Raw genomic sequence first — 65,525 nt, 5'->3', positions numbered from 1 at the left:
CCCAGCTGGCTCCATCCGCAGGGGTTCCTGGACCAGCTCAGGAGCTGACGGCTCGGTACGAGCGCCCGGTCTGTTTCGACTACGTGCTGCACTTTAGTTGAGCAAAGTCCCGGATGATTTTGAAATTCCCCCCATTTGTTTAGGTATAAAAAGTAGGACATGTTCGGGAAAAAGAGGACATGTGGTCACCCTACCATATCAACAATTTAGATGTTTCAGTGAGTGAGTGCTTGTTGCTATAATGCACCTTTGCTCAGCAGCTTCGCTCGTTGTAAACCAACCAATCTGAGCACAGCTCATCTAAATATTCATGAGCATACAATGAAAGGAAGAAAACCTGTCTTTTCAGTCTGGGGCTTTAAACCAGGCTTCATTAGGGCTCATAGAACAGCAAACATGTCATCACCAAATACCCTATAGAATCATTCTATGACCCTTTAATAAAAACTAAATTGTTATTCTTCATCTTTGATTTGTGTTTTTTCACCCTACTAGGACAATCAGCAGATAATCAAAAATATTATATAACCCCAATTTTCACTGTAAGTGACAGAGGGGGGGATGGGAGTCATTCATTCATGACATTAGCTCTGAAATGAACTTTAACCTGTTGACTTAGACTTGATATTTGACCCAAAATTTAAAGTTTAAAACAACTGTGTGAAAAAAACATTAACAATTTATTCATTTTATTCATCCTTTATTAATAATTTTAAACATATCTCTGTCTTTCCACCATATGGATGGATTTATGTGTAAACCGCAGCACAGAAGCCAGATTTTTCAAAATTAACCAGATTTTTGTTTTTTTTTTATGCAGATGTCCGCTAAAGATTTATTTATTTATACATAAAATACAAAAAATAAAAGACACTGGGGATGTCTGCCAACTGATTTCATATTATTGGGCGTAACTTAACATTTGTTTAAATGTGCATCTGTCTGCTAACGGCCTGTACTGTTTAAAGATGACTAGAACTGGCAGGTTTTTCACAATAAAATAACTCTTGCAGCTGATCTGTAAAAAAGCTGCTACCCCCGCGACCCGGATAGGCGGAAATGGATGGATGGATGGATGGATGGATGGATGGATGGATGGATGGATGGATGGATGGATGGATGGATGGATGGATGGATGGAAGTGAACTCTCACAAACAACTACAGGTGCTTGGCTCCAGGTACTTAGAGATTCACTTCCTTACAGAAAGCCCATATTCTTATCTTCAGCTACCACAGTATACATTTTAGATTAAATAATACCACTTACCGTACACTTCAGCAATAGTATCAAGGAGCTAATTTATCGTATCTCTTATACTATATCCATGGGTTGTGCTGTTCTTTTTACATCTCTTTGCAGGTGATGAAGCAGACTGAAGACGTTTTATCATTATCTCCCCTTCTATTTCCTCTTTCCTTCATCTCTTCTCCTTTTTTTCCTTTCCTGTTCTATTTAGATTGCAGTGTCCATAAAATCTGTGAAACTCCCTGCATGAATTATAATAAAGCTATTTATATGCATAAATCAAGCGGAACACTATGGCGATAGCCGTACTGCTCCACTTGTTAAAGTGTTACATATTGGCATCAAGGCAATTATTCTTATTGCCACATCTCCAGACAGGACACGGACGAAATAAAAAATAAATGAAAAGGTTTTGTGAGCTGCACTGAACGAAATTTCTTTTTGTGTACACTCTGTGTACAAAATGACAATAAAGTCTGTCTAAGTCTAAGTCTAAGTGATCCCATCCCTGGATGCTCCAATATGTCATAAATCAGTTTATTTTCACAAATTTACTTGTATTCTTTGTCTCCATCGCTGATATGAGGAAATTTTATCGTCCATAAAACTAAACTGCAACCTTAGGTTTTTAGAAACATACACAGATATCCCTAATTTAAATATTTAAAATATTTTCCAAATCCTATCATTATTAATCCTACATGAAAACTGAAAGCCAATACATTTTCAATATTCATTACAATGTTTTTTAAAGACAGTCAGGTTCACAGTTCTGGATCATGAGCATCTTTCCAGACACCATTTGCTACACGCAGGTTTCAGCCCATCCTAACCATTTAACTCTGAATTAAACTAAACTGAAACAAAAAAGAAATACAATCACAAATACTTATTTATTCCAATAAATGTAGAAGAATATATGTCCTGTGCAGCTTCAGCATCACCCATACAGTTTCTGACTGAGGGAATAAAATATTACCAGTCTCTCATAGTCAACAAACAGCAAAAGAGAATGACAGAAAGAGATAAAACAACTTTTAATTTGAGATTTGAAGCTACATTAATAACATATTCCTGAAGTTTGTTAGTTTTATCTCATTGGCTAATGTTTAGCTACACTTATTACATTATTTAAATATATGCTAATATATTAAAAAAGAGGCAATTTATTTAAAATCATTATTTAATACAACTTTGTTAAAAAAAAAGACTTGAAATTAAAAATTTTAAACTTGACTGTAGAGTTAACTCTGCTCTCTTTAGACCAGACTCAGGAGCTGAGGACAAAGACCTCTGGTAAGTTTGGGGAGATGTGGTCTATTGGTTAGGGCATAGAGCTATGAATCCTGAGGTTGTGAGTTTGAAACCCACTCCCACTGACTGCCACTCTGGGTCCCTGAGATTAAATAATACTAAAATTAATCTGGGTCCCTGAGCAAGACCCTTAACCCCACACTGCTCCCTGGGCGCCAAACAATGGCAGCCCACTGCTCCCCAAGGGGAGGGGTTAAAATGCAGAGATACATATCATTGTTCTGCACCTCTGAGAATTTAATGACAATAAAAAGCTGGAAAAAAAGTGATTAGATCCCATCCATGGGTGGTTGTAGAAGGGGGCCAACAGGGGGCCAGCACCCACATAGAACTGCTCCTGTAGATATAATATATTATAATGTCTAATATTGATATGTGCTGGCACAGAAACCATATCTGATTGGTCCTTTCCATCCGTTTAATCTCTTAAAGTTTTTGTTCAACAATGATTCACAACTGATGAACTATTAGCTTCAACTCAATCTAACTTTATTTGTAAAGGCCTTTAAAGCTACAGTGTGTAATTTTCAGCGACATCTAAGATCCAGACTGCAGACCGCAGCAACATGAACATCTCCCCCCCACCGCTTCTCCCCCCCAACAGTACGGCGAGCGTTACGGGACAAAATGTCTTCCACGACGTCCGCATCACCTACCTTCTCAAGTGATGAGGTTTGTTTACATAGATAATTTTAATACTGCCATCTATTGTTCAGTACCGTCTCAGTTCATCTCTCTCAACCTGCTGTAGTTACTTTCGAGCGTAATGGGCGATGTCGCAATCGCTAGTTTGTTGGCTCTGCGCTGCCGTAGCGCAAAGATGTCTGCCTCCATGGCTGCGAGACCCGCTCCTATGTAATTATAAATAACGAATTCTAAGGCAACGCAAATATTAAGGTTAAGAGGCTGAGCTCATAGGTGATGATAAATAACATAGTTATGTATAATATATTACATTTCTGACTGAATATCCCTGTAATTATTACACACTGTAGCTTTAAAACAACTACAGCTCCCACAAAGTGCTGCACATGCCAAGTAAAGTTAAAATTATATAATAACATAGAAGTTTAAAGGAATAAAACAAATAGGATAAAATAAATGCATTTAAACAAATAAAACATATAAAAAAACATCAAACAAACCAAAGCCTTCAGTCATACTGAGAAGCAATCAGTTCTCATCAGGTTCTGACTTCATGAAGGGCCTCAATTCAGAGCTGTTCCAATCTGGTGGGTATAAAGTGAAATATTTTAACCCATTTGTTCTAAAACTTACTAAAATTTATCATACCTTTTATGGGAGACTACTGATGGTTCTTAGCTTGCTTATTCCTTGGGTCGGCGGCTCCATCTTAACCATTGAATGGAATCAGTGTTTTGGACCCAGATACCTCCATCCTGATGAGACAATAAAATGTTGCTCCATGTGTTTGCATCCTACCCATCCATCAAGTCGATGAAAACTCTGTGTGCACGTGCTGCTGCCTACGGAAGAGGATTAGGGCCACTGAAAAAATAAAAAAACGTTAACTGATTTTTGAATATCATTTCAGTATAGTATGGGAAAAAAGTCAGAATTCTGACTATTTTCTCAGAATTCTGATTTCAATCTCATAATTTTGGATCTTAATGTAGATGGGCACCATGAAGGAAGAGATGTGGGAGCACTCAGCTTTACTGACTGTGGAAAATTATGGGATTAGGTGACTTTTTACGTGCCTGAAGGGTCCCCGGTGATGCTATTTCATTAATGGAAGAGCAGAAGGTTATTAAAACAAGAGAGCTAGAAGAGAGCAGAAGAATTCTGAGATTAAAGTCAGAATTCTGCCTTTTTTCTCACATTATACTGAAATAAAATAAAAAAAATTAGTTTTCTTTTTCTTTTTTGTTTTCAGTGGCCCTAATCCTCCTCCATAGCTGCCCATGTCCATGTACAGACAGCTATTTGTGCCACTGGAACCGCTTCAACAAAGTGAGCATCCAAGCATCTGCCCCCTCATGTTGGGAGATAATCAGCATATTTTTACTATCTGCAGCTCATTATGGCCGGTACACACTGATTACAGGCTGGATTTATGGAGCTGCGAGGCCGCACTCCCACCTCTGGGTTGGCCAGAACTCTGCTGGAGCGGGATGGAAGTCCTGGCAGAAGCAGACGGCGAGGAGGACGACCAGAGAGTATGGGAAGACAAATAAAAATAGGACAGTGGAGGGCAAACAAAAACATGAAAGCGACTGAGGAAACCTATGGTGAGGTTTTCTTTAAGAGCTTAGTTTGCTTTTCTCTTTCTAAAAGGATTTTATTTGAGTTTCCTGAGGAAAAGATTAGAAACACATAAATCATCTTGTTACCACCAAAGAAGAAGAGTCAGATTTCCAACATAGATAGTGAGATGATGCTGAGGTCAGCGCTGTGAGTCAGAACTACAGCAAATACTGAAAACCTGCTGACTCCCAACAGCCCCATAAACAGCTGGACCAAATGGACCAGAATCTCTGGTTCTACAGGAGTTCAAGCCAACAGCAGAGAAATATTAGAAATGGCTTATTTTCATAAATGTTGGGAATGATGCGTCCTCATGAGGAAAAATGGCCACCATCACAGTACTGGAGGGTCCATGATCAGTTTCCCATTAGTGGACCCGGTACCCATCCCCAGGTCAGGCAGGCTGAGCCAGTCTGCTGTGACCTGCTTCAAATCAGAAACATTTCAACCAGAAAAGCTGAGTATGAATAAAATGCTGTGACACATTTAAACACCAGGGAGGAAATCTGGACATTTTATCAAAAGCAGAGATTCTAGTTCTGAGCAGGCACGGAGTGAGATGGGGGGCCAGGGGTGGCCATGGAATAAAAACATCTGGTGATAAAAAAAGTGAAACTTTGCCTCTAAATTCAATAAACTAAGTCTGAGCACTGATCAGATTCACTTTGGCCTGTTTTTGGCTGGTGAGAAATATCAGCTGTGCTGCTGCTACTAACACCTTTGTTAACAGATGTTGGAGATCAGCCTGTTTTTCCAGTGTAGTCCTGTTTCTCTGACTGTGACTAACTGGATGTGCTCTCTTCATCCTCTGACATTGGAGCTGGCTGGGAGCTCGTCTGCCTGGCCGCCTTTTACAGCTGCTTTTTGTGTCTCTGCTTCTGTCTCCTTGAACCCCAGTCGGCCTCGGCAGATGGCCGCTCACACTGAGCCTGGTTCTGCTGGAGGTTTCTTCCTGTTAAAAGGGAGTTTTTCCTCTCCACTGTTGCTACAAGCATGCTTAGTGTGAGGGATTGCTGAAGAGTCAATGCAATCAACTGGTTTTCCTTAGATAGAAAACTTTGAATCAATCTGACTGGATGATCTGGTGAACTGGAAAGTGTCTTGAGATGACATGTGTAATGAATTGGTGCTATAGAAATAAACTGAACTGAAATTTGGTAAATATTCCAGAACGATAGCATCCTTATTGCTGGTATATAACCCTTTCAAATTGATTAAACAGTGCTGACAGTAACCTTCCTCCACATTAAAATTCATCTACAGAAAGTCTATGCCAGAATTAAACATGAAACACACACAGCCTCTCATTTTTCCAAGATGCTTTAATTACAACAAAGTTTTATGACCGGTTGTCTCCACTAGGTGGCACCAGAACACAGATTGTTTTTTTGTTTTTTACAGCAATTACAACAAACAGTGGAGATAAATTTAAAACGTTGCCTCAGTTCAATTAGAAATAACCATAGATCTAAACACTGCGACACAGAAAGGCTTTAACAGAACATTAAGGAAACAATCATCACTTCTGTTTGGTCCAGCTGTTGGCAGATGTTTGAAGTCAAAGGACGCTCTGACGAATGAAGGCACAGCCAAAGCAGAGGAGAACCGGAGCTCCAGTGCTTGTGGGCTTCCTTTTTTTTTTTGGAATGCATAATATGGAGAATTCTTGAGGATGGGATGGACAGACAATAAATATTGCTCCAACAATATTTATTCCATGCAGAAATTACTGAGTGTTTCATTGTGAAAAGGCCACAAAGCTACAGAATCTGTACTTCTAAGTAAGATTGTAATGCAGATAAAGGTAGACTGGCACCTGGGTGTGCTTCTCTGTTCACTGGTGCTTCATTCTGTCTGCTTCACACTGACAGCATCACCGACAGCCACGCACTTCAAGTAATTTCAGGTATGGAGGATTCAAAAAAGCTACACGATCACAAAAATATACTCGATTAAAAACTCTGAACCATGAGAAGAGGAATTTGGCAGAAGAGATGCTACGTTCCTGTTGTTTTCATGGTTCTTGCATATAGAACGGCACATTTCACTACTGGAAATGCACAAAAGGATTCATGTGACGATTAGAAAAATAAAAGCTAAAATATATGCTCTATTAGTTTTAAATAGTTATAAAATAAGAGGAGTTCTATATGCTTTGGATAGGTCGGGTACGTCTCTGCTCCCTACGGCAAACGTCCACAATGACACATGAGAAATCAGAGGTAAACATCTCTGTGCGTCTGCATCACTCTGCATTCAGATGATGCTGAGCAATGACAGACAAACATGGATGCTGAGTCTAACGGCAAGGAAAAGAAATTAAAAAGAGGTCAAGAATTCTGATTCCAAAAAAATGACAAATATCTTATGGAGGGAGTTTTGTTCCGTTATTGTTCCAAGCAGAGAACACACTTTGTAAATGAAAATTTGAACAATCAGATAAATCCAGAAATTAAAACTTCTGTGAATAAACTTCTGATTTTTAAATTGAATTTGTTCAAACTTTATTTTTTTTTATAAGTTCGAACAAATTTTTGATTTTGTTTTTCAGATTGAGGACTACGAATATGATTCTTTTTCAAATTGTGTTTTCTAGAAGGCTTTTTCTTCACTACTGCCGTGGGCTTTCCTCTGGGCTGAGGAGCAAAGACTCATTTCCACGAGCCAGTTTGGTTGGGCTTGAAGGAAAGAGAATGTAATCTGCAAAAGAATTTTAAAAACTTTCAATTGAAAATGCTAAATCTTAAAAAAAAAAAAAAAAAAAAAAGTTAAATTAGAAAAGAATATGAAAAATAAAAGATTTAATAAAATTTATAGAAACAAAGTTACTCTCAAAACCCTTTTCTGTAATTTCTGGATTAAATTTTTTTTTCTTTAAATTTCCATTTATAAAAGATGTTCTTTGATGGTAACTATAATGAAACAAAATTCACTCCATAATATTGATTATCACATACAATCACTGACAGCCATCTAGAAGAAAAACTATAAAAAGGCCACTTAACAGAAGACCAACATTAATTTAGCAGAGATGTTTCTGTAGTTCCTGTTATTCTGAAGCTAAAGTGGGAATCAGAGTGGAGGAGAGTCTATGGCCCAACCCCTTCATCTGAGAAGATCATTGATCTCTGCTTAATTTAAGGTTAGTGAACATTTACATCTCATTTCAACGGCTTTTCAGATAAACATTCACAGGATGAGGCCCCTTACAATCAGAACCATGACGGTCACAGCTACGCCTACCAATCAGAATACTTCTTTAATCAGTATTAGATCTAGATGGGCTGTTTCCAATGCTTCATCATAGGCTAAAAGCTATGGGGAAGCATTGAAAATAGGAGAACTAATAATTTCCAGGTTCAGCGCCCCTTAAGGCCACTGGAAACATTACACTGCAGAGAGAGAGAAAAAAAAGCTGCTTTAAGTTACTGTGGAAAAAATTATTTCTGTTGTAAAATAATAGCAGTTTAAGAAAATCTAATTTTTCTGTTTTTTTTTTTATATTAATTTTAGCCCAGCTTGTTTCCTGTGTAAACAATCATTGGCTTCTGTTGTTTAAATGGTCCTAAACGGTTATCACCTCTGATCAACTCTATTAATTTCTTGCGGGAAATTCTTTTCTTGAAGTGCAACCGTTTACAGAAGCGAGAAAAATAAGATTTTAAGTAAAATAGAGCAGAATAAAATAAAATAATTGTGATTCTCATCAGGATTTTTTCCAAATTAATATGAATTAGCCTGATCTACTGAAAATTTGTTTTTGGATTAGAATGCAGTGATGATCCGTTTTAAAATAATTTCTGGTGGGAACAAGATCCTGATCCAGGATCAGCAGGCGGCACAGCAACATAAAAATCTGAAACTGGTTTGGTCACTGTGGACCTTCTAAAGTTCTGTTCTAGGTTCATTAATCTAGCTGCTGCTGCTGTTTTTTAACATGGTGATGCTTCCCCATCCAGCTGGCTCACCTGCTCCGAATTAAGGCGCTCCTCAAGGCTGCATCTCAGGACTCCTTTAATTCTCCCTTTGTCCTCTCCTTCTGGGGTCTAATTTTACAAACTAAATTAGTTTTATTGTTTTGCTGATAATCAGGCTATAGCGAAAACAGAATTATTAACTGAGTAGCAGTGAAATCTCTCCTCTATTCGCCCATCGATTCCAGGAGGCTCCGTCTGGTTTAATTATTAGTTTTTATTTTTCTTATCTTCCTATTGTTTTGCTTGCTCTTAATCTTATAGTTTTACAGTAGATTTGTTTTATAAATCATTTCTTTATTCTATTAAATCTGTGTAAAGCATTCTATAAAATAAGGGTTTAGTGTTTATGATGTTCGTGTTAAGAACATGTATTTTCCTCTACTTGTTTACTAATGTTTTTGCTTTTATTTTATTATCTAATTCATGTAATGCACATTGAATTGTCCATGTACTGAATTGTGCTAAACATGTAACCTTGCCTTCTATTAAAGACTATTCATATAAATTCATTTCACGTTTTTTTTTTTTAGTAACTCTAAAGTATAGTTATTAAAACGTATCCTTGAATTCACCGTTTTGTGCTTTATTTTTAGTCGACCAAACTGGCGTTCAGTCGGCATTCTTTGGTTCCTGTCAGGATGGCTCCAGTTGACCTCTGCTCTCATCACCACAGCTTCATCTCTATGAACACATTTAGCCCCTCTTTTTTTATTAGTAGCTAAAAAGTTTTGTTGGGTTGAAACCAAGCTGTGCAAAACGTGACATTATTTGCACTCGATCTCGCTTCCATCTCTGATTTTAGTTTAATTAGATCTTCATATTCTCTAGAATTTTCCGTCTCTTTTTTATGCTACAAAAATAAATTATTTCATTTGTGCAACGATTCCCTGCGCGACACTGGAGCATCTGAACAGGTGTGTCTGATCTGAGAGTCTGAAAGCAGCAGCCGCCTCCTTTCTGCGACCTCCCACCCGTCGGTCTGCTCCTTTCAGCTCGTAAACCTGCTTCAGGCGATGGTCGGTCCCCTCTGCGTGGTGATCAGCTTTATAATCAGGGTTTGAACGGGGAGACGGGGTCCGACAGCAGCTAAAGTCATAGTGTGTGGTTTAAAGCATCATAAGGCCGTCTCCTCCACTATGTGAGCCGTCAGCTGGCAGGAAGGCAGAGTCCTCTCCTCCTCTGTTTGTGATTTATCCTCTGCGGCGGCGTCCTCCCCGCAGAAAGCCGCCCCGTTGCTGTCCTTCTTTGCCATCTGATAAGGCGGAGTATGAATGTCTTTTGCCTGAAAAACAGAAGCATTAATGGAGGTGAAGAAAGCAATCAATTTCAGTTCAGTTTATTTCTATAGCGCCAATTCACAACACATGTCATCTCAAGGTTCATTCCAGTACACCAGATCATACAGTCAAATTGATTCAGTTTTCCATCTAGGGAAAACTAGTTGATTAAATTGACTCAATGAATCGAATGCAATCCCTCACTCTAAGCATGCTTGTAGCGACAGTGGAGAGGAAAAACTCCCTTTTAACAGGCTAACTTCCAGCAGATCCAGAAAGCAAAGTGAAGATGGAAACGCACAGCAGGAGGGTAATCATTGAGGTACCTTCATGGCCAGAGGAGTGATGCAGCACAGCTTCTCCTTGTAGCGCTCAGGCAGGAAGAAGAGGAGCGTCCCGAGGACGGGGAAAACCGTCCCTGGGGTCAGCTCCTTCTCCTTCATAGGTCCTTATGTGAACATAAAGACAGAAGCATTCAGCATCGTTAGCTAAGGACAGCAGAGAAACTACAGCTGGTGTTAAATAAAAAGATTTTAATGGTTAAAAATGGAAAATGTTCAGTTAATTTGACCTCTGAGCTAAATATGAATCCATATTTTCATCTTAGATAATAAAATAACATGGATTATCATTATTTATAATCATTTGATATTTTTGTATTAATTAATAAATCAATATTAATAAGATTTGATTATTATCTCATTAAAATCCTTACAGGACGTTTAGCATTAAATAATGTATTATTATCTGATAATAATAATAATAATAATAATAATAATGAATGCATTAATAATGAAAATATTTCATTATTGGCATTTTATTACAAAACTATCATCCAATACTAATAATTACATATGAATTATAAAGATATTTGATTATCTAATAATATAATACAATAAAAAATAATTCAATATCTAATAATAAATTATCTAATAAAAATTTCTTATAGGATTTTTTATGATTAAAAGATCTTTAAAGACCATTTGATGCTCCTACCTGTGAGCAGACTGACCAGCAGCCCCACCACCACCACGGTGGCTGAGTTGTGAGCGCTGTACCACATGTAGGACAGCGAGTAGAGAGCTTCCACTCCTGTTGGTCTGATGGAAAAAGCAGCAGAAACATTCGATTCATCCTTTTATTCTCAGACGTTTGGATCCAGTATCTCTAACCACAGCAGGAGATGAAAACAGAAGCAGGGCTCTGTTATGCCCTAATGGTGCGTTACCTGGGTTTGGCTGTGGGGCTGGTAACCATGGAGGCCAGAGCAGTGGAGGTCATGTTATCAAACAGCGGCAGAGCGGTGGTGTTCAGAGCGGGTCCTGCTGAGGAGCGGGACATTCGCATCACAAAGCTTCCGATCCCCACCCAGAAGGCCATGGCCAGGCCTGCCACTAACCCGACCACGGCACCCTGAGATCAGGACACATCACAGTGGAACAGGATGAAGGAGACGGCGCTTTACCTGAGCAGAGCGCTAAAGGATGCTAACAGTAAAGACTTACTTTAGGGTTGGCCCAAGGAAAGAAAATGCCCAGGCAGAAGAGTCCCAACAGGGGGCCGCCCACCATGCCAAAGATACTGAAGGCTGCCTGAGGACACAGCAGGGCGACGCCATCAAAGCTCGTCAGAGTGCAGATACACCATCTCATGTCAACGCCACCATCTACAGTAGCAGCCATTCAAAATGGCATTTCCCAGTCAAACGCTAGCTAATAGCTAGCTAATTTTGAATGAAAAGCTTAACGCGAATCACTGCTTTACAGGAATCCTTTTCTGCATTGGTGAATGCTCACCTCAGCATGCTGAACGCTCGCTGTTAACACTATTTTTTTTATATCACATAACCATCGGAACATTGATACTGCTATAGAAAACACAATTTTTTGATATTTCAACTTAACATTTACTTTGTAAATGAGCTTTTTAAATTTTTTCTTACCTCACTTCTCAATGTTTTCACCTATTAACCCTACCTCCATTAAATTAGAATTATTAGACTAGCCAGACTGTCAGCGCAAACAGCTTAGAACCAATCAGATCCTTTACAAATGTGAGAAAAAGACAATGGCTGTGTCCGAATGTCCACCCTAACCACTATATAATACGCCATTTTAAATGACTGTCCAAATGTCTATAGCAGAGGTCACGGATTAGTGGACCGCGGTCCGGATCCGGACCCACCTGCTGGCTAATCCGGACCCCATCTGATTTAAAACATTTAGAATTTACTGCTGTTGTCCGACGACATGGTCTAATTTCACTTGCGCTGCTTCTCCTGTTATTACGGTAAAGCCCTCCATAGCGTCCGGCACCAGGCTACACGTGATCCAAATTAGCCAATGAGCTGCTGTCAGTCTGGGTTGCTGCTGCTGCTACTTTTAGACACAGCAGGCAAACCTGTGGCAAGCCAGAGTCAGAGATAATATAACAATAATCTTACATGTCACAACCCCTTAAAAGACCAAAACTAATTTCAAAATTACCTTCAGTTAGATTACACATACTTATTCAGAATAAAAACTAAAGTGAACTCAAACTGGATGAGATATATGGAAAGTTATATATTTTGCAAATAAATATTAATATGATAAACACAAAGTTTTACATTAATATTAGATTATGTTTTACAAATATTATATATTTATGTAGTATTTTATTATTATTATTCTGTATTTTAAAGGACTGCTCTTTGATACTGCGTATTATGATCTATAGAGAAAAATCTGTTATAATATGATTTACAAAAGAGAGTAAAGTTATCATTTTGGTTTTTAAATTAATTTTTATTTATTTTTGTCATTGTCAAGACTTTTTTGACAAATCATAGTGAATATTAAATTTATGTTGTGTTTGACTAAAGGCTTTTTAGACTACAAAAGATGAGCAGATTTATCCTGAAAGGTGTTGCGAGAGCAATCCTTGCAAAGCCTTATGGGATTTTTTGTCACGGTGGCACGCTGTCAACTACGGCTGTCGCTACCCGACAGTGGCGACAAATAAAGATGGCGCAGGGACCGTGTGGTGTTGCGTAATCACGTAACCAGTTGGTAGTGATCATCTGTTTAAACGGTCAGTTAACCGAGTTGCTATACAGTCCTCTATATAGTTCCCGCTCTATATAGTAATTGGGGGGTTTAGGGGTTAGGGCGGACGTTTGGAAACAGCCAATGTTTTAAAAAATGTTTTCCCAGCAGCCAGTTATTGAAATTCTAAGATATTACCAGTTCATTCTGGGCAAGATACATTAATAAAGCATCTGTTTGTTGCAGCTGAAAAATTGATTAGAAAAGCGCTGCTGCATTATGGGTCCGCCTCGCGCTGTGATTGGTCCAATTTGTTCTAGACCGCAGACTATTGAGACTTTCTGGACTGAAGCAGTTATAGATTGTTCACTGTCCTCTACTATAAGCTTTACTAGACCCTGTGCAGCTAAGGAGGAGAACTGGAACAGTTACCTGCAGCACAGATCCCATTAAGGAGGCAATGTAGGCCATAGCCAGACACACCAGTCCATAGACCAAAGCTGGGAGGGAGAGGATGGACAACAGGTTAAAATGAATGGTAGCAAAAATCACTCCAAAGTCAAAGCAACTGCCTCAAAAACACGTCTTACCGAGTCCTTTGGACATAAGAGTGGCCTTTGATTCAGTCATGTTTGGAAAGTAAGGTTTTATCAGGTCCTCCATGGTTACCGTTGCTAAGGAGTTGAAAGCTGAGGAGATGGTGCTGGAGGGGGATAAAAAAAAAATAGAAAAAAAGATTGAGTGTTTGAAAGAACAAAGCTAGAGCTCTCAGGGCTGCTACTGAGATGACTTCAAGATTCACAGCCAGTTACAGACAAGAGACGCTTTCCTGGGCAGAGAAAAGGTTAAGCCCTCTCCCTCCCCCTCCTATATATATATATATATATATATATATATATATAAATAAACTGTAACTGGAGCATGAAACAAAAGTAATTTCCCTCTGGGATTATTAAAGTATTTCTGATTCTGAAACGTTTTCTGCGGCTCGTCTGTAGCCGTTTAACGGCTTCGCTGTATTTTTGTTGGTGTGACTTACCTGAGCGCTCCACTAAAGAGACAGGCCACAAACAGGCCAGGCAGGCCGGGCAGCTCCTTGAACACATCCATGACAAAGTACAGCACCATCTGCGCAGAGGGGCTCAGCGTCAACAGGCAGCAGCTCAGCTTCTAGGCTGATCCGATCTGAAGACGGCGGGGCTCACCTGGTCGGTGGTTTTGACGTAGCCTTTGACCAGAGGGCTGTCCTCTCCGTAGCGAGCAAACATGACCAGACCCATCAGACAGCCCATACACAGGACGATCTGCTGGCACGGGAAAACCACATAGCAGGACCTGAGAAGGTACAACGTGATTATTTTTTAATATTTTAAGAACAGGAGTAGTCAAAACCTGATATGAGGAACGGTTTATGCTCACATGACTGCTTCCTTCTCAGTGCGGGAGCTCAGGTACCTCTGGACCTGCGCCTGGTTGACGCCATACAGAGCCAACATGAGGAAGACTCCTCCAACACCCAACGTCCAGAAGGTGTGGCGCTCCAGAGGGTCTGGGTTCAGGCTACAGAGAAAGGAACACCTTTGTCCAATTAAATCTGGATAGAGTCATTATCTACCAGCGGGTCCGTTCGGTACTCACTCAAGCCCAGCAATGCGGCTGCCATTGGTGGCTTTTCTCCACACCTCAGCTATACCACCGGCCTGACCGGCTCCCACCACAATGACAGCCAGCTGCCCCGCAAACATCACCACGGTCTGGAACACATCGGTCCAGATGACTGCCTTCAGCCCGCCCTAATTGACGGGAGGACAGAACCAGGTGAGGAAGACCTCCTTTTCAAACACTGCTTTCGTTTTCAACCATTTTATGGGTTATTAAGGATATTAGAACTTACCAGAGCTGTATAGAGAGTACACACTAGTCCCATAGCCAACACTGCCCCCCACAGGTCAAAACCTGTCACTGCAAGTCGGAGAGGAAAGAAACCATGCACACAGTGAGGAGCAGCCTTTATGACGGCACAATGCAGAAGGGAGAACTCACTGTGATCTGGAAGAGCTAAAATCTGACAGGAAGTGGTTTCTAATATATTCACCTGCATTAAGAGCCAGAGCTGGAGCATAAAGCACTACCCCCATATAAATGACCTGCAGAGAGACACGACTGCAAGGTTAAAATCCATACATAGAAAAACACAAACAACAAAAAAACCTCCACCTGTTGATATCTGAGACTCAATAACTGTGTTGAATTTGTTTTCTTCTCAAACTGCAGCGCCTGGTCAAAGTATCCTCAGTTTTGATAGAGTTCATTTGTTCCCCTATTGTTGCAGCAAACAAAATATAAATTAAAATTATAAATCATTTTTAATCAAGAAAAGAAACTTTGAAAACCTTGTTTATTAAAAAAATGTTTAGAGAGAAACTTTGCTGTTTTCTAAGATTTATATTTAAATATCAGTTTATAATAATACTTTTTTCCTATTTCTGTTTTTCAGTTTGAGCTTTACAATTGCAAAATGTAGAAAACAGCAAAGTTCCTCTCAAAACCTGTTTTTAATTAAGATGTTTTTCAAGATTTAATTTCCAAATTATATTTCCTTCTAATTTCCAGTTACAATTAATTTTCATGCAACAACAACCTAACAAAATTCTCTCCATAAATTTTTCCATATTGGATAAGAACCACAAACTTCAGCATAATGTGTTTCTAAATGGGCAAAGAAGCACGTTTGATTTCCTCAGTAGTTTGGCATACATTTTTATCTTTTAACCCCAAACGTCAGTCAAAAGCGTCGACTTTCCCAGTGGTGGAATCAACACACTGCACAATGTTTAACTAAACTGTGTGAGGACGTTCACAGCTCTCCTTATGCCCACATACAGATCAGTGGTTAAAGCCAAACCAGTTTAAAAACAGATTCAGTGTCCACACAGTAACCAGGGGGGAGATGGCTATGGACGGACAGGGTAAACTCGTCCTGTGGCATCAAGTGTCTGAGGATTTAGGCATTTTCCCTGTATAGAGGTACGTTCAGGAATTAATTGCAGTGATGCTAACGACAAAAAGTAAGCAATCAGAGCAAAGCATATTGAACAAAGCGACATTTCAATGGAGTTTAGATGTGATTGTGAAGTAGGGCTAAGGAAAAATGCAGATCAGCACCAACATATCCAATATCATCATAGTAAACCAGTGGAGTCCCACAGGGGTGTGTGCTTAGCCCCATGCTCTTCACTCTGACGACCAATAACTGAACATCGTTGGACAGCTCCAACCTGATCACCAGGTTTGCTGATGACACTGTGATACTTAGTCTCAACAATAACGTGGATCAGACTTGGCCCAGTGGAGCAACCACCAGCAATCTCTCTGAATGTAGGGAAGGTGCAGGCAATTGCAGGGTTCTGACTGGGATTGCTTATTTGCTGTCAGGGCTGTGGTGTTTTCACTCTAGCCTGCAGGGCCATCAGGCTGTGATGCTCGACTGTCCATGTTCTCAATTCAATTTAGTTTATTTCTATAGCGCCAATTCACAACACATGTCATCTCATGCCACTTTCCAGTTCAACCAGATCATCCAGTCACATTGATTCTAAGTTTTCTATCTAAGGAAAACCAGTTGATTGCATCGACTCATTGACTCAAAGGCAATCCCTCACACGAAGCATGCTTGTAGCGACAGTGGAGAGGAAAAACTCCCTTTTAAGAGGAAGAAACCTCCAGCAGAACCAGGTTCAGTGTGAGCGGCCATCTGCTGAGGCCGACTGGGGTTCAAGGAGGCAGAAGCTGAGATACAAAAAGCAGCTGTAAAAGGCAGCCGGGCAGACGAGCTTTGAGCCAGCTGCATTGTCAGAGGATGAAGAGAGCATGAAGTTCTTTGGTCTTTATGATGCCGTTTGTTCACCAAACTGTCCAACGAGCCTCTGAGGCTGTTAAAGCACAGCCTGGGTAACTCTGCCGTACAGAGATGGACTCCTCTGGTGGTATAAGTAAAAATGTATGCCACAGTTTTGAGGAATTATGGATAATTTTGGGATGCTTTGTTTTGCCCTGTAACTTAAAAACCACAATAAAATGTATTAAAAATGGTGGCTGTAAAGTGGGTATACATTTGCTGGCGAGTCACTGTCTACAGATATTTAAGGATTTCTGCACAGTTATTCTGGGAAAGTTGAGTGAAAAAAACCACTGTTCACACATTTCAATGGATCATTTCAGTTGATTTTTCTTTGGACGGAACATCAAACTCATGTAAGCAGATGATAATGATGGTATAAAAATCATGAAGCAGACGCTCAAACCTAACATTTGCTGGAACAATGTTTCAATCAGACAAAATCAATTCAATCAGACGATTTAGCAGCAAAAACAAAAACACTGGAGATATGAAGCAGATCCAGATACCATCTGAAAGATGAAGGTCGCAGTCCCACATATGCGAACCGTCTTGTTAAAACGCAGTTCCAGATACTGTTGGGGAGAACGTAAAAGACAAACAGCTAAATGAAAATCCCGTTACATATCATCTCAGAGATATTCTAAGGAAGAGGGTCAGCGGAGTGGATCAGAACTGTCGTAAGAAGTTCTGATCAAAGATAAAAATGATTTTTGTCTTGAAAGGACACTATTGCAGTCATTCCCCAGTAAATGACTGATCAGAGAGAAAGATAAATGTCCTTCATAAACATTTAAGATGAGAACATGTACTTGTTCCAAAACGATCTATGCCAAGGCTGGGACAGATAAGAGAGATAAGAAGTTCAACTCTGAGATCATACTTGAGAAACATAAAACGTGAGAAAGGAAATGAGCGAAGCGGTCGGACAGCGTGCAAAAAACATTTAAAATAATCTAAAGAAACAAAACATGAATCTACATGTGATGAGTTAAAATAAAACCGCATGCATGCTAGGAGCTCAACACTGACAAAGATGAGATGTTATGTAGGTCTTAACGAGGAGAGAGCAGCGTATCTACAACCAAAATACTCACTACTCTTTTACAACAGCAGCATAACGTCACACTGAAACTTTAAGCAGCTAATTTAGCTTCATAAAGTTATCCAGTGGAAAAAAAAAACCTAGATTGAGCAAGAATTTAATCTAAACGAGACATATTGCCGTATGCTGGTGAAGATTCTCAGTCATCCAGGTCATAGTCATTCCAAAAAAGTAAAAAAAAAACAATCCACTTGACTTTCAAGTTTGAAGATATTTTGCTTCCCAACCAGGAATCTTTTTAAATTCAAAATGTCTGCATTAGAATTGAGTTCCAAGCTTTCTAGAGTAGCCCAATAAAGCCTGGTTATGGCATAACAATGCAGCACTAGTTTATAGCTGCTCCTGCACCCCATTGGCCATCCTAAAAACTTTCATACATTTTTCAACCAAATTATCAAAGTATCAAAGTATTTATTGAGACAGGCTTTTTGGCAGATCATTGTAATTACTGGTTATTTTAATGACTAGGAAAGCCGGACCCAAGTACTATCAATAAATATTAAATACAACTAGAGAATGTTAACTTTCTGTGCAAAAAAAGCCCCCTGCCTAAAAAAACCTTCTGGACACCCTGGCAGAAGGTTTTCCTGAACTAAGCCTCACTTCGTTTTCAGATAAGAGCTTCCTTTTAATTATAACTCAACTGGATCCACTTTGCTCCTCATTAACAGGCTTCCTCTCTGAAACGATCCGCGCTGCTCCAGGTTGATGCGGAGTCGGTGAACAGGAGCAGCACAGCACAAACTGATCATCAAATAATGGCTCCATATTAAAGGAGACTCCATTAGATAGTTGTTAGTTTTTGTCCAGGTGGTAAATAACTGTAAAAAGTTAAATAATTATGAAAACCCAACCTTTTTTTATTACCTTAGACTTAAACCCAATCTTGCAGAATTTTAGCTTCAATTTAAAGCATTTGTTTAGGAGAAAATGTGGCTGGACAAGCCTCATGTCAGTCCTTATCCCTGATGATTATGTCCTGTTTGCAGCCTTTAAGGTGGAATAGTAAGGTCTGAAAATGGGGTCGGGTAGCAGCTTCAGTATGGAGGCCCAGACATCCCTCTCTCCAGTCACTAGGTCCAGCTCCTCCGGGGGAACCCCAAGGTGCTCCCAGGTCAGCTGAGAAACATAGTCCCTCCAGGATGTCCTGGGTCTCCCCCTGGGTCTCCTCCCGGTGGGACATGCCTGAAACACCTCACCAGGAGGCATCCTAACCAGATGCGTGAGCCACCTCAACTGGCTCCTCTCGATGTGGAGGAGCAGCGGCTCTACTCTGAGTCCTCACTGGATGACTGAGCTCCTCACCCCATCTCTAAGGGAGAGCCCAGACACACTACGGAGAAAACTCATTTCAGCCGCTTGTATCCGGGATCTCGTTCTTTCAGTCATGACTCCAAGCTCATGACCATAGATGAGGGTAGGAACGTAGATGGACGGTAAACCGAGAGCGTTGCTTTTTGGCTCAGCTCTCTCTTCACCATAACAGAGCGGTACAGAGCCCGCTTCACAGCAGACGCCGCACCAATCCGCCTATCGATCTCCCGCTCCATCTTCCCCTCATTCATGAACAAGACCCCAAGATACTTAAATTCCTCCACTAGGGGCAGTACATCCTCCCCAAGGAACTCTACCCTTCTCCGGCTCAAGAACATGGTGTCAGATTTAGAAGCAAATGTTTATATAATAGGCCAAATGGATAAAAAATTTATTTTAATCAAATGTGGATTTTTATATAGTTTCCAGATTGAGATTATGCTGCTGCAGTAAAACAAATAGGTCAATTTTTTTTTTAAAAGCTTGATGTATGTTTTCTTCTGGTTGTGAATAAGCGTAGGGGTGGGGGGGTTGCAGGTACCTCGTAGGCGCTGGACAGACGCAGCCTGTAGAAGATCGGGATGAATATGTGGGCTGGGATTAGCAGACCCAAAAAGTAGGAGACGCCCAGGAACCAGTACTGCGTCCCAAAGGCGTAGACCTCAGACGGCGCGCCCAGGATGGCCACGGCGGACTGGAAGGTGGCCAGCAGGGACAGCGACACTGGGAGGCAGCTCATGGAGCGGTCAGCCATCAGGAACTCCTGAGGCAAACAGGATGCTGATGTAGGACCTTTAAGAAAAACATGATGCCCTGGAGAAAAAGGTAAATGTTTACCTGCGTCGTGCGCTGACGCCCGCCGGAGAAGGCATAGAAGAGGCCGATGCCGGCAGAGGCCACCAGCAGCAGAACGAAGATGACGTAGTCCACCGTGGTGAAGTGCATCTGGACCACCTCCCCCATGATGGGGCTGGAGTCAGCAGGTATGTACCAGCAGGGCTCCGATTATGATGCTGGAGAAAGCCGTTTACCCATGGCGGCGTTCACTGAGGGTCAGACAAACAGATAACGTCAGGATCCATCCAATGACATTGCAGGAATTCTTAACAGACGGTGCGATCCGGCAGTGCTAATGTGCTGCTGCTGTTCAGACCGTCTTTATGGACCCTGGATGTACACAGAGCAGGAGGTTTATGACTATTCTGTAACCAGTGGTTTCTGGGACACGGGGTCAATCTTTAGCAGCTAGGAGCAACGGTTAAACTTTGAGCTATGCCCTGACTTTAACAGCCACAGGTTATGAAGGCAGGGAGAGAACATAAAACCACCTGAGAAACGGTGGAACGGCACTTTGTTATCCGCCACCATCTGTGGCCCTCCTGACTTTATTACAGGAAACTCCTGTAGATCATGAAGCGTTAGGATGTCGGAGCACGTTTTGGTCGGAGAGCAGGTCCCATCAGGTCAAAGCAGCGGTGAAGCAGGGTGGGAATGTGGAACTGGAGAAAACGTAGGATTTACCTCACCGAGTTCACAGCCGACTGAAGCCGCTGAGATGAACATGAGTTCCTCCAAGTTGGAGGCAATTGGTCATATTTCCTCTTTAGGTTGGAGGAGAGCTCCTGTCTCAAGGGGTAACATTTAAGTCTCTACAGTAGCAGCCATTAAAAATGTCCCCACTTTCTTTAATGGGCCTTTGGCTAGTCCCCTACAATTCCTTTTTAAACATCTAAAATATTCTGTCATGATTTTTAGACATTAAGATCTAAAGAGAAGCGTCATCTCCTGGTCAGACCCTGTAATTCAGTGAAAGGGTGGAGTTGGAGTAAAAAAGATGCATGCCAATGAGAGGGCCAGTGGCTGGAAGTTGGAGGGGATTGTGCTGCCATTCGGCTGGCTTTTGACAGGAAAGTAGGGATGCACGATATTGGGATTTTGGCCGATATCCGATATGCCGATATGTTAAAACTCATGTAGCCGATAACCGATATCGATACCGATGTTAAAGCTGGACAAAAATAAGTAGTAATTGAAAATAGCAGTTTTGTTATCCATTTCTGACACTTTGAAAAATAATATACTCAAATATATTTTCATATGCTGATATCAAATTGATTTTTAAAAACGCGGTATCGATCTATTTTACTTTCAAAATCTCGTGAAATTTCATTGTTCCGTTTCAAACTCTCGTGATATTTTGCAAATTCTTGTGAGATTTTGTTAGTAAAATAGATCGTTACCGTGTCAATATATCAACATATAAAAATATGGCAAAATTTCGTGAATTTTCGGGGGATTTTGTAGCATAACGATGACATATAGCAATATTTCATTAGTAAAAGAGATTGATATGGCGTTTTTAAATGGCAATATATCAGCATATGAAGATATTGGGATATTTTAATGTATCAATATTTTTTTCCTCGTCTTTAGAAGTTTTTAAGTCTGTAAAAAATAAGTTTTTGAGGAAGAAGAAGAAGTATTTTTTTAGACTTTAGAAACTCAGAAGCTGATCAAATATCGGGTTAAATATCGGTGGGGTTGCCGATGTCCGATATTCAGTTTTAAGGCCGATACAGGCCGATACCGATAGGGGGCCGATTATATCGTGCATCCCTACTGGAAAGGGCAATTTTGAATGTCTGCTACTGTAGGTGTCTTGCTCATGAGTGAGGGAGGAATGGGGTGAGATCAGTGAGGCTGCTGCTCCGATGTGAACGCTGCACTGGTCTGCTGTGGTGAAAATGGAGCTGAGTGACAAGGCAAAGCTCTAGATTTACCGGTTGGTCTACATTCCTACCCTCATCTATTATCATCACATCTGGATAATGACTAAAAGGATGAGATCTCACACTGCAAAAAAAATGAAATCTAACTAATTCTTTTTTTTTTTTTATTGAGGAGAAAAGTGAGACTCATTGCCAATGGAACATGACAATTTGCTTTAAAAATAAGAGAAAACAATGGCATCATCTTATTCCAAGTGCATATTATATAATTATCTTATTTTAACAGTAAAAATACTAATTTCATTGGCAAATAATCTTATTTACCTGCACAAATTGAGGCTATATACACTTAATTTACATTTTTTAAACTTATTTTCTAGATTGTTTTTGCAGTGCAGATACAAGCAGCTCAAATGTCCCCAATAAGTAGAAACCAACCAGTAGCAGAATGAAAAAAGAAAGATGGGGCTGTTTTTAATTAGGTTAAAGAGGCTTAAAGTTCATGTTTTAAGCCCAAACATCAGCTGCTTGAATCCATTGATCATAACATTGATCATCCAGACAGGAAATGGTTCGAGCAAACTGGGAAACCATGAATCATGTTGATCCTCATGTTGCCTGAGCCAAAGCAGGGGTGAAATATCTGACACCTGTTATTGCAGTTAATTAATTAATGATTTGATGGCTAAATAGCAGATTTTCTTTTATTTCATCTAAGGATTTATTGATATTTACAGACATAGAAGCTGCTTTTTTATTCTTAAATAAAAAAAAAGTATATTACTTTGTACAATTTTGGCTAAACTGCTGTGGAGAAGTCCGCTCACATTCAGAATTCAAACTTTTGAAGTACTTTAAATATGAAATGATTACATACTGATCAATAAATGTGTGTTTTTTTAATTCAGGGTAATTTTAATGTGAATGTGCTTTACTGGAGGCATCCATGTTTGTCAAAGAACACTACTGCCACCTACTGGTTTGTGATGTCACGGTGCGGTATCGGCTGTTGATCAAGTCCCAGTGCTGTATCTGGTGTTTGTCACAACGCGCTATTATCCAAGTCATCTTGAAAACATTCTTCTTCCAAATGTTGGCTACATATTACCTGTTTTTTCCTCTGGCCAGAAGTTTGATGGCAAATCCTCCCTCTTCAAGTTGGCGATCCAACGACCAACCCGTCCGTGGAGGATCAGGAATCAGAAAGGTGAAATAACTCATTTTTTCTTTCACTTTTAATAGATGTATTCCAGCATCCAGCTGCCATGCACGTGGGCATTGTCAGTTTCACTATAGCTCTGGTGAATTTCAATGGTGAAGTCCTCTGGAATTCTTCAATAATTGTTGTTGATTGCAGATGTGTCTAGTAGTTCCCATTGATTTTGCTTGTAAAGCGGGGAGAATGGCGCTAGGCTTACCGCACCGTGACGTCACTGCTGGAAGATGGCAGGAGGGAGTGGTTACTATATTTGGGCAAAAATGGCCGCTCCCAGACTCAGTGATCGCAATGACATTTATTTTTATTGATTAACACTAAATTCATTAAATTACTGCGAAGGGATTTGTTTTATGTATAAATAATGATCCACTAACTATCCTTTGGTGACCGGACTTTTCCTTTAATGTCTGAAGATACCAGTTAACAATAATTATATTAGTGAATTATTTAGATTAATTCTTTCAGTCCTCAGCACAAGGAATAGAAAAAGTCCCTCTCTCATTGCATAAAAATAGATTTCAGTGGAAAATAAAAGACAAACCTCTGGTTAGGAAACAGTGGCTCATTGCTGGCCTCCCTATTAACTCTCACTAATAGCACTAAACTTCTGCATGATATTAAAAGCAGAGTATGGAAAAAAACAAAACAAATCTGTATAAATAGCATACAGAGTAGAGCTTCACTGCAGCTGGACCAACATCATACATCAGAGTGAAGTGAAACAGAAAGCAGTTTTTCCTTAAATTAATTTTCTTCTTTTACTAAAGTACAGCTGCATTTTGGAGGCCGCTAACTAAAAATTCATAAACCCACAAACACGATTAGGTATTTTAGGATGCGGCAGACTAAGTAAAGGAGGGAGCAGAGAGCAGCTGCTGCTGGTTTTGAACGCCCACAGCTGTAAAGCTGGAGTTAGAAGAATCTATCTGGTCAGCTTTGATCAAACATCACCGTTATAGAATAAATGGCTGACAGCCTTAAAAATCTGCTTCAGGCTTCTTTTAGGTGGGATTATTGTAACGCAAAACATTATCCTTCTATGTGTGGAAATAAGAGACTTCATAAATAAACTCTGCCCTTTGGTCAGGTGATCTCTGCGGTCAACAATGAGGACGGGTCGTTTTTCCCTCCATGCTGGGCTCTGGATCCCAGATCCAACATGGATCAAAGGGTTCCTTTCACAACTTGTTCTTCTCACCAAGTTTTACTGAAACAGAGCAGCTGCCTGCAGAGAGGACGGTTCAAGGCTTAGAGCGGGCAGAGAGCAGAGGAGACCGTTACCTACCTACCTCATCTTCAGTCATCAGCTTAGGAAAAACAAAATCTGTTTCTAAATCATTTCCGTTTTCTTAAAACCCATTTAAACCCCCATCTGCACCATTGATCATATATGAACATTTACATTTTAAAACGGATGCAATTATCCCAGAGCAGCTGATAATAAGTAGTTTACCGTTAATTTCATCAAGGAATAAATTTACACCCAGGGGGATTTCTAAATACACGTTGATAAAATAAAAAAAATTAATGTATTTCCATCTCTAGACTAAAGCAAAATGCTTCCTATTGTCCAGCTCCATTCATGAAGGATGCATAAATAACTAGGTGTTCATAAGGTTCTGACGTTTTTTGGTTTTTAAACACTTTGCCAATGGACTAAGTTTTTTTACTCTTAAAATAAGATAATACTTACTTGAAATAACAGACTGCAGACGTTTTTTCTTATTTTAAATGTAAATTGTCTTGTTCCATTGGCAAAGAGTCTCACTTACCTCCTGTTATTAATAGTCTCTAAATAATAAATTCTTTTTTCATTTAGTGGGGGAATAATAATGAACTTGGACAGATAAACACAAATCAAATGAATATTTTGCCAAATAAAACAAAAACCTTGTAGAAATAAGTAAACATTTCTTAAATTAAGTGTATTTAGCCTTAATTTAAACAGGTAAATAAGATAATTTGCCAATGGACTAAGTTTTTTTACTCTTAAAATAAGATAATTAGATAATACTTACTTGAAATAACGGAACAAGACAATTTACATTTAAAATAAGAAAAAACGTCTGCAGTCTATTGCCAAAGAGTCTCACTTATCCACCTCAATTCAAGAAAAAGTTCACTTATTTTAATAGAAATTTTATTAAGTTTTCCATTTTTTCCCCCAGTGTAACCCAACACCTTCTTCACACTAGGGCTGAATTATACATTCATATTTAGCTTTAACATCTATTTTATAAAGAAATAAAATTAACGGTTTGCAAAATAAAACAAAAACTCGCTATCAGAGCCCTAACCCGTTACCCTTGGAGCTCTGCTGATTGCCGTGGTCCTCTCAATTCCTGAAAATTTTTTCATTTACACATTAAATTGGTGAATGGGCCATATAGTGACCTTTAAAAGGATAATGTTCTAGCCTCGAATGATCTTAAAAAACAGAAAAGCGAACTTTTAACTTTAAATTAGACAGAGGAGACTCATCCACGACCTCTGGCACTAAACTCTCCTCCTCTTGCATGTTTCTCTGTTCCTCTGTTCCATAGCGTGTCGTTTCTAAGTCACAAATTTAGTGCTACTTGGTCCCAATGGAATTTCCCATTGGGAACCTACTAGCACTAAGTTGCTAACTGGTTAGCAACTTGCTTCCGAGAAACCGGACACAACCAAACTTGCTTGCAGACCTTCCGCCACAACAATCCACAGCAATTTTTTAAAACTCCTACATTGTTCACACTGACGTCGTCATGACGATACATTCACCATACATTTCTGCAGCCATATAATGAATATAAATATGGGCAATATGGAATGGGCAGAGCAGTGTGATGCATAAAAAAAGGGGTTAATTCCAGCTTCCTCTCTATACTTGTTGATGTGCCCCTGAGCAAAGCACTCAACCCTTAGTTCCCAACTCAGATGTATGGGTGTATAAGTGAGAGGAGTGTTAAACTCCTTTGAGGTTCATTCTACTATTTGAGTCCATTTAACATGATCCAGATCAAAGCCTGATAAAGACCAGATGCTTTGATCTCATTTTCTATTAAATTGGTTTAAAATTCCCCGTCAGGACCAATGAGTGAAAATCACAGCAGGAATGTGCTCTGCTCCCTCATAAGGGCTGGTTCCCAGGGACGGCGTTTAAATCCTAAGGGCAGGCGTTCTGATATGTTTGAACCCGTTCCTTCCTCTATGCACCTGAAAATAAAGGCCTTCTGAAAGGTGCTGCAGAAACGATAGAGAGAGATGGTTCTCTTCCTTTATAAAACCATTTTTGCAGCGGCAAATAAAAAAGAACAATTAAAGTGTCCGTGTGTGACAGTGAATTTGGGATAAGGAGGGATTAGGGAGCCCATCAAACTCTGCTGACAGGGTTGAATCTCTTCTAACTTGATCAGGTATCAGACATGACTGCAGGGAATCCCGCACTTTATCATCAGACTAATTATCCTCCATTTACTCTACTTGCTGGCAGACAGTACAGTGAGCTCCAAAGGTCTGTCGGAACAATTTCTCTCGTACCTTCATGTTTTTTTCTAGCGGGAATGAGTGACTAAAGGGAGAAATCTCGGCACCAGCAGTGGAGGCAATAAAACAGATGAAACGTGGAAAAAAAGCTGCTTTAGGATCAGAAGCGAGCGACTGTTGCCAAAGTCACCACACAAACACCTCTGATGGCGAGAATGTATCAAAGAGACCTAAAATAATAAAACTATCGCTGTTTGTTAAAGCCTGATGGAAAACAGCTCCGCTTTACTCTGCTGCACCTAAAACCATCAAGCAGCTCTGAACATCCAGATACCAAAATGTTATTTTTAAATCCTGCCATCGAATCCCAAACTAGAGCTGGGTATTTTCACCAAAGTCCTGAATCGATTTGATTTTGATTCAATCTGTTTTTACAATAATGAAAGTGGTTCAACTGTGTTTCAAAACACTCATATTTTTTTTTTCCTGTCACATTAAACACAAAGTGCAAACTTGTAAATCAGACAGTTTAAACTTGAGATGTGAACAGAACTGTCTCATAAGTGCAAACTTGTTTGTGAAAAGTGAAGCCTCACTCGAGCAAGCAGACGTGACACAGCAGACATGCATGAGCTGCATTATCTCCAATGCACAAACCATATTAGCAGCGTTGTCTGTAACAACTACAGGGTGTTTGCTGGTCAGCCCCCATTTGTTAATGTCTTCAATAAACCTATTGGCTATATTTGCAGCTGTCTGGCTTGAAGTCATCTTAAGTGCATCTTTACTGCTCATTTGAATGTGAACGTCATGTGCGTCACAATAAAACTGATCGATCTCATTCCCTAGACATCGATTTTGCAAAAAAAAAAAAAATAAAAAAATAGATTTTTCCCCAGCCTCATCCCTAACGGATCCATCTCTGGACATGGATTGGCACGTTCTACTACAATAATATGACTCTGCCTAAAGGGGGCGCCATCCAGCCAGAAGGAGAACATCCGTCTCATATTTTGTTGCCTCCAGTAGATTTACTTAAAGCGGGGGTTTCAAACTGGTTCCAGAAAGGCCAGTGTGGCTGCAGGTTTTCTTTCAGTCAGACTCCAGTCATCAAGGGAGTCCAGTCTGAACATGATGACTAGATGAGATGACTGGACTCTGGTGTGCTGTTGCTTGGTTAGAAAGAAAACCTGCAGTCATACGGCCCTTTCTGGAACCAGTTTGACACCTGGGACTTAAAGGATCTTCTGCATTTAACCCCATCTATTCTCCCCATGACCATTGTCCCAGTTAAAGAACAGAAGTCCCACAGCATCATGCTGCCAACACCATGTATTACCTTGGGAAAGTGTCTCCAGTTAATTAATCAGACTAATTAGTTAAAACCAATTTGTAAAATGTGTTGAATTTAGGGCTGAAACAATCGGATTAATCCCGATTAATTGATTACTGACATAATCGTCAACTAATTTAGTAATCGATTAATTCTTAATTGGAGTACAGAGACTAAACATGCCTTTAACTGACAAAGTGACCATTTTAGGGCAGTAATTATATAAAAAATTGTAAAAAAAAAAAAAATATATGTATATATATATATGTATAAAACCATTTTAGATTTAAGATAAAAAGAAAAAAATATTTAGTCTGTCAAAATTCTCTAACCACAACTCCTCAAGTGGTATGGAGTTTCAACTGGTTTAATTTTATAAAAAAAACCTTCTTTAAGGAATCTTTTGCTATCAGATTATCAACTAATTAATTGAATAAATAAACAGATTAATCGATTAGCAAAAAAATCATTAGTTGCAGCTCTAGTTGGATTAGCGTCAAATATAGTTATTAAACAATATTTCTTTATTTATTAAATAATAAAGAAAAAAAACAATAAAAACGGTGCAGATATTGACAATAAAAGTCTACGTTTATATTTAAGACAGACTGAGCTCTGCCATTTAACAAGGTGACAAAAAAAGCCTCAGCTTATTTTTATTCTTTTTATTAAGATCTGAGGACAGGAAGGACAAATGGAACATCTTAAAAAATGACTTTCGTAGAGATTTTAGACAAATAAAACAGTTATTCTACCTGTAGAAAACAAACTGTTGTTGTTTACACAAATGTAAAAGTTGTGTAGCTTAATATGGCTAACTGACTGAGCTAAAATGGCTAACCTGTTAGCTACAGCTAGCCACAACACTACCCAGCTCTCCCCTTTATATCCTGGTCTAACAGTTACTTTGTTCAACATAAACAGATATTTCAGTTGTATTATCATTCAGGTAAACCTTAAGTCATTAGACATGCTAACGCTACAGATGCTCCCGACTCTCGTCACTGCTGTGTGATATTATCGTTGTCTGGGCAACCATAATGTTTTACATCACGTGGCAACGTTCAGCCAATCATGTAGCGTAACGTCACTGGCATGAAGCAGGACCCGAGCAGATCTGGTACTTACACCATCATTTCTTTTAAAGCAGACGATTGTAAAGATTTCTTCAATGTTTATAAATATGGCGGCCCTGAAGACGAGTGACTGAAGCTGGTTTTATTGATGGGGATGAGAATTAAATGTTTATTTTATTCAGTCTACCTTATAACAATGTATTACTTCAGTATGTTTAACAATTACCTTGGTGTTTGGATTTGTATTGAGAAATAAAATTATTTAACACAAACATACTGATGCAAACACTAAATAGATGTAAGCTGCATCAAACATGAAGGATAAGAAAAATCCCTCACTGCTGACTGAACCGTGGTGAAAACATCCCTAAAACCAGGCTGCTCAGTACATCCCTTCCATGGATGAGTCTTCCAGACGTCCAGCAGGGAGAGCTGTGTCACGATAAGGACCTGCAGCTCAGCTGACCTTTACAGCAGACAGAGGCATTTAAAGAGTCCAGATTTATTACCATGACCCTCCACTCTGAAAGAGCGAGCTCTCACTGTACGAAACCCAGTACTAGTCAGTGTTTCTGAGTTTAACACTCGTCACTGCAGACGTACCTGAACTAGAACTAAAGTAACCCCACTGCTGCTTCAGCGGGATGAACAGTGGGCAGTAAAAGCTTTTTATAACACAAAGAAACAAGGCTTATAGCAGCAAATTGCTTCTGCACTAGTTGGCTGAAGCCAATTGAAGAGGAGTGCTGCTTCTTCAAAAGCAGAGCAAAAGGAAACATAACAGGGAGTCATATTGGCCTACAACAGAGCTACTGTATGAGGAGCACAAACCCAGAGACGGCTGGATTTGGATGCAGATGGATTAGAACGGACATTTATTTCAGTTTTTTATGTCATATTACGGCTTTTTCTGCAGGAAAATAAAAACCATAATCGCTGTTAAGCTGGTAACCATGCAGCTCTTCCATCGTCACTGTGGGAGCAACACACATTCAGAGCCTCCCTGAGATTTTAAGATCCAATAATAATTTCACTTTATTGATTTCACATTGGAGAAATTTACCTCTGCATTTAACCCATCCCCTTGGGGAGGAGTGTGGGGTAAAGGATCTTGCTCAGGGACCCAGAGGGCAGTCTGTGGGAGTGGGGCTAATACTCAGAACCTCAGGATCCCTAGCTGAGTGCTAAAGATCCTGAGGTAATAATCCTGGTATAAAAAGAAACTTATAGAAGTGCTAATAGAACGGGCGTCTGCAACCTGTGGCTCCAGATCTACAAGTTATAGAGCTTAAACATGAAGAACAAACCAATGGTTTTTGAATCAAGTAAAAAAATACATTAGAAACTTCAGAGTTTTTTAAACATATTTGAACTGAAATTTCATAACAAAAACACTTTAAAGGAACCAAAAATAACAATTTTTTGTCATTTGCGTACATTAACGTATATATATATATATATATATATATATATATATATATATAAAAACACTTTCCACAAATAATATTCTTTTGAAGAAAATCCACGCTTTCTCATTTTAAAAACTAAGTATAAACTGTATGTTGTTTAAATGGCAAAACATTTCCTCTAGCAGACATTTAACAACAATAAGTTGTGAGTTATTAGAGGTTCATGTAATGTTTGCGACTCTAAACATATGGTATTTAGCTGGACTTAGATAGTGAAGGATGCAAACCTGTGATTGGTTAACAGGCAGGAGGAAACATCTAGCGCTCTGACTCCTGCTGGCTCAGTGAATCAACTAACTTTGCTTTGCAATCCTCTCATAGCCGTTTTTAGCTCTGCTGTAGGTGGAATTTTTTCTTCCAGTTAACTTTCTATAGATAATTTCTACATCCTAATTATTCTCTTTGATCTTATGTGATTAATTCACAGATTAACATATGAAATATGTTTGCATTTTTCAAACATAAAATATGCAATTAGATGCATTTTAGCACCTATACAGAGCTGAACCCAAAGCTGGGAACTAAGAGTAAAGCATCTAAATAAAGTGTGCTAAGTGTCTGTGGGTGTAGTAAAATATCAGAGGCAGCTGGGTCAGGTGAGCTGAACCTCGGAGAGAGTGGGAAGGTGAGAAGCTGAACGCCGCGACCTTTGATCCCAGCTCACAGCAAAATGCACAGATTCTCCCCAACAACCTGAATGAGGCTCAGACACGTTTAATGCATCCTGTGAGGGAGATCACACGGGATCTACATTTTAATATGGAAAAAGGACATTTGGTGGATTATCTGGCTTTTTACAGTTCGATAACATTTCAAAGCAATCCAGGAATCTTCATGGGAAACAAAATTAAACCAAAATAAAAAGATAAATAAACTACAGGTGCTGGTCATAAAATTAGAATATCATGAAAAAGTAGATTGATTTCAGTAATTCCATTTAAAAAGTGAAACTTGTATATTATATTCATACATTACATACAAACTCATATATTTCAGATGTTTATTTTGTTTAATTTTGATGATTACAAATGACAACAAATGAAAATCTCAAATTCATCATATCAGAAAATTAGAATATTACTGAAGACCAATAAAAACAAAGGATTTATAGAAATGTTGGCCAACTGAAAAGTATGAACATGAAAAGTATGAGCATGTACAGCACTCAGTATTTAGTTGGGCCTCCTTTGGCCTGTATTACTGCAGCAATGCGGCGTGGCATGGAGTCGATCAGTCTGTGGCACTGCTCAGGTGTTATGATAGCCCAGGTTGCTCTAATAGTGGCTTTTAGCTCTTCTGAATTGTTGGGTCTGGTGTATTGCATCTTCTTCTTCACAATACCCCATAGATTTTCTATGGGGTTAAGGTCAGGAGAGTTTGCTGGCCAATTAAGAACAGGGATACCATGGTCCTTCAACCAGGTACTGGTAGCTTTGGCACTGTGTGCAGGTGCCAAGTCCTGTTGGAAAATGAAATCTGCATCTCCAAAAAGTTGGTCAGCTGCAGGAAGCATGAAGTGCTCTAAAACTTCCTGGTATGTGGCTGCGTTGACCCTGGACCTCAGAAAACACAATGGACCAACACCAGCAGATGACATGGCACCCCAAACCATCACTGACTGTGGAAACTTTACACTGGACTTCAAGCAACGTGGATGAAGTGCCTCTCTTCTTTTCCTCCAGACTCTGGGACCTTGATTTCCAAAGGAAATGCAAAATGTACTTTCATCAGAGAACATGACTTTGGACCACTCACCAGCAGTCCAGTCCTGTTTCTCTTTAGCCCAGGCAAGACGCTTCTGACGCTGTCTGTGGTTCAAGAGTGGCTTGACACAAGGAATGCGACAGCAGAAACCCATGTCTTTCATACGTCTGTGTGTGGTGGTTCTTGAAGCACTCACTCCAGCTGCAGTCCACTCTTTGTGAATCTCCCCCACATTTTTGAATAGGTTTTGTTTCACAATCCTCTCCAGGGTGCGGTTATCTCTCTTGCTTGTACACTTTTTTCGACCACATCTTTTCCTTCCCTTCGCCTCTCTATTAATGTGCTTGGACACTGAGCTCTGTGAACAGCCAGCCTCTTTAGCGATGACCTTTTGTGTCTTGCCCTCCTTGTGCAAGGTGTCGATGGTCGTCTTTTGGACAACTGTCAAGTCAGCAGTCTTCCCCATGATTGTGTAGCCTATAGAACTAGACTGAAAGACCATTTAAAGGCTTTTGCAGGTGGTTTGAGTTAATTAGCTGATTAGAGTGTGGCACCAGGGGCCATCAATTTTGAACCTTTTCACAATATTCTAATTTTCTGATATGATGAATTTGAGATTTTCATTTGTTGTCATTTGTAATCATCAAAATTAAACAAAATAAACATCTGAAATATATGAGTTTGTATGTAATGTATGAATATAATATACAAGTTTCACATTTTAAATGGAATTACTAAAATCAATCTACTTTTTCATGATATTCTAATTTTATGACCAGCACCTGTATAGCAATAGGAGAAGACAGTCAGTGACGGGTTTCAGGGACCCACAGGTTTGGATCCGTTCTCTCCTAAAAATAAAAACCTTCTTTAAGAAACAGCACTTTGCTTATTTCTACCGTCTTTGACTCATTAATTGGTTTGATCGTCTGAAACACTGAAACAAAAATAAAACGAGAAGGAACATTAAATCTTTTGACATCAGGTCAATAAATACGACCGAACAATCAGGGCAGCAATTATTTTAGCCATCGATTAATCCAGCGTTTATTTTCTATTAATTTAAAAACTGAGACTTTTAGTGAGTTACCATTTGTAAACAAAAATTTAAAAGCCTAAAAAACATTTTGAGCAAAAAAAAATGAATAAAAAAAGTTTTAATCCTTAACCTAAATTTTATTTTTCCGTTCAGTACGCGATGAGCTTTAGAATCTGTGGAGCATAACTATGTTCTCCGCCCTGTATGGGGTCGTGAGACTGCAGCTGAAAGCTTGCAAGATTAATTTTATGATCATTGTGATGTGATCCCTGAGGTATTTATATTAATTTTAAATTTATGAACATGAATGTACAATGAAATAAAAAAAAAAAGTTTGTTTATTCTAACATTATTTGAATATTTAATAACTAAATATAAAGGTAAATAAAACATTAAATTAAAGGAATGGCATTATATAAAAATGTTTAAAATATACATATCTTTGAATAAATAAACATAACGAAGTAATTCTTTGTATTCTTGGGTGATCTTCAGTCTATCTAGACATTTTTAGGGTAACAGGCTGAAATTGGGAAAGATATGACAATTTCAACAATTAATTGATCCGATTAACCTTAAAAATAACGAGGACAGTTTAGGACTGACTGATGACATGGCTGGATTGATCCAAAGAGAATACGGACCTACTGCATTTTAACACAAGATCTTTTTTTTTATTTTACTCCTAAATTCAGCTCTTTATTTGTGCAGATCTCCAACCAGCCGCCTTAACCTGGGCTGTTTTTATATACTGTGACTTTTTCCCTCATTCTCCCCGTTTAGAGTATTACAGTCTTATAGTCGGTCCTTCCATAATAAGACAGCTTGGCATTTCTGTAGCAAATCTTTAAAAAACAAGGAACCTAAAAAAGGACAAATCTCTAAGATAGGAACGTCTACTGCCGATAGTTTAGGCTAGGTGCTACTTATTTAACCTCCACTTTGTCTACTTTTTAAGGTCACACAGCGAACGCTGCAAGGATAGGTCTGGTTTAGAGATAAAAGCTGTTTAAGAAACGCCTGCAATCCACATTTTAAAAAGGATATTTTAATCTGATGCCTTTTAATTGTGTCATAAAGTAAAGAATACAACAAAAACAGTCCAATTAGGGTTTATCAAAACCCTACTTAAAGTACCCGCCTCTAAACTACCTCATGTGGAGGATAAACACACCGTTTCAGGAGCAAATTTGGAGCCACTTGAAATTTATTTCACAGGAGCAACAAAGATAAAGATCCCAGTGAAAAGAACGAGACATCTGATCCACGGTTTATATGGGGTTATTTGTTTTAGCGTTTAGCGGGCCGTAAAGCGCGAGCGCTCTGGGTCACGTGCGGCTAAAGCTAAACAGAAACATGACCCTGAACATTGTCACAGTCTATAAAGATAATTGGTAACATAACACCAGCTGATAGACGCTCTGCGTCTAATGATTGGTAGATTATGAGGTCAGGGCGATCTTCTGTAGATCATCTGAGGAACGTTACCTTCCACCCAGAGCCATCAGATGCACTGATTTCCCCCCCCCCCCATAAACTACATGTTTGAGACAAACTCATATTTTAATCTGACAATTTCTGCATAAACAACAATCCATATATTAAACTCTAAGGTTTAACTGTTTAAGCATCAAAAGTAAATGGTGTTACATGGGAACAGCAGTAGAATCTATCAGGTATTATATTTATTGTTTTGTCAAACGCTGGAGCGCATTACAGAGACGTTATATCAGGGGTCTAAAGCCTGCGGCCCCGGGCCAAAAGTGGCTCTTTAGACACTCAATGGCTCGTCATGACTGGGCTACAAATGATGAAGAGCTAGCTAATCCTTTAACAATAAATATACCAACAAATGCAGGGTTAAACATTTTCTTCACATTTTGCATTTCATTTCCAAATAAATGGACTCTAATTGTAACAGAAATATATTTCAAAATCTTGTTTATTTTTAAAAAAAAGCAAATAAATATTAAAATATAAAGAAGTATGTGCAACCTGATGTAGAGATAAGTTATATACATTTCAAAGTGCTTTCAGTTAATTAAACAACAAAATAGAAGTAAAAAAAAAAAGCTATTTAAAACCAGGATAAAAGGTAGCAGAGCAAATAAAGATGAACCTTAATTAACAACTGAAATTAAACTGACACCTCAGTTAACTGTTTAACCATCAAAGGCAGTTCTAAGCAACTAGTATTTCAACTTTGACTTCAAAGATGGAGAGTTTTATTAGCAGACCTGAAGTCAAAACTCCAATTAGGGAAAACATTTTATTCATTTCTTTTTTTTAACATATTAATATAATCAGCAACCTGTGGTGAGAATAAAAAAAAGGTAATATAATGCAAGCTGCTCTAAACGGGCTAAAACGGCTAACTCTGCTCCTAGAACGGCTCCTTGGATCGTACAGCCCCCCCCCCCCCGAGACGATGCTTCTTTAACAGGATGGAAGTAAAGAATAGAATAGAAAATGCCTTTATTGTCCCACAGTGGGGAAATTCTGCCGTTTACAGCAGCAACTAGATTATAGAAAAGAAATGGTCACATATGGAAATAACATAATAGTGAAGAGTAATAGATAAACAATAAAATCCTGTACCGTAAAGTGTTTTAACAATATAAATACTGTGTAACTGGAGAGTAAATAACCAATATACAGCTATGGACATTTTACAGTAATGGATATTCGAAAATAGGAGCAACATTACAGATGTGTAAAATGACAGCAGCAGTTATTTAACTTGGTTGGAAACTGTGTTATTAGCCGATATTGGTACAGACTGTTATGAAGAGGACAAACACAAAATGCAGGGTTGCTTTTAAAAGTAGCTGGTATTTGCTTATAGAAGTGTTTTGCATGTCCTTAGGTTTTCCAAATTAAAATTCTGATTTGATTCTTTTCCTAAGAATGTAACACATGCACTCATGTCTGCAGTAATAAACTTTCTGACTCAAACCTTATAAGAAAGGATGTTTCAACACAGTTTAAGTGTCAAAACATCCAGGCAGGACATTGAAACTCCATCCTCTCTAAGATTACATCACTCCATCAAAGGAGATCCAAGGTAAACTGAACGCCGTCTTCAGGTCCAACCACAACATATCAACCAGGATGAGGTCTGTCCTCCATCAGCTCAGCCTTGTTGATGTAGAAATTGAACATCTAGCTCTGAAGCAGTGTTTTTCCCACCCTGGTCCTAAGGACCCCCGTCCTGCATGTTTCAGGCGTCTCCTCACAGCCAAACACCTGACCTGAACGAACGGCTGAGCAACAGGTCTGTGAAGCAGTAACGCCATCAATTAATCAGCTATGCTGGAGCAAAGACACACACTAAACACATTTATTCAGCTTTAACTTTTGCTGGTGCGCTCATCTCTGAACAGGAGGAGCTTTTCTCCGGAGAACCTCTCTAAACCAACAATAATTGTTCTGTATTTTTTCCTCATTGTACTGTCCTAAACTTTACAAGTAACAAATAATGAAAGCCAATAAGAGGGACCTCAATTTTTTTTTGGAGCAGTTATGGTTGTTGCATAGCCTTAATTCAGTTTGTTACAGATGTAGTGCTTTAATACCAACATATGCCATGAAAAAAATTTATCAGATCAGGAAATCGACTGAGAGATGGAAAAAATCCGGCAGTTTTAGCATTCAGCAACAATCCAAGGACAATATACATGCCCAAGCCAGAAATAGAGATTCATACAAAACTGACGCAGACAACATAAGTAAACTATACCGATTACCCGTTATCTTAAATCACTGATTACCACTAGTTTCATTAAATCTCCTGCCTCTGGAATCACATTTCATACAAAACTATAAATCAATATCGATCAGTTATAGCTGGCAGTAATTCTGCCATTATAAAATAGGGGACATTTCTACAGTGGCTAACAGGTGCAGACGAGCTGCAAACACATGCATGCTCCACACTGACACACACACGAAAAAAAAAAGAAGTATAAAACATAAAAACGTAGCTAAATAGAAAACCTACTAGAGAAGCAGATCTCCACCAAGCTGCAAATGTTGCCCCAGATTGTGACTTACACCGATAGCTAAAACTCCCACATGATCTGGATCATTATCACCTTTAAAGTCGTAGGGAAACAGCTGTTCCAACCGCTGCATTTACCAAATCCGAGTGAATAAAGTGAATGTGATTGGTCGATTATCAAGGGGGCGGGATTGTTGTGGCGGAAGGTTCGCAAGCATTTTGGTTGTCAGAAGCATCTTGCTAACCAGTTAGCAACTTAGTGCTAGCAGGTTCCCAATGGTAAATTCCATTGGAACCAAGTAGCACTAAATTGGTGACTTAGAAATGACGCTGTCAAGGAACGCTATGTACAGCGGAAACATGCAAGAGGAGGAGAGTTTAGTGTCGGAGGTCGTGGATGAGTCTCCTCCGTCATCCATTTTTTATTTAGAGGAGGAAAGCGGGGATGAATATGTTGTGGAAGAGGACGCCAGGGCGGCAGAAGCTTGGTTTGGTGTAGAAGGCTTCCAGCCGTACATGTTTGAGCCCTTGCCTCGCAACGCTGCCAGTTCTGTTAGCTCTACGCCTGCTGAAGACACAGACATACATCACCGTGAACACTGGGACGGAACTCAATGGGAAAGGAAAGGATTCTGATTTCTGATTTCAACCGTTACGTATATTAGCTGCAACATATGAATCAAGATGCTATGACCGAAAAAAAAATGTGATTGACAGATGACCGTTGATATATGATTGGCCGAATTTAGGTGTTCAGGCTGACGTATAACTGGCCTGCATAAGATAACAAACTTTTAGGACAATATCATCTGATAAAGAGTACATTTATATAGATGTTTAAGCCAGAATGATTTGATATGTAAATATGATTTCCCTACGACTTTAAATGAACTGTTCCTTGGCATAAGCTGCACCTTTTGTAAAATAATTAATTAAAATCAGTCCATAACTTTTCATCTTATCTTGTATACAGACAGACAAACTCTCCTAAAAACATAAACTCCTTGGCAGAGGTAATAATCCTGCAAGAACATTAAATGCATAAGAACCAAAATCAATAGTGCTGTAAAAACCAAAATACTTTATTAACTTGCACAATATACTGATTTTCTCCACAGCTGAATATAGTTATGTTAATTTCAACGTTGTTTTCCTAAAAACTAAAGATGGGAAAACACTTTTTCTACCAGGGGCTAGAATTTATCTGCTTTTTTTCAAGGTGAAAATATTCTTCAGTAGTAAAATTTGCTCTAAAAGTCAGTTAGATAACATTTAGTCTAGATGCTTTAACGACAGAACATTCCTGTGTTCTTTAAAGGTTATTCGTTGACACTTTAAGTGTTTTTAATGAGTTTGGGTCAAAGTTCTTCACAGCTTTCGCTGAACCTGTTTACGGTTTTGGGAATTTAAAGCATCATATGTTAATTTATTCTTTTAAACAGCTGTAAAATGACTGCTTGTCAGCAACTACAGTAAAAACTACCAACATATTCATACTAACAGCTTTTAGGATATTAAAGTCTAACTTCAGGCTCATCAGCTGTTGAGCTGCATAATTAGGCAACACGCGCGCTGTCCTTCAATTCAGGCTCACCGGCTTCCGTTGGAGAACAGAGTCTGTCCTCCCGGCTTTTCATTGATCTGCAGCCGATAGATACAGCCTGAACATTAGGGAAGGGAGTGTTTAAAGCTCTAATCTGATCCATGTGAACCACGTGCTTCTGTTGCTCAATGACTTCTCTCTGCTGCCGCGTGCACCAACGTGAGACTAATCAAACCAGCGGACCGCTTACTTTGAAGTCCGCCGTTAGGTCACAATTAACACAAATCAGTTATTCTTTCCTGTTACTACACACAACATAGTATTTATGCATGAAGTATTACCTGTATGTGCTCCTTGAATCCAGAATAACGCGGCTCGTCGCCGGTGTATCTAGATAAGTAGGCGCAGGCGCGCGGACCGCCCATTCTCCTTGACACCCGTGATGGATTTCATGTCGCCTCGGAAATTACAGCTCCAATTTATACAATCCTGATAAGCGTTTGGTTAATGAGGATTATGTTCGGTTTTGAATACTTTAGTTGCATTATTTAAAAAAAAATAAAAGTACATAGAGCATAAATAAAAACAAAAAACATCTCTTTGAGTGATAAATTTAGATTTTGTCTAAAAAAAAATCAAAAAAAAAAATGATGGTGATTTAAACCGGGTATTGACGTCTGAAATCATGCTCTTTGCATTCTATAAACCGGTATACATCGTCTCAAAAATCATTGTGACCCCAGCTATTAATTGCTTAGAATATTTTGCTTTAAATAATATCTTTACGAGGAACGTGAAGGCAACGCAACACGTGCTCTCGTGGCCTTCTATATTAATTTTATTTAACCAGGAGTAGGACAAACCGCGTGACTGTCACCTTTACGCCACTAAGGAGAGCTGAAGCAGCGGGTTTGTGGTTTAGTGTCTAAATGACGTCGGCTAGCAACGGTGGATGAGGGACGTCATCACCATGGTGACTAATTACCCCAGCTGTGGCGGTACATTTAGTGCCAGCTGATGCGCAGTAATCTCAGCATCTTACCTGCTCCAGGTTTGCATCCCCAGCATGAGGGGAAGCAGGATATCATCCTCCCAGGAGTCCCGCTAAGCCAGGGAGCGCAGCAGGGACCCGTGTCCCCTGAGTGCGTCAGTCCGAGCGCAGCTTCCCTCGGTCGGTCCCCCAGCCTCTGCAGCTTCCTTCTGTCGGTCCCCAGCCTCTGCCTCCTCCGGCTGGTGACTCACGTCTCAACAAATGGATGCTGACAGCAGCCTGACACCCTGCTGACGACGAGGAGCGTGCGCTGGTCGTGACTCAGCAATAACAAAGGATTTCTTGCATATTAATATTATTTATGTCAAACTCTTCTTTTTTTAGATTCACCATTATCTGGAGATTTTTTTAAATCTGATTTTTATCCAGCCCAAAGGACACTAATGTCCTTTACTTTTATGTTTAAATTACTGCGCTGAAAATATAATGAGTGACCTTCAAAATATTAGGAAAACATCTGATACATGTGTTTGCTTTGATTTATTACACATGCACACTCTAATGGATTGTTTATTAAACAGCTGGATATAAATTAAATAATTTGAATGTGAATCCAGAGTGGAATAAAGGTTCCAACCTCCGGGATCATGAACAAATAAAAGCAAATGTAATGATAGAAACCTTAGTCAGTTAAATAACATGCTGCTGTCATTTTGCACATCTCTGATGTTGCTGCTATTTTCAAATATCCTTTTGGAGCTATTTTTCTTTATTACTTTGTCCATTTGAACTTTGTTATTTTATTCCTAAATGTATATATTTTTTGTATTATTTACAGAGTTTATTTATAGGTTAATTGTCAAATTTGTGTATTTATTTTTTGTTGATTTATCATTTTTCTTTCTTTATTATGTAAAACAGGAAGAAATGTGAGCAGTCCACTTTCTATAAATGTAGGAGCCCGGTAAGGACCAGCAGGCTTTTGGGTTAGGGGCCTATGGTTTTTTATCAGTGCAAGAGAGGTGACAGAGCAATGTTTTAAGTCTGTAATGTTGCTAAAATATAGGAAATAAATCAACTGAACATCTACAAGTTTGGACTTCAACTTCTTTTGCCTGCGTCAAGAAAACGTGACCCAAGTGCCTAAGTAGTGGCTTAATGGAACTTTATTGGATGTTTGGTGTGACAAACAATCGCCATTACATATCCATTACTGTAAAAATGTCCATAGCTGTATATTGGTTATTTATTCTCCAGGTGCACAGTTTGATATTGTTAAAACACTTTGCAGTATTTTATTGTTTATCTTTTAACTCTTCCCTATTATGTTATTCTTATACGTTTCTAAGGTCCACATTTGTGTGACTATTTTCAATAATCTTTCTGCTGAATGTACATTTACCCATTGTGGGACAATAAAGAGATTTTATATTCTGTTATATTCTATAAAAGGGGTAGAAAGATAGAAGTAAATCTAAACAATGTATGTATAAAAATATATATCTGTAAAATCTCTAATATTTAACAGCAAAAAATACTTAGTTAAGCAAATTGTGCAAAACAGCAATAAAAAGATAAACATCCTATCAGATTTATAGTTCCCACCCTTCTAGAGTCCTCTCTTCACACCTGCTCCCAATCAGCTCATTAGTCCTGTCCATAGGCGGATCTACTGGGGTGGCAAATGCCACCCTAAAAGACAGCCTTGCCACCCCTGCTGCCACCCCAGATGGTGGTAGGCGTGGCGAGGCTTATAAATTATGGCTAATTTGACAATTACTGACTGCTAATCCTCGATGTCGGACTGCGGTGAATGCAGCACGAGATGACACCAGAGCGGCATCAGAGACTGATTTGTCTTGAAAACTGAGTGTCGCAAAGCGAGGGAGCCAGGGGTCGTGTAGAAAGGAGACACGGGATGAAACAGTTAAAGACACTCATAAAGACATATTTGCAATCAACTATGACACAAAAGAGACTATCAGGTTTTCAACATGGTTATCGCAGCATTCAGCTGTTACAGGCATGGTAACGTCATGTTATGCTCTCTGGTGAGCCTTTACAAATTTGTGACATCTTTGTTTTGGCAACTGAGAAAATGTATTACCTTTAATAAAACCAAAAGTGTGAGAAACAAAGTCACAAATGTGATACAGGTGTAAATCCTGCTCAATATGAAAAAGTGTTATTGTTGGTTTTTTTTTTTTTCATAGTATGAAACCATCCAGAAACGACCTGTATAAACCTAATCACAAAATGTTTTGTACTTTTTCAGACTGAGAGCAAAATGTATTTTTATGTTGCTTCTTTACAGGTTTGTGGAGATTTTTATGTAACATACATCACCTGCCTTTTTGTTGATTGTTGATACAACAGCTCTATCTACAGCATGAAATGTCCCTTTCATGTCGCCTTAACTGCTGTGAATATTGTGCATACTACTGTTTATCTCATCAATTTTTTCAGTAAAAACCTCATCTGTCAAAAAAATGTCGTTACTGAGGAACAAATGGGGTGAATGTGTGTTCTGAGTAAACAATAAAAGAGATGTCCGGTACCTTGTTCGGGCGCCTTGACCCATTTATTTCTACTGTGTAGTTCTGCTCACTTTAGTACAGCTCAGTCCATAGATCTCTGATGGGGAACTTTTTCTTTCTATAGTTTCTTTTTGTGTAAATGCTGCAAAGCTGCCTCTCTGACAGTCAATCTCACACATCTGCGACTCAGCATGTGTGTCTTACCTTAATACCTTTCCTGTGATAATGCCCCACCTTAAGTAATGTTATCATACTTCTATTTCCTATTAAGTGAGATCACATTGTATGATATATTCCTAATATGAAATGTTTCACATGAAACATGTACTTTACATACTATTTCTCACCAAACTGTGATAACTGTGATTAAATAAAGTATAAACAACTGCCACCCCTCAAAAATTCCTGCCCCCCTCTCGCCACCCCAAGAATAGTTTTCTAAATCCGCCCTTGGTCCTGTCTTTCTTCAGTCTCCCATATATACTCTCCCTGTGCAGTTCCTCAGTGCTGGTCCCCTGTCTTTCCTTGTACATGTTTTCCCTGATCTCTCCATGGTTCTGGTTAGTTTTTGCATTTTTATGTTGGATTTCCTGCCTCACTTTCCTAAGAACTCCATTAAAACCATAAGAACTCACCTCTGCCTCCTTTCCTCTGCATTTGGTTGCTCAAAACCTCAACCAAACCCTGACCGTTCAATGATTAAATTAACTAAGTCGTGACTGTGGATAAACTCTCTCAGTAAAACAGAAACCACACCAAGCTTCATAGACAGACCAATCCTTAAACACATTGTTTCAACTTCCACCCAAAATAGAGACACAATGTGACCATAGCAAAACACCTGCAGGGTGGGTTCAGACACTTGACAACACAAACAGCAACCATCTGACTGTCATATTGCATAGCTTTATCATTTTTCCAGTGGGTAAAAAATTAAACATGATTTTAATTGAAAATAACGATTTCGCACATCAACAGTAGTTTTATAGGTTAATTTGAATATTTTATCCCACAGCCTTCCTCTGATTTACACTAGCTGCTGCAGATCAACCTGCTCACATCCAAACTGATTCTCACTTCCAACCTTGAAGATAAAAAATGGTAACTTTCCATCTGATCCCGCCCCCGCTGACAGGCGCCACAGTAAAGTTACTAACTCCAGTAGACAAAATGTTGTGTCTAAGAAAGGTTGGGTTACAACTGATGTAGAATCCTATCAGGAAATGAACCGCCTGTCACATCTGCAGCTTTTCCCCCCATTGTTGCCGGTCCTGCAGAGGACAAACGGCAAGCTAACAACAGCACACTGAAAGTAGAAAACAGCCGTTTGCAACCCTTTAAAGGCCTCTTCATCACTGGTGATTCCAGTCATCTGTAAAATGGCTCCTGGTCCCGGCTCTGAAGAAAATACTAAAAAAAACCTGGAAACAAACATGACTGCTAGGTCCCCTGGAGCCATTTCATTATTTTCTTCTGATTTTAAAATGAAGGTGATGGCTTCAGTTGTATTTAGAAAGGATCAGTTTAATGTTATTTTGAACCAAACAAAAGTTATTTTGAAATAAAACTAAAAAAGTTGCAGCTGAATTTACCAGTTTAAGTAAAGCTCTAATACGCTATAGGCTTAGACTGCTGGAGGACATAGGGACCCCTATTTCATCATTCTGCTTCATTCTCTCTCTATTCTCCCACTCTGCAGAATCTTAGTTCAATCTCTAACGTTCTGCTCTCTCTGCTTTTTCTCATAGTAGCTTCATCTGGTCTGTTCCTGTTTGGCTGTGACTCCATCCTGGAGAGAAATATCAGCTGTTCTGCTGCCATCAATGCCTTTGTTTATAGATGTTGGAGAGCAGCCTGTTTTTCAGTGTAGTCCGGTTTCTCTGACTGTGACTAACTGGATGTGCTCTCTTCTTTTACCCAGATGCACCACAATCCTTCCTGCCTGTGGTCATCAATCTCTACAACACCCCCCGTCTGTAATTGACATTTATTCATTCCTTGCACTGTTTTTGCACGTCACTATCACTCTGTTTGAATTCATAGTTATACATATGCATATATCTACATCTATATATATATATATATATATATATATATATAGTAATGTTGTACCGATACCGATACCAGTATCGGACTGGGCCCCGATACTGCCCTAAAATGGTGGTATCAGTATCAGCGAGTACCAACAAATAGGGCACTGATACCATTTTGAGAGCCATAAGTTTATTCAACTATTGTCACCCACTCCTGGTAGGCAATAAAAAGTTCTACTGGATTCACTTTGTATTAGATTTTTTCCTGCTTCACAAAGGTATGCAGCAGCTTGACAAAGCCATGATGGCAATTATTTTACATTATTATGGTATCGGCCGATACTGCACAGCCAGGTATCAGGGATCGGGGCCAAAAAATGGCATCGGAGCAACACTAATATATATATATATATATATAGAGAGAGAGAGGAGTTATATGTGTATATATCTATATTTATATTATCTTGTGTGATTTGTTGTACATATATATATATATATAAAGATGTTTGTATATCTGAAGCGGATAACAAAAGTAATTTCCCTCTGGGATTATTAAAGTATGTTTGATTCTGATTCATCCTCTGACATGGGAAGTTGGCTCAGAGCTCGTCTGCCTGGCTGTGTTTCCTGGACGGGGCCGCCTTTTACAGCTGCTTTTTGTGTCTCTGCTTCTGTCTCCTTGAACCCCAGTCGGCCTCAGCAGATGGCCGCTCACACTGAGCCTGGTTCTGCTGGAGGTTTCTTCCTGTTAAAAGGGAGTTTTTCCTCTCCATTGTCGCTACAAGCATGCTTAGTGTGAGGGATTGCCATCCAGTTGATGCTATCAACTGGTTTTCCTCAGATAGAAAACTTTGAATCAATCTGACTGTATGATCTGGTGAACTGTAAAGTGCCTTGAGATGACATGTGTAATGAATTGGCACTATAGAAATAAACTGAATTCTGAATTGATTCCAATTGGTAATTAATATTAGCCTAGGTGCCATTCCGAACTTTGTTGAAAAGAAAGATGTTTTTTGCGTCCTTCCTACGGGATTCAGCAAGTTAAATTTATCAGCTGGCTCCCTCGGTCGCTTAACATACATCACGCACTCCGTTGCTCTTATTGGTTGTAGGTCTATCCAATTGAGTGCAGAGGCATTTTTTTTCCTGGTTCGTTCGAAACACGACCCATAATCACAGCTCTATGGAGCAGTATCAGACTCATATTCTGACTAGAATTGAGTCGGACTACGTCAGGCTAAATTAATATATAAAATTGGACAAAAATACGTAATATTCCTGAACATGAATGTACATGGAACCAATATTCCATAGATTAATTTTATCCCTTAGCAGATATTTCTCTGGCAACTTATAACCCCATCCCCCATGGTAAGGTTAAGTATGATAAAATTAACACTTTCAAACCATTATCACACATTTTCAATGGAAATATTTAATTAAACTCCATTTGATGGAAATGTCCATTCATTCGGTGCAGAGGCACAAGAGGCCCTTTGGTGCTTTTTAATTAAATATTGAGCTGTTTTTGGCATCCATGCAAACAGCCAGTAAAAATGGTCTGCTCTTCATGCCACCAAAGAGCGACGCCTATTTCTGATGTTTTCCCTGCTGCTGTTATTTATGAACGCTCGCCATCTTTTTCTAAGCGGAGCTGTCAGCCATTGCAACCTTTCTCAGGTGTGTTGATGCGACGATCAAACAGAGCTGTAAGTTAGCTAAAAGCTGTTAGCAACAACAATCGGACCTTCAAAGGCCGTGGACTGATGGGGAGATGATTCCAGCTGGAATCCGTATTTAAAGTCAGAAATGAGATCTTACAGACGGATGTCAGGCCATAAAAACAGGAACTTTTAATGTAAAATCAAAACAAACTCTGTAAATGACAAAACAAAACAAAAAGCTGAACAGTCCAACGGATTTATTGTAGATTTAGAAACTAAACCGACTCCTCTGATAAACAGAGGAACGTTCCTTTGGGAGTAAAGAACGGAGCCCTTCTGCCTCGGTTCTTCTTCTCTGGTGCAAAAACAACAGGGCTAAAGAAAAGGTCCTCCTCTGGGTCATCAGCAGAGATGCAGACGGACCATCAGCAAACCCAACAAGGTTCATATTTTCCTCCACCTCTGACATTTGCTCTGCAGCAAATACAGCTCAGGGTCCATAGGGCGCGTGTCTCCTCCTAGTTGAGCAGTCTGATGATGGAGTTGATGTCTGTGGCCCTGAAGCCGGGGTTTCCCAGGTCCTTCAGCAGCCCGGCTTTATCCCTGGCGGCGTGACGAGGCACCGACAGCTTGAACGGCAGCAGGAAGTTGTTAGCTGCTCGGAAGCTCTTACCAACCGAGTAGATCTCATGGATCAGGTCCTCCAGACATATGATGCCGGTTTTACCTGAAGAGGAAGAAGAAGCTGAGTAAGGGGGGTGGGGTTTAGCTAACATTTGAAGACAGCAGCACCAGTTCAAAGTCTGATATTTACGTTTCAGACCAACTCAAAGCTAAGCCTCGACTTTAAGAAGCAAAAGATTCATCTGTTCATCCCATCAGAAGGACAAACTGGTATTTTTTTCCCATGAGGGGAACGTTTCAGGTCCTGAGGAGGAGACGTACCCATGTGCTGCTCGATGAGGGCGTTGTCCGTCAGCGGGACTCTCCTGCTGCCGATCCTGGTCTGGCCTCTCTTCAGGATCAGCTCCCGCACCGACTTCAGGTTGGGAAATCTGTGGGAAGGATTCAGCAGAGTTAAGCGCAGGCCCCGACCCAAAGCTGTGCCCACCGGTTAGAGCGCAGCGGTCAGACCGACTCACCCCCAGGCCACGTACGGCTCCACCATCTTCATCATAGCGACGGAGGTCTTGCTGATTTTAACGAAGGTCCCGCTGAAGATCTTCCTCAGCCTCATCATCTGGATCACCTTCATCACTTTGGGGCTCACGCCTTTAATCCTGACAAGACAGAAAAGCAGGAACTTCAGAAAACACTCCTTTCAAAAGAAGGAAATGTTCCCTTTGAATGGAAACTGATTTTATTTTCCTAAAGATAGAATCTGAGCAGCTGTTTTCTTCTCCAGGTTTGTGGCTCAGGTTGAACATTTAGAGACAGATTTGTTTTTGGGCTTCATGCAACATGGATGGAGATCCACCGATCAGACCTTTCTGGATCTCTGAGGCTCCACCTGCTCATTCCTGCATCTGTTTCAATTTATATGTTTTCAAAACAAAAACAAGGCTTTGTTGGGCTCCTGTATTCAATTTAGTTTATTTCTATAGCTCCAATTCACAACACATGTCATCTCAAGACCTTTATCTATGGTGGTGACTCTTCTGGAGTTCATGACCTGCATTGTGCCACTCCAAGCAATTCTGTTCTCTCTGTCGTCCTTCTCTCCAAACACAAAGTTTCATTAGTTTTTTTTTTTTACTTTTTACCCGTCTCTCCTTTGAATGGAGCCGTAAGGTGACTTTCTGTGTACAACTTCAGCACTGAACCTCAATCTATCTGGCGACCTGAGCAAGAAACAAGAGGAGGAGGTACATGTTTTCCTAAGGCCCGCCCCCTTCTTCTTCTGATTGGCTAATACTGTTAGTTTCAGAGCACTCCTTTGCTACCATTGGCTGACAAACGCAAGAGCGATTTCGATTGTTTCATTTATTTAGCATCAATTTATTTTTGACTGCTTTTTTTTATCCACTGGCGATCGCTACGAGCCGGAATATTTTAATCCCTGCATTAGTTATATAACTAAGAAAATGACGCACAAGGAAGTTATCATCTAAAGTTGTAGAAAAAATTTCTTTTAATAGGGTGGTGCAGTAAAGCCTCTATCCTTAATATTTTTTCCTGCATTAATTAGTTTTAAAAATGGTTCTTTTACACCTTAACTGAAAAAAAAGCTTAAATTGATCCTCTAATTTCTACAAAAGTGTTTTTAAACATCAGGATTTCTACTTCTATTGAGTAATAAACATTAATACATCTCTGATATTAAATACATATTTTAATACTATTGTAATTGATTTATTGAAATGTTCAGGTTTAAAAAATAATCTGAGTTCTTTAATAGGGTGACTACACAGCTATAACCATATTTTACAGAATATGACCTTCTGATCACTGATCAGAGTCGCCCAGAGAAACGGTCAGCTCCTTTCTTGCTGACTGGTTGAAGAATGTGGTTAAAAATAGCATCAGGTGGTTTATAAAGCGTAGTTTTAAACGCAAAGTGAAACAGCTGTAAAACTGTTCAGAAAATTGAAATCCTTTATGAATATCACACTGAAATACATCTTCCTCAACATCTAAGAGGTTTGACATGCAAAGCTGCAGCAATAATCTATTCACACACGAAAACGATAGTAGAACATTACATCAGATCCAATACTTCTTAGCAGTAGTTATCCATTTCCAGCAGCTCTGACTGGATGTTTTATTGGGTGTGTGTAGTTAACTATGAGACTAAATGAAAGCATGGCTGCTTTCAGACAGAACTGGTTGGAAAGAAGAGTTAAAAACACCGTTAAGAGTCATTTCTGTGTGATGCACAAGATGGCAGCTTGAGCTTTAAAACCCTGATGTGTAAAGGTAAACTGGGAGGCATTTTAACTTTGTTTCATAGGACTGCATCCAAAGCTTCACTATGATGACACCTGGTGGCGGATTGGAGGAACCGCAGCCTGCTGGAAACGCCAACCTGAAACAGGTTTACACCCCAATAAATCTCTGCACAGCATATTAATAAAAACAGCTTCGCTTCATTGTATTTTTTCTGCTTTTATTTTTTACAGGAAAAGAAAATATTCAAAATAATAAGGAAAAGTTTTTTTTTTCAAATGGGTTAAACAGTCTGGATCCTTTAAAATTCAGACCTAAGGTCAATTGGAGTTGTTACCCTCCGAGTACAGCTGAGACTTTAATGCTATAATTAGTAATTATACTCAATGTGAAGCGATTCTCTAGATTTATGTTTTTGCTCCAAGATAAGTCGTCCAAACCTAGAACAGGTGTGACATGGTGAGTCGGTCTGTTTCTGTTGCACGTAAAGAAAAAGATGCAAGAACTGGAATTTCTCCGTCACAAAAAAAGGTTTTGGGATTCATTTCATTTACAACCTCCATGCCAAAGTCTAGCCTATATAATTGGAGTTAACATGTTTTCCCACCTGATTTTTAAACTACAGCCTGTTTTATTGTCTCCAACCAGCAGGGCGGGACTTCCTCTAAAGGGCAGAGCATCTGTGCTCGCCCATTGTGTGGCGTCCTGCCATGTGGAATAAAGAAACCAACGCAAACGGACAGGTTTAAAACTCGCGAAACCTGTCGAGATCAAACATTTCAGATGAAATGAGGATGTCAGACGAGGAGGATGCAACAGCCATAGTCTGGAGACGTATTTTAAAGGAGAAAAAAGGTTATAAAAAGTCAAAGGCGTTGGTCAAAGGAGCGGAAGCAGTGCCTGTACTGGCTACGCCATGACATGAAGGTGAGTCGTGTTTTTCCCCCTCTGGGAACGCTTTTAGATCGGCTAAATGTTGCATTCAGCAGGCAGCGTGCTTCAGTTTAATAAGAGCTTCCTGAAGACGATCAGAAGCAGAAAACTGGGTTTACAAATGGTAAGAACACAGCCATGTGAACCAGGCGTTAGCATTAGCTAGCTGGGAAGCTAAACGTTATTTTGAAACATCAGAAAAATGACATCTGTCCGTATAAATCCCTGCTTTTGTGCCACAGGAGGAGGAGCTGTAGGAAACTGGAGGAATTTAGGATTAGGCATTAAAATGAGATGAATAATCAGGGTTATTTTTAGCAATAAAAAAATGAGGCGGAACCGGAAACAAAGATCGGAGAAAATATCCGAGGTCTGTTAGTCACAGAAGCACTTTACTAAGTTTTAGACCTTAATTCTTTAACATAAAGGAGACAGTAAAGGTCAGATAATTACTCAACGGTGAGTTTATTATTATCATTTTTCTGTAGTTGAGTTACCGTTAGCTTGCATGACCGGCTCCGTCATGCTGGTTTTCCTTCAGTATGAGCGCCACAAGCGTCACGTCACGTGACTAAGAAAACGTAACAGGATTGGCTGGGTGTTGGACGCCACAATCCATTGCTAATGTCTGTGACCTGAAGTAACCCTTCCCTTTTAACTGAATTTAGACGCCGAATTTAAGACCGTGAAATAGAGCCAGTTGAATCTCAGGAGGCTGAAAATATTGAGTTTGAATTTTGAAAGGTTGAATTTTTTATCTGCAGATTTTTTTTAACACTGAAAAATTAAACTGAAAAATAAGTATTGAAAATGTAATTACTTTGAAATGGTAATGTGAATGTTTAGCTTGAAGAGAAAATAAATGAAATTTCAACTGTGTAGAAATAATGACAATGAATTTTTTTAGGTCAAAAATGTGTTCTGAATATATTTTAACACTGAAACAGTACAAACATACAACATTTAAATTTCAGTGGCATTTTTAATTCAAATCCCAGCGACACAGATTTACTTCCATACGTGGAGCCCATAGAGCAAAACACTGTATCGGTGCGCGTGTCATTTCAAAAAAATCATGTGACCAATCCAGGGGTTGTTTCCAACTGACTGACTCACTAAACTGTGTTGAAAAAACTTATGTCAACATGATGCATCTGCTAAAAAAAAAGTCTCATCTTTTGCGGTTTATCAATAAGATGATCAAGAATTTTGAAGCAGCCTAAAAGGAATAGAAACATTACAGACACATCGTTATAATTTTAATTATCTCGTTGTGTCATCCTGTTCCTCTCAGTTATCACTCAACTTATCTCAATGAAAGTCAATTTCAAATTGAGTCTTAGTTAATTTACAGTTTTTACTTTACTTATTGTTGATTTAAAATCCTAGGCCCTAAGCATCCTCATTCTCACGTCCCCACAAAGTTTCACATCTTTGGACTATTTATTGTCTGCATCTAAAAATATCAAATATATTTTTAATTTGAAAATAGACATGAAATAATACAATATAACCTAGAATAACTTCAATTATATCATAGCACCAGGTCATCAAGTCAATTCGGTAGTCTGTAAAATAAACTGCCTGTAGTGTCTTCAAAGGTCCAGCAGGTGTCAGTATTCTGCAGTATCAGTACAGTTTGACGTCTCATTAACCATCACTACTGCTTTCCATTAATGAAGCTTCAGTCTCAGCAGCTTCTGCTGATGCCTGGCGAGACGCTCGCTCCTCTGTAACACCTGGTCAGGTGAGGTTGACTCCACTCAGAGGAGCCGTTTACATAAACAAATATTTCTGGATGGGATCAAAATGAGGAACTGGAATAAAACATCTGATCAGAATAAAAAGGTGTTACATAAAGAGAGCAGCTGGAATATTTTGCTAACAGCTAGCCAGAGCGTTTAGCCAAAATATGACGAGCGGGATGATGCAGGGTTAGTGATCAACAAACCACTCCTCTCAACTGGAAAACGATTCCCTTCCTATTGAGGTAAATCCAGACAATATTTTCGTCTACTCCAAAAACTCTCATCTAGGGTTGGGCTGCGAGAATCGATCCGGAACGAATCCAGCTTTTCATTTCTCCAGGAATCGTCCAATTGTTTACATTTCAATGCCCAGTCCTCCAACTGGAAGAACACCAATGAAGAATCTGCAGGAGCTTGTGCGTCACCATCCGTTTGTGTGGCAACGTTCTGGCGTGGATTTGCGCTGTTTAAAGTCGGCTACATGCGACGCATGGGATGGGATTTTATCACGCAAAGGACGGAGCGCTGATGACGCGATCAATTAGACAGACTCAGGAGGAGAGGCTCATCTTTGAGCCACTGCACCGGTGTTCTGCTAAGGTAGGTTCCCCATTTTTATCCTTTCTACTTTAAACATTCTGCATTAACAGATGCCCGTCTCATTTTCTTCGCATTCTTGACAGAAAGAAAAGCATTTTAAGCTAGATCAGATCAATTTATGTCTTATTTTAATCCGTTTTATCTGATTACAACTGCTAAATGAGCTGCAGGGAATGAAGCTGTGGATATAAACTGTAGTGAAACATTCGATAGCACAGCGCCACAGATACGAGTCCCGCCTATCAGATAAAATAATGGTCATGTACGGCATAATGCAGAATCAGACACTAGATATGAGTAAATTGATTGATTTTTTAAAATTTTTTAAGTAGAGCTCGATATTCATTATATTTATATATTAGAGTTCAAAGGTTTGATACTTATTTTCTGGTTAAAAACAAGCCTGGGATTATATTTAGTCAAGTTTAAACAAAGTTAAATGTTTAAGGAATTAAATTTCACTGAGAAAAATCATTAACATCCAGACTGAACCTGGGCTAATCCGCTTATTTAAAGGAACAGTGCGTCATATTCAGAATTTAAACTTCTGAAAGTTCTTTAAATAAGAAATTATTCCATACTGTTCAATAAATGATAAGTGTTTTTAATTAAGAGTAATTTTCATTTGAATGTGCTGTGGAATAATTTATTTTTTTCCCTTTTAGCCGATGTATTCCAACCTCCATCTGCCATGCACGTGGGCATTGTCAGTTTCACTATAGCTCTGGTGAATTTCAATGGTGAAGTCCTCTGGAAATCTTCAATAATTGTTGTTGATTGCCATTGATTTTGCTTGTAATATATATATATAAAAACATAGTGGTTGCCCAGACAACGATAATAACATCACGCAGCGTCTGTGTTCCGAGTCGGGAGCATCTGTAGTGTTAGCGTGTCTAATGAACGTTGAATTTTTACCTAATCGATAACAAAACTGAAAAAATCTGTTTATGGTAACAAAGTAACTGTCCAGGATATGAAGGGGAGAGCTGGGTAGCGCTGTGGCTAGCAGGTTAGCTTATTTTAGCTCGGTCAGTTAGCCATATTAACCTACACTACTTTTAACTCCGTGTCAACAACCGTTTGTTTTCTACAAGTAGAATAACTTGTCTAAAATCTCTACGAATGTCATTTTTTTAGGCTGTTCAAGTTTTCCTCCCTGTCCTCAGATCTTAATACAGGGTTCCTACAGCATAAGGCAAGTTAAATTCAAGACTTTTTAATGCCATTTGAAATAAAAATTTAAGACCAAATTCACAAGAAACAAGAAAAACCTGCTTGCGACAACTTAACCCAAAGGTTTATTTTAACATAAACCACTGCACTAATGTTTCTAATTTTGAAAAGCTTCCCATACAGGAAGAAAGCTAAAAACACACAAATGACAGATATATTTGAACAATTATTTAACTGAATTCACAAACTTTGTTTTAGCAGGGAACAAAACAATCAGTTTTAAAGCCACAACATAACCAGTGCTAAGTCTTTTTTGCAGCTATTTTTCTTTGTTTCGTTTTCTTAGTATGTTTGATTTGGTGATAAGTGGAGGCGTTGCAGAGACAAGGGTGGAACTAAACTGAGAAATACCGGCTGTTTCTCTGTAACTTCATTTTGACGCTTTGTGTTTTGTGCTTCGCATGTGCGACTCCACTGCCTTAATTCCCATCGTTCTGAGCTTGAATGACTTCTTGCACAAAATCCACTGAGCCTCATGTATGTTCCCTGGTTTTAGCCATGGAGAAAACTCTTGGCTGGAGACAATTTTGGTTACATTTACACTTGCTCACATTTTCCAGACAAAAAGTCCCAAATGTCCCACAAAAACGCTTTTATTGGTTCCGCTATCGGGACGAAACCAACAATGGCGAGCCGTTATTTTTTGGTTAATAAAAAAAAATGTTTTCAATTTTAATGTTTTATTTAGATTACCAAAAAAATCGTAATAAAAATTATCCTATTTATGTTTTGAAAAATAAGATCTACGAAAGACTGATTTAAGACATTTTAATACCAATTAAGGCCTTAGTTTTATTTTGAAGAATTCAATGCCTTTTAAGACTTTTTAAGGACCCACGGGAACCCTGTAATAAAAAGAATAAAAATAAGCTGAGACATTTTTTGTCACCTTGTTAAATGGCAGAGCTCAGTCCGTCTTAGAAGGCAGTTCTTTCCTTCAAGACTGACAATGATTGTTTTCAACTTTCGGCTACTTTAGATCACCAATGACATGTAAAATAATAGCAAATATAGGTTATAATGTGTTGAGACTCCTAAAGAGATTTGATCCTTAAGAAACGGGTGCAATACAGTTTGTCCAAGTGGAGTTACCATATGTTGATGTCATAAGAAGGGACGGGGCCCCGAGCAGATCTGGTACCAACAGCGGAAGATGGCAGGAAGGAGGTGTTACTATATTTGGGCAAAAATGGCCGCTCCCAGACTCAGTGATCGGGACGAAAAATATTATTATTACACTAAATTCATTAAATCACTGCAAATGTATTAGTTTTAGGTATAAATAATGATCCATTGGTTATTCCTGCTGACTTTACCTTTAAAAGAGGAAAACGTTTACGATTCTTCCACTTAAAGGAGCTGGAATCATTTAACTTCAATGATCACGTCCATAAAATCGTTCCTACTACCATCTCACCATCTTCTTCTACAGGCTGGAGAACTGAACAGGTGGTTTGATCGTGTTTACACCGATTTCCTTTCCTTTTTCTGAAGCTAATAACCCACTGCTCGTACCAACAAAGAAGAGGTGAGAGCTGCAGTGACCCTCAGAGGTAAGGCTATGATGGGATGGTGGAACCGCGCTGGCGTAACGTTGCTACGCAAAAAACAAATAGTAGAGGCACTGAGAAAAACCGCAGAGTCTGATATAGAAAACCTGTAAAGGAAGACAGCCGGCATGAAGGTCGCATCAGGCACAGGGAAGTGTCCCTACACGCCACTTGCTCTGGTGAATAGGCCACGCCCCTTAGGCTCTGATCTGAAAGGAGATCCGGTGTCTGACTTACTCTCTGATACGGACAACGAAAGCCAGCTTGTTTTTCTCCAGAGGCAGAGGAGGCGGCGGCTTGCGGTCGGCCCGTCGGATGCGCGTCTCATCTCTGTGCTTCCTGTGGCCGTCTTTCAAGAAATCCTCCAGACGCTTGAACTTAAAAGGTTTGCCTTTCGATACCTGCAAAATAAACAATAGTGCATCTGAAGACTACAACACTGGAAGGAAGGAAAGGAAAAAAAACAAACATTTACATAAACATAAATGAAAGCAGAGTTTAACCAGCGGCGTAGTCGCTTATAACCAGGCTCACCTTTCTCTTCTCAAGAAGCGCGAGCTTGGCTTGTGTGGCTTTGATGGCCTGGTAGGTTTTCCTCTTCTTCAGAAGATACTCTGGTACTAACTTGATCACTTTCTTTGACCTAGAATGATAAACACATAAAAGTTCAATCAATTAAATCCTTTTTATCCAATTGTACACAGAATATTACTGTTTTTTTTTAAATCTTTTTTAAAAATAAGAACATAGTTCTGGTTAGGGATGAGTGTTGCGATATGATTGATTGACTTTATTGCGAATTTCACTCTTTCCATCAGCTCAAATAGTCAAAAAGAGAAGAAGGGGGAGGTGCCAAAGGAAGAAAAAGGTGCATGGGGTATATACAGTATATACAGAGCGTCCACATATGACAGCTGTGTTTTTATAGAAGGATTATTATACAGGGTTAATGCACAGGCTGTTTACATAGGTATTTATATAGATGTAGTTATTGCACTAGTCATGACAGGTGTCACAATACAATATCATCACGATATTGCATTATGACTGTATATTGCGATATTTTTCCCAGCTTTCAAAATTTAATGTATAGATAAAATCAAGTAGAAGATATTGATCCTTGAGTTATTTTGGTATCCATTTTTGTGGTCTGAGTCAGTTCCCACCTTCCACTGTGACCTTTTCCCCTCATTGTTTTAGGCCAAAATGTTTTATTTTTTAATAATCAATTCTTAGAACTGAAAGATCAATATTATATCAGGCAGCTGAAAATCACGATATATCATCAAATTGATTCTGGTTAGGTGTTAAAGTTGTGATTTAATAGAATTTACTGTATGCGTTACATAAAGGAGTGGAGACAGTAGGAGCTCTACCTGCTGTATGGAGGAGCTATAAACACACTAGGATACGGGGCTTAGAGAGCCCAACAGGTTCCTGTTTTTGATGCACTGCAAAAACAGCAGGATTATTTCCTGAGATAATCTTTAAAGCCATAATAACAATAATGGCATTATTCAAAACTCTGTTGATAATATTGCCACTTGATCCAGTCGTTAGAAGTCGCATTTTGTATTCATCAGGGTGCCGCGAACGCAAAAAAACCCCGACCTAAACAAATAACTTTTTTTTGTTTTGTTTGTCCAATAAAAACAGAACATCTCTCCGTATAAATAACCCGTATCCTATCAGAAATGAGTGAGGGGAAACCGCTGGCAAACAGCCCACCGGTAGGCAGCCTGGGTTTGATGATCAGGATGAATATTTGAAAGGAGAAGAATGATGATTGCTAGCATCAAAGATTTAAGTAAATAAACCAATCAGACTGGCTGCAAACACCACAGATGCCTGAAAACAAAATAAGGTTTTAAAATTCATTTAAAGCAGGTGAAAATGGCTTATAGATGATGAAAGCCTAAATCCAGCATCACTGAAATGGTAATACTATATTGGACCATCCATTTTCCATCATGCTTATCCTAAGCCTATCTACAGCTGTCTACAGGACAGGTCTCCAGTCCATTGCAGGGCGACACAAACAGGACAAACAACCATTCACCCACACACTCGCACACAAGGAGAATATAGAGAAGCCAATTAACCTATCCTAACAGTCATGTTTTTGGACTGTGGGGGAAGCAGGAGTACCCGGAGAGAACCCAAGCATGCACACGGAGAACATGCCAACTCCATGCAGAAACACCCTGGTCCGGGAATTGAACCCAGAACCTTCTTGCTTCAAGGCAAGCTATATCAGTCTTTAGGAATGAATAATGACTCAATAATTGGTTGATCCTAACTTTGCATGAATCCATGCATCTCTGACCATAAAGGGGATCAGCTGTGAGATCACAACATGGAAGCACTTTCCTTTGATCGACCTTATTATTAGTATTGATTTCATCATAAATGAGCAATAAGTTACACTTTAACTTTATGGTTTTCATAAAACCTATAGAGCCATTTGGATCTAGTGGCTAGAAGCACAATATCAGGAACACATGTAACCGTGCCACCATTTCTCTATAGATTAAACAGACATTTTATTGATCAACTTCTAATCCTACCTATATAAATGACCGACCATCACTCAGACAGCTTCGGCATCTAAAGGTTCCCGAAATATGCTAGGAAACCAAACACTGGGAGAATGACAGCATATAGCGAGAATACCAGCAGACTGATAGCATGTTTTCAGAAGCCCTCACTTGTCGCGACACATGATAACAAACGAGCATAAAGCTCAAATATATGAACATCGGCTACAAAAATGAAGGAGTATTCACACTAGAACAAAATAGATCTTTGATTCGGCTTAACGGAATTAATGGATCATTGACAATTAGACAGATGTGATCGGATAGGTGAAAGTAGTTCTTACTCTGATTCTGCCATGATACCCAGCAATTGACCGCTGGGCCAAACCGGAACCTCTTATTTTTTGCCGAGTGTTGGTCGGCGCAATGTCGCCGCCTGCCGGTATGGAGGAGACCCCCCTCAGTCAAATCAATGCGACTAAATCAGGGGTCTTCAACGTTTTCCAGGCCAAGAACCCCCAAACTGATGGCGAGATGGAGCAGGGACCCCCTAATTATATATATTGTGGGAAATTGTGTTATATCAAACTGGTCCTATAGTCACTCTATTACATTGGTGTCAACAGTACACACATTTGTTACTTCAGTAGAAGTATAGATACCGCAGTTTAAAAACACCTAAAGTATCACCTTGACCTCTTTACTAAAGTAAAAGTGAAAAAGTATGTGCTCCAAAAACTACTTAAAGTATAAAAGTATAAAGTTACCTTTATAAAAACAGCCATATGCCATTATATAAATTTTAAAGCTAAATTTTTCGACAATTTCTAAAAATTCTTTGAGATAGGGCCAAGGATGAGGGAGGTCTTCTTGGTCTCCGTCTCCCGATACGCTCTCGCCTGTGTCCGACCTTTCAGACATTCCGCCATCTTTTTCTGAATCCTACATTGTAGCATGGCATAGACAATTCACGTTTGCAGTTTGAAGAACACCTGCTTGCTTCTGATGATTTCCTTTAGCTAACCAATGAGTGTTTGCTTTACATGACCCATCCAATTACACTAGTTTTCACTAGATGTGGATGGAGCCAATGATCTGCTTTCATGGCGCACATGACGGGAAATACATTTTTATAAACATTAAACCGAAGCCAAGAGTAACGAGTAACGTTTGTTTTAAAAATGTAAGGAATAGAAAGTACAGATACTTGTCAGAAGAGGAAAAATAAGTAATGGAGTTCCGTAAAAATTCAAAAAATATCCACTGGACTTGGTTTTCAAGATTTGAAGACGTTTCGCTACCTGTCTATGATTCTAGAATCATAGACAGTTTCAGATATTACAGGCTAACGATGGTACTAAACGACCCATTCATCGGTTACCATTTGCATGTTTCCAAGCAATACAAGGCCTTGTCCATATAAGACTCAAACTCACTGCGGATCCAGACATTTGAATTGAGAAAGCTTCCTGGAGAGGTAGCGAAACGTCTTCAAATCTTGAAAACCAAGTCCAGTGGATATTTTTTGAATTTTTACGGAATGACTATGACCTGGATGACTGACAACCTTCATCAGCATAAAGTAATGGAGTAAAGTTTAGATACTTAAAAAGTGTACTTAAGTACAGTAAGGAAGTATTTGTACTTTGTTACTTGACACGTCTGCTCCATTACAGATGGGGTAATGTAATGAAAGTGATTTCTCCCTGGGATTATTAAAGTGTTTCTGATTCTGATTCCTGGTTGATGGGACAGGTGTTGTGAATGAAACGGTGCCCAGCTTGAAAGAGCTCCTGTGTGTCGCTGAATGTGTGCATTGATGACTGAAAGACATCTTCTGCCTCCATTTATCTGTTTACTACAGTGTGTTGAATTCATGTTAATGTGGATTTTAAGACATTTCAATTAGAGGAAAAAATTGAAGGAGGGAATATAAAAAAAAAAGTCTGATCAACCAAAACTTTCAAGACCCCAATGCAGTACCTCCATGAGCCCCCTAGGGGTCACGGACCCCCTGTTGAAGGCCTCCGGACTAAAATCATCAAAAACAGTCCTATACTTTTTAAGAATCAAAAAGCGGCTTTACATGTAAATCCTTGAGAAAATCCTGCAAAACTGACTTCAAGGTATATTTCATTTTTTTGTCTTCCAAATGTCCTCTGATTACATCTCTCTGGTGTTAACACATTATGTAAGGGATTTATAGTTTAATTCTACCTATAATGGGTTCCTGGTTCGTGATTGTGTCTTCCTTTCTGCGGATAATCATAGCTCTAATACACTTCCATGTCTCAGACCATAGAACCGTCCCTTCATTCCAGTGGGTTTGCCATATCCTCTTGATAGTTTTGACAATGCTCTTAACTTCACTCATCCCATATTTGAGCAATAAATCTATGATTTCTTTTCTTCTTCCCTGCTTTACACATTTGTTTGCTAAGTAAGGGCCATCTACCCCTAACCGGGCTGGTACTAATAAAAACATCACTTGTTTTCCTATTATTATCATCACTCTGTTAAATGCTTGTGCCAGTTCTGTATGATGTTTTTCACACTAATGCACTACTAGAGTTGTAAGCAAGTAAAAATGTTCCTGGTGCACTTTCTTCTATCCTGTACACCACTTTAATCAGCTCCATTTAAATTAAATTCAATTCAGTTCAATTATATTTTATCAAACCCAGAAGGACATTACACAGGCATTACACATTGGAGCTTAAAGGCTTGAACGTCCTAAGCCTTGCTGCCCGTTTAACTTTTTGCCCTTTTCATGCCGATTTTCCAGTCATGCAAAAACTTTTTTAATTGGGCCGACATTCAGCCTGATCGTGAGTCGCGTAGTAAACAAAGGGTAACGAGGGTGATCAGCCTCTCACAACCACCTCCTGATCAGAAATCGTAAGGTCCGGAGAAAATCAACCATGTTTTAAATCTAGTCGGCCGTCATATGGTGGTTGCTCAGGGGGCATGCAGAAACATTGGCCGTTTCTCAATGTGCGCTCTTGAGCGTTCTCGTGTGCTCGTGTACTTGTGACACATCATCAGCCTCAGCCCGAGTACCGTTCCAATTCTCGAGAACGCCAGATCGAGAACGCACCAAATCCCCGGATGTTGTTCTCACCCCGCCCTCTTTATCGAGCATGCATCAGAGCAGACTTGTGCGTTCTTCACACTGACCACTTCCCCAGAATGCCCCGCGGCCGCAGCTTGATTCGAGACAGCGCTCACAGTGTTAAGTTAAACATTCCCTTTTCTGCTGCTGTTGTTCTTTAAAAGTACGTTTTGAAATAGTTTGAGGCGATAACATTATACATTTAAGCCTCCCTGTGTGGCCTGTTTACAGAGTTAGTGCGAAATAAAAAAAAAAAGTCCGACATTGAGCGGACCAGAGTGACCAGCAGGCCTCTGAGGGTAACCGCAGCCAGGGCTAAATTTACCCCGTCTGTAGTGCACTTCTCTCGGTCTAGTTATGTGTGAACTACCGCTCGTTCTGATGGCGGTTTTTTGCTTTAATTCGGCCCGCCATTGCTGGTTTTATACCCACAGTTCGGTAATTTTTTAAAATGTTTTTTAAGCTTTAGAAATTAAAAATATTGTTTTCAAAATGTTTTGTGTAGGGAATAAATAGTTTTGACTGTTAAAGAAATGCTAAAGAACGTTGCATGTGATGACGTCACGAGTACGCTTCTGTTCCAATACACATACGTGCTCGCGTTCTCGTCAAGTCCGATCTTCCTGCGTTCTCGCCAAGAACGGACTTGACGAGAACGCGAGTACGTACTCGCCAATGATTCCTTTTCTTCTTCCTCTCAGATGAAAACACAGAAGCATGGCGGGGGTGCAATGAGTGAAATGGAGTTCTTTCTGTAAAATTGACAGACCGTAGTAACCACATCTGCTCAGCCATGTCTTTGTCCAAATACATCGTCACCTTTTCTTATTAGGCTTTCAGCAAAAATTGCACAAATTGCCAAGGCAGCGCGTTTCACTCCAGTGAACTTCATATTCCTCTTTTACTCGTTTGGCTTCCAGATAGACGAGTCCGAGTAGTCTGACATGGTTTATAGACGTACAGTGTGAGCAGGTCGCACAGTGTGAGAACATACATGGTGAGCTGTTAACTTTTAAACCCTGCGGTTTCTTCATACAATGTGAGCTGTAGCTGCGTGCGACGATTGAAAAAATCGTACAGTGTATGCCTGGCTCTACTACCTTTCATACCATCAAATAATCGGGAGACTTTCTCCACTTATATCCTAACACATTGCTCCCATTAGAACCTCCCTTTTAAGGTAAACTTAAATCCTCATTGGGCTCTATCACCATTCAAATCAGGTTGCTGGGAATAAAAGCAATTCTTATTCCAGTATCTGTAGTTGCTTTCTATATTATCCAACCAGAACTTGACGTGGGTCCAATATACTCAGTCCAGGATGGCCCCCACTACACCAACACAAACTAGTCCAGTAGGACACTTCATTGGCATTTCCCATGCTTTCACTCGGAGATCTACCTTTGACTATAGGATTAAGTTCTAGGAAGGGAAAGAAGAAGGGACAGGGAGCTGAGAGCAAAGTAATGAGGACAAATAATTATGACTAGCAGCTTTTTAAAGGTAAAGCATCACCACAAGACCTCTTATACAAGAGTTTTTGTATATTAGCTGCCCAGTAGTAACGCTTTGGGCAGCAAAAAAGTGCCTGCTGCTTAATTTTTGATGCTTGTACACATAAAGGTCAGGCGTGTGTCTAGAGGATCCTTGATGCTCCTGAAACTTGTCCAGTAAAGTTTGTCCAGATGTGTCTGATGCTCCTGCTGCTCCTGTGTTCAATGGCAACTTTGCTATATTTGCTGTGATCAGGGATTAAAAAGTAGGCTTAATATATTTTTATGCAAGAAAGTCCACCTCAAAACATTGTCTTTGCAGTCAGTTCATCACGATCCTGCCCTAGTCGCTAACACTACCTGCGGCAGTTTCGTTTCTATAAGCTGTGTTAAGCTTTCACACTGGTTGTTTTGTTTGAATTCTGGGATCATCTGTTCTGATCATTACATCCTGATCTACATGAGGGACTAAAATCCTTTTTCTTATCATTCTCCTCCAAGGAGGCCATCCCAGCCCAGTCACAAATCAAATGAGGCTAACCATTAGGCCAAATATTTCTTTCAACCAATTTCTTAAACACCAGTTATGTGCCAGCATTGACAGCCTAAAGTGCTGCCATTCTGGAGACCTCATAGCCCTCTAATGATTGAGAGTCTAGTTGTTCCTCTGCCACTACAAAACAGTCTTTCTGCCAAACATTTTCGGACTATTAACAATACTCTTCACTTCAACTTTACTATATAAATTGATATTTTTATTGATTTTTCTTTGTATGTTCTCAAATCGTACCTCTGTCATTCTCCACCACCTTGGCAGGTGGCTTCCATTTCCATGTAGTGGTCTCTAGTTTGTATTCTACGTAGACCGTAGACTTTCTGTAAACTATACCAGACACTTGGCTATGATGTTCCATCTATTCCTTGTCTGATATCTTACACTCTGGTGTGATATGCTGACCTCTTTGCATAGCTTGCACCTGAGATTTTGTCTAAATCGTGGCATTATGATGTTAAAAGGTCAAGTGAACATCACAATGGCAGATATCCAACAAAGACCCTAAGGTTTGAAGAACGCCACAGCACTAATGACTGTGCTGCTGAAGAATGGGACCCATCCAAAATGACTTGCCGAAGGCGGAGCAAACCTAATGATGAAAGAGCCCCAGAAGGGGACAGTCCCAACCAACCATTGGCCAATATCCTGTCTCCGCAAAATGGAAGCTCCTGTCATCATAGCGGCGAAGATAAGTGGGGACATCAGGACATACCTCCAACTGGAGTTGAAGAAAAAGCATTGGTTAAAACCCCAGAGTATCAAAACACAGAGATTGTAAAACCCACCAAATAAACCTGTACACTGCCCTGGTTGATTACAGGAAAGCCTATTGCTGAATGCCGGACACGTATCCTGGAATGCCTGAAGCTATACATGATTGACATCACTCTAAGAGCCTATATTGTAAACTCCATGGGGCTGTGCAAATATCTCCATCAAGTGCGGCATATACCAAGGAGTGGATCTGCCCCCTCTGCTGTTCTGCACAGGCCCAAACACCCTTAGCCAAATAATCAACAAGACCGGCTATAGATACAGACTTATAAATAGGGCCACTATCAACCACCTCCTGTACATGGATGGACATGTGTTGTTATGAATTAGGGAATAATACTTACTTTAAGCAGGAGGATCGGACAGATGGAAGTCTGGACAGAGCCAAAAAAATTCAACACAATCTTCAATACGTTCACTGAGGAACAAGCTTAGCATCATTCTTTCCTCCTCACATTCAAATGGACAACCTGACCTCTTTTAACCCAAAGCTTCTCCGTCACACCTCAGATGTTTTATCTTCCGCCTCTCCCATGGACCCACCTCCTTTAATGAGTTTGTTAACCAAATCTGTTCACTCTACCTTCCACCGGTCTGCCTCTAGAAGTCATGCGATGAAGCAACTGGAGAGACTGAATCACAAAAATTCACCAGGTCAAGAAGAGGCCCATGCAGAGCAGCTCTGTGGGATTTTACTGCACCACTTCAACTTTAGCCAGATCCAGGAGATGGTTCCAGTGTTGCCTTGTGCTGATGTAAAATAATACTCAGCAAATGGTTCTTTGTTACTATATAGCAAGCAAATAAACAGCTATCAGGACTCCCTGTATAAAAATGCCATTGTTCACCCACTTCAACAAACCCATTGTCATTTAGACAAAGCAAACAACACTGTGAGGATCACGTTCTTTAAATTTTCTAGTGCTTTTATCATGATTTAGCCTGACACAATTTGTCCAAAACAGGCAACAGCCCAAAACTCAGGCAACAATTACCTGGTTTCAGAAATGTACAAGAAACTGAGTTTTGGGAGCTGGTGAACCTCTTTGTGGCATAGTGATAAAACAATCATCTGACCCTGAAAGTGAACAAAAAAGGGTAGACAATTGTATATTTTAGATTTTAAAAAAAAGACAGTAACAGGCTGAATGCTTTTAACATCATGGAAGAAGAAGTGGAGGTGGTGAATGAACATGAATACCTTGGGGGTCACCTGGACAAGAAAATTCGACTGGAGATGGAGCAGACTGCTTCTAAAGGAGCTTAGCTGCTCAGTGTTCCCAGCAAGATGCTGCACATCCTATAAAATTCTATCAGATGCTGTCTGAAAGCTGTACAAAAATGTTGTTTTGTATAGACTGTTTGTATATAAAATTACAATAAAAGTTGTGTAAGTCTATGTGGAAACTCTGATCCTTTCTACCATCATTTGCTGGTGTAACAGCATTAGAACTAATTACTTAAACAGTTCAACAAGCTGATAAATAAGGCTAGTTCTGAACTCCTCTAGAACCTCTGGAGATGATTCCTCGTAAAACAAAGAGCATCTCTCTCTTCAGAAGACTGTTCAACACCAACAGAGTTTCTTCAGTAAAAGGCTTGCCAGATTCGATGTAAGACAGACAGCTACACAGCAAAAAATAAAGAGTTCAAATTTCAGAGTAAAAGGTTTCAGAGTTGAATTTAACTCAGTAAGTGTTGTTTTAACACTTAAAGATTTAAATGGTGCTCAGTGTTTGAGTTATTTCCAGAAGGTGATTGGGTCAGTGTTGAATGGCAGAAAAATAAGCTCCGCCCCCTACTTCTCTGTCTGCGTTCGAGTGCAGTCTGAACACAGATCCATTTTGTCTCCTGCTGTCCTACAAGGTT

The 65,525-nt window shown here is 39.5% G+C and overlaps 2 protein-coding genes across 3 annotated transcripts; both read right to left on the bottom strand.

The window, feature by feature from the left end:
- Positions 1-8,587: 8,587 nt before the first annotated feature.
- slc5a6a (solute carrier family 5 member 6a) lies at positions 8,588-39,460 on the bottom strand. 2 transcript variants are annotated; one of them, XM_038306799.1, is made up of 17 exons: positions 39,345-39,460; positions 20,264-20,472; positions 19,968-20,189; positions 17,517-17,582; positions 15,205-15,256; positions 15,004-15,071; positions 14,748-14,902; positions 14,529-14,669; positions 14,315-14,444; positions 14,149-14,237; positions 13,700-13,812; positions 13,542-13,609; positions 11,589-11,675; positions 11,312-11,496; positions 11,080-11,183; positions 10,410-10,531; positions 9,921-10,088 (listed from the first exon to the last, which is right to left on the bottom strand). In XM_038306799.1, the coding sequence occupies exons 2-17, from the start codon at positions 20,387-20,389 to the stop codon at positions 9,921-9,923; spliced, it is 1,896 nt and encodes a 631-aa protein (XP_038162727.1). In that variant the 5' UTR covers positions 20,390-20,472; positions 39,345-39,460. The 2 variants fall into 2 exon arrangements, with proteins under 2 accessions (XP_038162729.1, XP_038162727.1); XM_038306801.1 differs by lacking the exon at positions 17,517-17,582 and having other exon boundaries at positions 8,588-10,088.
- Positions 39,461-46,395: 6,935 nt separating this feature from the next.
- Positions 46,396-58,125, bottom strand: rpl7l1 (ribosomal protein L7-like 1). Its single transcript, XM_038306803.1, has 6 exons — positions 58,066-58,125; positions 55,719-55,827; positions 55,422-55,585; positions 47,374-47,511; positions 47,177-47,286; positions 46,396-46,958 (listed from the first exon to the last, which is right to left on the bottom strand). Exons 1-6 carry the CDS (start codon positions 58,077-58,079, stop codon positions 46,750-46,752), a joined length of 744 nt encoding a protein of 247 aa, XP_038162731.1. The 5' UTR covers positions 58,080-58,125; the 3' UTR covers positions 46,396-46,749.
- Positions 58,126-65,525: the final 7,400 nt, after the last annotated feature.

Source organism: Cyprinodon tularosa, unplaced genomic scaffold (assembly GCF_016077235.1).
Source record: "Cyprinodon tularosa strain WSP-4 unplaced genomic scaffold, ASM1607723v1 ctg591, whole genome shotgun sequence".
Classification (NCBI taxonomy): Eukaryota; Metazoa; Chordata; class Actinopteri; order Cyprinodontiformes; family Cyprinodontidae; genus Cyprinodon; species Cyprinodon tularosa.
The sequence above is the reverse complement of the archived record's forward strand: the minus strand, read 5'-3'. Positions and strand labels throughout refer to the sequence as shown.

What these genes read in the sequence shown, in the direction of transcription:
- slc5a6a (XM_038306799.1), bottom strand. Translation starts at nt 20,389, where the DNA reads ATGGGGGAGGTGGTCCAGATGCACTTCACCACGGTGGACTACGTCATC. An exon ending in TTCCTTGGGCCAACCCTAAA is followed by an intron (nt 11,497 to 11,588) that starts GTAAGTCTTTAC and finishes TCCTGATCTCAG; the next exon opens with GGTGCCGTGGTCGGGTTAGT. An exon ending in TCACTCCTCTGGCCATGAAG is followed by an intron (nt 10,089 to 10,409) that starts GTACCTCAATGA and finishes TCTGTTTTTCAG; the next exon opens with GCAAAAGACATTCATACTCC.
- rpl7l1 (XM_038306803.1), bottom strand. An exon ending in CGCTTCTTGAGAAGAGAAAG is followed by an intron (nt 55,586 to 55,718) that starts GTGAGCCTGGTT and finishes TTTATTTTGCAG; the next exon opens with GTATCGAAAGGCAAACCTTT. An exon ending in GAGCCGTACGTGGCCTGGGG is followed by an intron (nt 47,287 to 47,373) that starts GTGAGTCGGTCT and finishes TCCTTCCCACAG; the next exon opens with ATTTCCCAACCTGAAGTCGG.